This window comes from Bombina bombina, chromosome 4, assembly GCF_027579735.1.
Source record: "Bombina bombina isolate aBomBom1 chromosome 4, aBomBom1.pri, whole genome shotgun sequence".
Lineage (NCBI taxonomy): Eukaryota > Metazoa > Chordata > Amphibia > Anura > Bombinatoridae > Bombina > Bombina bombina.
In genome coordinates, this window is record NC_069502.1 from 1,208,206,977 (window position 1) to 1,208,279,065 (window position 72,089).

Sequence of the window (72,089 nt, forward strand, 5' to 3'; positions counted from 1 at the left end):
AACACCCATAAACTACCTATACACCCCTAAACCGAGGTCCCCCCACATCGCCGCCACTCTATTAAAAAATTTTAACCCCTAATCTGCCGCTCCGTACACCGCCGCCAGCTACATTATCCCTTTGTACCCCTAATCTGCTGCCCCTAACATCGCTGACCCCTATATTATATTTATTAACCCCTAATCTGCCACCCCCGCTATCGCTGACACCTGCATATTATTATTAACCCCTAATCTGCCGCTCCGTACACCGCCGCAACCTACATTATACCTATGTACCCCTAATCTGCTGCCCCTAACACCGCCGACCCCTATATTATATTTATTAACCCCTAATCTGCCCCCCACAACGTCGCCTCCACCTACCTACAATAATTAACCCCTAATCTGCCGAACGGATCTCACCGCTACTATAATACATTTATTAACCCCTATAGCTAAGTCTAACCCTAACCCTAACACCCCCCTAAATTAAATATAATTTAAATCTAACGAAATAAATTAACTCTTATTAAATAACTTATTCGTATTTAAAGCTAAATACTTACCTGTAAAATAAACCCTAATATAGCTACAATATAACGAATAATTACATTGTAGCTATTTTAGGATTAATATTTATTTTACAGGTAACTTTGTATTTATTTTAACCAGGTACAATAGCTATTAAATAGTTAATAACTATTTAATAGCTACCTAGTTAAAATAATTACAAAATTACCTGTAAAATAAATCCTAACCTAAGTTACAATAAACCTAACACTACACTATCAATAAATAATTAAATACAATACCTACAATTATCTACAATTAAACCTAACACTACCCTATCAATAAATTAATTAAATACAATATCTACAAATAAATACAATTACATAAACTAACTAAAGTACAAAAAATAAAAAAGAACTAAGTTACAAAAAATAAAAAAATATTTACAAACATTAGAAAAATGTTACAACAATTTTAAACTAATTACACCTACTCTAAGCCCCCTAATAAAATAACAAAGACCCCCAAAATAAAAAAATGCCCCACCCTATTCTAAATTAAAAAAGTTCAAAGCTCTTTTACCTAACCAGCCCTGAAAAGGGCCCTTTGCGGGGCATGCCCCAAAGAATTCAGCTCTTTTGCCTGTAAAAAAAACACATACAATACCCCCCCCAACATTACAACCCACCACCCACATACCCCTAATCTAACCCAAACCCCCCTTAAATAAACCTAACACTAAGCCCCTGAAGATCTTCCTACCTTATCTTCACCTCGCTGGGTATAACACCGATCCGTCCTCGCTCTGATGTCTTGATCCAAGCCCAAGCGGGGGGCTGAAGATGTCCATGATCCGGCTGAAGTCTTCATCCAAGCGGGAGCTGAAGAGGTCCATGATCCGACTGAAGTCTTCTATCAACGGCATCTTCAATCTTCTTTCTTCCGGATCCATGTTCATCCCGCCGACGCGGAACATCCATCTTCACCGACGACTTCCCGACGAATGACGGTTCCTTTAAGGGACGTCATCCAAGATGGCGTCCCTCGAATTCCGATTGGCTGATAGGATTCTATCAGCCAATCGGAATTAAGGTAGGAAAATTCTGATTGGCTGATGGAATCAGCCAATCAGAATCAAGTTCAATCCGATTGGCTGATGCAGGGGTCAGCGATAGCGGGGGCGGCAGATTAGGGGTTAATAAGTGTAAGGTTAGAGGTGTTTAGACTAGGGGTACATGTTAGAGTGTTAGGTGCAGACTTAGGAAGTGTTTCCCCATAGGAAACAATGTAGCTGCGTTAGGAGCTGAACGCTGCTTTTTTGCAGATTGTTTCCTATGGGGGAATCGTGCACGAGCACGTTTTTGAAGCTGGCCGCGTCCGTAAGCAACGCTGGTATTGAGAGTTGCAGTGGCGGTAAATATGCTCTACGCTCCCATTTTGGAGCCTAACGCAGCCCTTCTGTGAACTCTAAATACCAGCGGTATTTAAAAGGTGCGGGAGAAAAAAAGCCAGCGTAGCTAACGCACCCCTTTGGCCGCAGAACTCTAAATCTAGCCGACTGTTTCAAAAAAACCCCACTAAATTACGAAAGAAACAAAAAACAAATGATCAAAAATATTTTTTTACACCTAATCTAATAGCCCTATAAAATTAAAAAGCCCCCCCCCCCAAATAAAAAAAAAACCTAGCATACAATAAACTACCAATGGCCCTTAAAAGGGCCCTTTGTGGGGCATTGCCCCAAAGATATCAGCTCTTTTACCTGTAAAAAAATACAAACACCCCTCCAACAGCAAAACCCACCACCCAACCAACCCCCCCAAATAAAAAAAAACTATCTAAAATAACCTAAGCTACCCATTGCCCTGAAAAGGGCATTTGTATGGGCATTGCCCTTAAAAGGGCATTTAGCTCTTTTACAGCCCAGACCCTAATCTAAAAATAAAACCCACCCAAAAAGCCCTTAAAAAAGCCTAACACTAACCCCCGAGGATCCACTTACAGTTCTTGAAGTCCCACTTGAAGGATCCATCCAGCCGGCGAAGTCCTCATCCAGGCGGCATCTTCTATCTTCATCCATCCGGCAAAGTCCTCATCCAGATGGCAAGAAGTCTTCATCCAGACGGCATCTTCTATCTTCATCCATCCGGTGCGGAGTGGGTCCATCCTGAAGACATCTGGCACGGAGAATCCTCTTCATACAGTCGCCAAAGTACACTGGAACTTGAATGCAAGTGACGCAATCCAAGATGGTGTCCCTTGCATTTCTATTGGCTGAAAATTTTGATTCAGCCAATAGGAATTAGGGCTGCTAAAATCCAATTGGCAATTCAAATCAGCCAATAGGATTTAAGCAGCTCTCATTCTATTGGCTAATTTGAATTAGCCAATAGAATGAGAGCTGCTTAAATCCTATTTTTTTTTTCAGGGCAATGGGTAGCTTAGGTTTTTTTTAGCATTAGGGTTTTTATTTGGGGGTTTGGTTGGGTGGTGGGTTTTACTGTTGGGGGGGTGTTTGTATTTTTTTTTACAGGTAAAAGAGCTGATATCTTTGGGGCAATGCCCCACAAAAGGCCCTTTTAAGGGCCATTGGTAGTTTATTGTAGGCTAGGGTTTTTTTTATTTTGGGGAAGCTTTTTTATTTTGATAGGGCTATAAGATTAGGTGTAAAAAAAATATTTTTACACCTAATCTAAAAAAAAAAGGGTTTTTTCCGTAATTTAGTGTTTTTTTTGTAACTTAGTGTTTGCTTTAGTTGTGATTTAGTACTTTTAATAAGGTTTAATTGTATATTTAAATAATTTTAGTAGGGTTAGGTTTTTTAATATGTAATTTAGTTTATTTAATTGGTAGTTTAATTTAATTGTAGTATAATAGTTAGGGTAGGTTAATTAATAGTTTAAAAATAGTTTATTTTAATTCTACAGGTAAGTTTTAATTTATATTAAGATAGGGATGTTGTAATTTTAATTTAAAGTTAAGGGGTTGTTAGGTTTAGGGGTTAATAGCTTAATTTAGTTTTTTACGATGTTGGGGGCTGACGGCTTTGAGGTTAATAGGTTTAGTTAGTGGTGGTGATGTGGGAGGCCAGCGGTTTAGGGGTTAATACTTTTATTTAGGTTGTGACAATGTCGGAGAGCGGTGGGATAGGATTAATAACTTTATTTAGGTTGCAGCGATGTCAGGGAGCGGCGGGATAGGTGTTAAACATTTTAGTATAGTGGCAGCGTTTAGTGACATGTTATAAATAAAGTTGGGAAAAACACGAATAGCAGCGTCATCAATGACTGTTTGTTAACAACAGTCCGATGCTCATCACCCCATACTTGGTGCGCGTGTTTTGACAGCTTTTTTATAAATATGGAGATCGTATTGAGATCCGCAGCCGCGATGTTTGGGGATGTAATTGATGCCGGCGAATGCAACATAGTTGACAGCTTGATAAATATCTCCCTTTGTATTTAAACCATGCACAAAATGTAAGCTTATTAGGATGTTACATTTCTATTAAACTTAAAACTAGACAAATCCAATCTTCCCAGATTAAGGTTTGACCCTGTGGTGTGCTCATCAGGATGGTGCTCTCTTCGCTTTGGTATTTGCACCCTTACCAATATTTTTTTGGCAGCTTTCCATTTATATTGACATTACAGAGAAGAGAAGCAGTATATTGGTCTGTGTTATACAAACTACCATGAGTGTCAGTGAACCTGTACAATACAGCAATGCGTTGTTTTCTATACCCTATCCACTTTTCTTTCCAATGGCATGGAGAGTCCTCAAATCCATTCAATTACTAGTGGGGATTCAACTCCTGGCCACCAGGTGGAGGCAAAGAACACCCCAGAAAAGCCTTAAGTATCCTACCATTACCCACAATCCCCAGTCATTCTTTGCCTGTGTAACATTGTAAGTGATGTGAAAAGAAGGTGTCTGAAGAATCAAGTTGTTAATCCTTTAATGGGTACTTTTCCCTGCAATTAAGGATTGGGGCTATGAAGTGTCCATGTAATTCTCTTTAGTAAGAGTTATGGTGGCGTTTAGCAGTTGGAAGACGCACGGTGGTCTATGCTTACCTTCCAACATGTTTGCTACCCCTATATAGAAAACCAGGGTTGGTTAATCTGTTTTTTTATCTACAGGTCTATGTCAGTGAGGATTCTGTCACACCTTTTTGCTGTACCTGCCCTACAGCAAATCCACAGGTAAGTGCTTTTACCTTCTAGGTGAGAAGGATGCAGCACATAGGAGTTCCTTGTTTTTTTTTTTTAAAAAAAAAAGGATACTTATAGAACAAAGTGGATCCTTATGGGACTGATTATCCCATTTAAAGGTTGGGGATTTATTGGGCAGCAGTTCATGGCACTGTTCTGTCATATGAAGGTTTTTTTGTTTTTGGCTATGCGGATTTTTTTGCACAAATGTTACCTTTTATTTTGTTTGGGTAATATCTCTTTAAGAAAGTTGTTGGACCGCACCTTACTTTTGAATTTGTGATCATGTGACCGCTCAGTTACTGAATGGTTTGTTTGTAGCTGGCTCTTTGGAAGCCGAATTTTCAAAGAATCAGAGTGTTTTTTCTGCCATAGGATTGTTTTTCCTGCCTGTTGCTTCTCTCTGATGTTTCCAGCTTTCTAGCATCAGCAGTTTGAACAGGATTGTTTTATCTGCTGGTTTGAATTGGATTCCTGGTTACTGGTTGGGTGCGTCTCACCAGCGTGGCTGGGGTGTAGAGGTGCCGGTTTCAATAATTATTTATCTATGCTTAGAATTGTATTCTAATTTTTGATATTGAAATTAGAGTATAAGGGAAATAAAGGGCTTTTTTATTATTATTACTATAGAAGCCGATCCTAAGCTTTCTCTGTCATTTGATAAATGTCTTTATTGTGCTGATGCCCAGGTTATACCTCCTGTGCAATTTTGTTCCCCTTGCCTTAATAAAGGTTTTATTATCTAAGGATAAGGATTCCTTATCTGTGCCTTCTTTTTCTCAGGATAATGCTGTTTAGGGGTTGTCTCAGCTTTCTGCTAGCATGTCCCAGTCTTTGACAGATTCACATGCATTGCCCTGCGGTTCCTCTCAGTCAGTCTCTGAGAGTGTTTACCTAAAGATTTGCTGTGCAGTTGATTTTTACAGCTTCTGCACCCCTAAGTGCTTTACCTAGTTCTAGTAAAAGGAAGAGGAAATCTAAGAACATTTATATGGGTTCTGATTCCGCAAAGACTGATTTGGTTATTCTTTCTCAGTTATCTAGCGAGGATCATTCCTCTGCAGCTTTTGAGGGCGAGATCTCTGATTCAGAATCTGCAGTTCCTGGTACAATAGATTCTGAGGAGGTTAATTTTAAATTTAAACTGGAGCATCTCTGTTAACTTTTGAAGGTGGTTTTAGCTACTTTTGATAACTCTTGAACTCTTGCAGAGGCCCCTAAACAGGCTAATTAACTGAATATAGTTTTTTATGTCAAACCTAAATCTGTGGAAGTTTTTTCCTGTTCCAAATCGCATGTCTTACATTATATCTCAGGAATGGGAGAAACCGGGTGTTCCTTTTAACCTGTCTCCTGTGTTTAGAAAGATGTTTCCTGTGGCTGATTCAGTGCAAGATCTGTGGTGCACTGTTCCTAGAGTAGAGGGCGCTATATATCTACCTCAGCCAAGAGAATTACTATTCCTCTTGAGGATAGTTCCTCTTTTAGAGACCCTATGGATAGGAAACTAAAAAATGATCATCAGAGTTTGCAGTAGCAACTAGTTGCTAGTATTACGACAGGTGCTGGTACAGCCTCTTATAGGTGTGACTCTTTGCCTGATCTAGTTTTCAGAAGAGACTACAATAGCGGAGATCCAGGATAGGCTCTAAAGCTGGCTAATACTTTTATCTGTGATACAGTATGCAAGTTGCTAGGCTGGGAGCAAGGATATCTAGTTTTGCAATACTAGCCCGCAGAGCCCTTTGATTAAAGTTTTGGTCTGCGGATGTGACTTCTAACTCCAAGCTACTGTCTTTACCTTTTAAAGGTAAGACTTTATTTGGTCCTGGTCTAGCAGAGATCATTTCCATGGTTACTGGTGAAAAGGGAGGTTTTTTTTACCACAGGATAAGAAGAATAGATCCAAGGGTCGTCAGACTTCTAATGTTTGTACCTTTCATAACTTCGAGTGAAAGAGATCTTCCTTGTCTTCTAAATCTGACCAGCCCTGGATCAAGGATAAGAAATCCAAAAACCCTTCCACTGAGGCTAAGTCAGCATGAAGGGGCCACCCCCGATCCAGTTTTGGATCAGGTAGGGGGCAGGCTTTACTTTTTTTCAGCAGGCTTGGATTTCGTGACATTCCAGATCCTTGGGCAGTGACTTAAACTGCGTTAGGGGTTTGTCCTCTCTGGGAGTGATTATCCCAGTTCTTCTAGCAGAACAGGGTCAGGGATTTTGTTCAAATCTTTTTGTAGTTCCCAAAGAGGAGGGAACTTTTTGACCCATTATAGGCTTAAAGTCTCTCAACAAGTTTCTCAAGGTCCTGTCCTTCAAAATGGAGACTATTTGTTCTATTCTCCCTCTGGTTCTGGAGGGTCAGTTTATGACCACTATAGACCTAAAGGATGTGTATCTTCATGTGCCTATCCACAGGGAACATTTCAAGTTCCTGATGTTCGCTTTTTTGTATTGATATTTCCAATTTGTAGCGCTGCCTTTCAGCCTGACCGATGCACCTCAAATCTTTACAAAAATTGTAGGGGGCTCTTTTGGCTGTTGCCAGATCTCTAGAGATTGCGGTGGCTCCTTACCTGGACGATATCTTGGTCCAGGTGCCATCCTTTTCAGTTAGCAAGAACCCATACAGATTCTATGTTAGGTATTCTCCGCTCTCACGGGTGGAAGGTGAATGTAGGGAAAAGTTCCTTGGTGCCAAGTACCAGGGTATGTTTTCTAACGGAGGTTAGAAAAGTCAAGCTTCTGGAGGTCTGTTGTTCTCTTCAGTCCTCTGTTTGTCCATCAGTTGCTGTATTCATGGAAGTAATTGGTCTCATGGTGGCATCCATGGACATTATTCCGTTTGCCTGCTTCCATCTGAGACCTCTACAGTTATGTATGGTCAATAAATGGAACAGAGTCCACTCGGATCTCTTTCAGAGGATAGTTTTAGACTCAAACAAGGATGTCTCTGTCTTGGTGGATCTCCCATGTTAGCTATGAAGGAGGTGACTCGCATTCTTCAGTGGGCAGAGTCTCACAATTGTCATCTCTCTGCCATTTATATCCCAGGGGTGGACAACTAGGAAGTGCATTATCTGAGCAGGCAGACCTTACATCCAGGGGAATGGGCTCTCCATTTGGAAGTTTACTTGATGTTAACCCTCTAGTGGGGTGTTCCGGAGCTGGATCTGGTGGCATCTCGTCTATATGCCAAGATAAGGAGCAAGATCAGGAGCTCCTCAAACAACTCTGGTAGACACCTTGGCAGTGCCTATTTATCTGTTTCCTATGGTTGCCATCCTTCCTCGGGTGATAGCTCATATCAAACAGGAGCAGATTTCAGTGATTCTACTAGCTCCAGCATGGCCTTGCAGAACTTGGTTTGCAGAGCTAGTGAGGTTGTCGTCATTTCCCCTGTGGAAATTTCCTCTGAGGAAGGATCTTCCACTTCAGGGTTCCATCCTCCATTCAAACTTAGTCTCTCTGAAGCTGACTGCTTGGAGATTAAATGCTTAGTCTTGTCCTGACAAGGTTTTTCTGTAAAGGTTATTAAGACTATGGCATCTATTTATCAAGCTGTCAACCGCAAATACGCTGGAATTCTGCAGCGTATTTGTGGCGAGCCTGATTCGCCTTAGTTATCAATCCCTACAAAGTGGCAAAAGTAGAATTTGGTGACGTAACATATGATCCGCCGGACTCAGTCCGATACAGATCGATGTACGTCACTACAGATGTTCCAAATGCAAGTTTGGCACAATCTGACTACTTTTGTAAGTTATCAAACTACTACCAGATACGCTGGGCACTATTCCGGCCCAGCGTACCTGGTTTTAAATCCGCCGCCCTGGCGGTGGATGCCATAGGAATCAATAGGAGTCGGAAAGCAGCGAAAGCTCATGTTCGATATCCCATTGATTCCTATGGGAGAATAAAAGTAACGTTTACACCTAACACCCTAAAATGTACCCCGAGTCTAAACACCACTAATCTGCCCCCCCTACACCACCGTCACCTACATTATACTTATTAACCCCTAATCTGCCGTTCCTACACCGCCGCCACCTAAATAAAAGCTATTAACCCCTATCCCGCCGCTCCTGTCCCCGCCGCAACTAAATAAACGTATTAACCCATAAACCGCCACTCCCGGAGCACACCGAAACTAAATAAACTAATTAACCCCTAAACCGCCGCTCCCGGAGCCCACCGCCACCTACATTGTACTTATTAACCCCTAATCTGCCCCCCCTACACCGCTGCCACCTACCTACATTTATTAACCCCTAATATGCCGCCCCCAACGTCGCCGCCACTATATTAAATTTATTAACCACTAAACGTAAGTCTAAACCTAACCCTAACACTGTTTGTGGCGCCCTCTCTCTTTTCCTTCCTAACCCTAACACTGCCTAACTTAAATATAATTTAAATAAATCTAAATAAATATTCCTATCATGAAATAAATTATTCCTATTTAAAACTAAATACTTACCTGTAAAATAAACTCTAAGCTAGCTACAATATAACTAATAGTTACATTGTAGCTATCTTAGGGTTTATATTTATTTTACAGGCAACTTTGCATTTATTTTAAGTAGGTACAATAGTTATTAAATAGTTATTAACTATTTAATAACTACCTAGTTCAAATAAAGACAAATTTACCTGTAAAATACAACCTAACCTAAGTTACAATTACACCTAACACTACACTACAATTAAATAAATTAACTAAACTAAATACAATTAAAAAAATGTATCTAAAGTACAAAAAACCCCCACTAAATTACAGAAAATAATAAACAAAGTACAAGATTTTTAAACTAATTACACCTAATCGAATGCCCCTAACAAAATAAAAAAAACCCCCGAAATAAAAAATCCCTACCCTACACTAAATTACAAATAGCCCTTAAAAGGGCCTTTTGTGGGGCATTGTCCCAAAGTAATCAGCTCTTTTACCTGTAAAAAAAAATTACAACCCCCCCAACATTAAAACCCACCACCCACACAACCATCCCCAACTCTAAAACCCACCCAATCCCCCCTTAAAAAAACCTAACAAAAACCCCTTGAAGATCACCCTACCTTGAGAAGTCTTCACCCAACCAGGCCGAAGTCCTCAATGAAGCCGGCAGAAGTGGTCCTCCACATGGGCAGAAGTGGTCCTCCAGACGGGCAGAAGTCTTCATCCAGACGGCATCTTCTATCTTCATCCAGAAGGCATCTTCTATCTTCATCCATCCGGCGCGGAGCAGCTCCATCTTCAAGACATCCGACGTGGAGCATTCTCTTCTGACAACGGCGACTGAAGAATGAAGGTTCCTTTAAGTGACGTCATCCAAGATGGTGTCCCTTCAATTAGTCAATAGGATTGGAAGGTTTTGTTTCTGCTAGCAATTTCCTCTGCCCGTAGAGTTTCTGAGCTTTTGGCTCTACAGTGTAATTCTCCTTATCTTATTCTTCATGCGGATAAGGCGGTTCTCTGTTCTAAATTAGGTTTTCTACCTAAGGTGGCCTCGGAACACAAAATCAACCAAGAAATTGTTCTTTCATTTTGTCCTAATACTTCCTCTAAGAAGGAGTGGTTATTGCACAATCTGGATGTTGTGCGTGCTTTGTAAATAAAACCATAGACTACGGAAGATTTTTGCCAATCTTCTGCTCTTTTTGTTGTCTTTTCATGTAAACAGAGGGGTCAGAAGGCCTCTTCTTCTACTCTCTCCTTTTGGTTGAGAAGTGTTATTTGATTGGCTTATGAGACAGCTGGACAGCAGCCTCCAGAGAAAATTATGGCTCACTCCACTAGGGCAGTCGCTTCCTCTTGGGCCTTCAAAAATTCTTCTTCTGTGGAACAGATTTGCAAGGCGTCTATTTGGTCATCATTGCATACTTTTTCCAAATTTTCCAAATGTGATGTTTTTGCCTCAGGTAAGGCTTCTTTTGGGAGGAAAGTTCTTCAAGCGGTGGTGCCTTCTGTTTAGGTCCGCCTGTCTTGTATATGCCTCTCTTCCATTCTGTGGACTCTAGCGCCTAGATTTAGAGTTCTGCGTTAGCCGTCAAAACCAGCGTTAAGGGGTCCTAATGCTGGTTTTTACCGCCCGCTGGTATTTAGAGTCAGTCAGGAAAGGGTCTAACGCTCACTTTCCAGCCGCAACTTTTCCATACCGCAGATCCCCTTATGCCAATTGCGTATCCTATCTTTTCAATGGGATCTTCCTAACGCTGGTATTTAGAGACTTGGCTGAAGTGAGCGTTAGAACTCTAACGACAAAACTCCAGCCGCAGAAAAAAGTCAGGAGTTAAGAGCTTTATGGGCTAACGCCAGTTTATAAAGCTCTTAACTACTGTGCTCTAAAGTACACTAACACCCATAAACTACCTGACTTCCGGCGGGCGGCTCTGTAAAATGGCTGCAGGCTTCATCAGCTCTGAAGATAATTTCCTTTACTTCAACTTTACAGCCATCAACCTACGCCATCTGCCTCTCCCTTGACAGGCAAGCTGTCCGGGAACATTTAGCAGATAGAAGGACCTCCAACTCTTCTACCCCGGAAGGCAATTTAACTGGATAAAAGGCAACTGCCCACGAGGAAATGGCCTCTGACAGTGAAATAACCGCGGCATTGCTTGCAATTTTTCTACCCAAGTTGGAAACTTTGCTCAACAGCTGTGAAAACCTTTCCATAACACTACAGAACATGAGGAGTGTTAACGCAGCAGAACCGGATCAGAATGCTTTGCAGGATGGTAACCTAACTCAGAGGATGACTAGTCTATCCGGGGACTCTGCCAGGTCATTGTTTCCAAACCTATGTGGACGTTTGGTAGCCTACCCTGCAGAAAACTGCTTCTTATAACCAATTGAAGCGGGCAGCCCCCCCTCCTCAAAGACCATGCAGATTACCAGTGAGGACCCACATACCACTCCATCACCAGCCCATATTTTGAAAACGGACACAGGCACATTTTCCACACTACCTTTGACAAAGGCTATGGCTCCTGACATACACGGGTCGGATAGTGCGACCTGCGCTGATGCTGAGGTATGTGGCACTTCTCTATCGATTCCCTTTGGCGGCGAAGGAACAGCTATTGGGCAAACACCAGAAACCAGTTACGGGATCAATACCACACGCACTATGCAGATGGACAGAGATAAAAACTGCGCACAAGTGAAAGACACTGATGCGTTGCTTGGGGACACACTACAGCAACCGTTCCTGGCTTCACTCCGTGCCAATTCTTTGCAACATTGCTCTGGATTGGCGACTGTAATCTGGACATCCCTACACTTTGCAAGGTTTGTGCAACCATACAACCCGCAACCAGCAGCAGGCATAGGCTAGAAATCTACCTGGAAAGCATTGTGGAGGACTTTTTTCCATTAATATGCCCTCATGATTGACTATACATATTTTCTTAGACACGTAGGGTATTTTCTCTAGGGCATATGGCCTTAAAGGGTAGATCTTTGTTTTCTTTTACAGGGTTTGTCTGAAATGGGGAAAAAAAAAATATATATATATATACAATATCCTGTTTTTAGCTCTCGGACATATGCAGCATTATTTCCAAAAGCCTATGTTTATAATTTATTTCCTCTAGTACTGCCTTTGTAGGACTCTGACCAAAATAGCTGACGTATTCGTTCTGATTTAGTCGGCCGGCTCTATTTGTATTTTGAGTCTTCACTGATTAAAGACTGCCACCTATTGCTCACCAAATCTGTAAATCCATCCTAGGTATAGCAACCACTTTAATGTTGACGATGTAAAACGGAATTTACACCTCCAATAATGCATTGCATGTCATTATTATACCCCAGCCTGTAATACCTGTCTAGGTTTACATTATTAGCCCCTAGGTACATACAGATATAGCCCCATTTACTCTGAGATACTGTACTGATCTCCTTGCACTGGCTTTCTCATAATTGTGCCTGTTGCACTAGTAACCTAGGGCTTGTTGCAAAGCACATACATCGAAAATTCCTTGCAATATAACACGCTCAGAACAGACATTTTTTCCTAATCCATAATACTGTATGAAGCTTAGGCCTTCCTATCTTCAGGGTGTCATTTCCCTTCCCTAGGAGAGGATGTTAGCTTCAGTTTGTATATTGTCCCTTTTTCTGTTTTTTTTTTTGTTTTTTTTTGTTTTTGTTTTTTTTTGTTTGTCTTGTTTGTTTATTGCTGTTTAGTTCAGTTAGAATGTTTGTGTGGTGTGATTAGTTAATGGGTATGCCTAGCCACATACATAAAATAACACATATTGTATACCTATACACCAATATCAATTCTACCTCACCTAAGTCACTCAATTTTATTCTGTTAAAAAGCAAGGTTGTACTGCTTCATAACTCAGAATATGCCGATTCCCTATGCCCCTTACCTTTCAGTATTGCGGCCACATATACTTGTAATCTCTTTCAGTAACTACGCTCTAAAAGGAATAACAACTCCCTTTGCCCACTTTCATCTACATACTGGAACCCCTTTTTTTCTTGCTAGAGGGAGGTCCCCCATTTCTTCTCAAACATCTTCATATAACTCTGGGCATACAAATAAAATGAAAGGTGTATATTGGGGCTAGGCACTTAACCCTATTTAAATTGAGCTAGCCTGTGTGTTGTGTTTAGTTATGGTTATAATTTGTTTCGGTTTTTAAAAAAATAAAAAATCCCAACAGTGTGCACACAAGTCATATATATTTATTGTAGCTTTTTTGTAGTAAACTTGGAGTCATATCATTGTAACTGTATTGTAAACTACTTGGAATATCTCAACTGTCACATATATCCGCTGTAATAATTTACTTGAATCACCCTGCGTGGTGAAAATTCGTACAGGTTGTATAAATGTGCTCATTGTTGGTAATAAATAAAATTATAAAAAAAAAAAAAAAACACCCATAAACTACCTATGTACCCCTAAACCGAGGCCCCACCACATCGCCGCCACTCTAATAAAAAAATTTAACCCCTAATCTGCCGACCGCACACCGCCGCCACATACATTATCCCTATGTACCCCTAATCTGCTGCCCCTAACATCGCCGACACCTACATAATATTTATTAACCCCTAATCTGACCCCCCAATGTCGCCGCTACATTACCTAAACTTATTAACCCTAATCTGCCGACCGGACCTCGCTGCCACTATAATAAATGTATTAACCCCTAAACCGCCGCACTCCCGCCTCAAAAACCCTATAATAAATAGTATTAACCCCTAATCTGCCCTCCCTAACATCTTTGACACCTAACTTCAAGTATTAACCCCTAATCTGCCGACCGGACCTCGCCGCTACTCTAATAAATGTATTAACCCCTAAAGCTAAGTCTAACCCTAACACCCCCGTAAATTAAATATAATTTAAATCTAACTAAATACATTATTTCTTATTAAATAAATGAATCCTATTTAAAGCTAAATACTTACCTGTAAAATAAACCCTAATATAGCTACAATATAAATTATAATTATATTGTAGCTATTTTAGGATTTATATTTATTTTACAGGCAGCTTTGTATTTATTTTAACTAGGTACAATAGCTATTAAATAATTATTAACTATTTAATAGCTACCTTGTTAAAATAATTACAAAATTACCTGTAAAATAAATCCTAACCTAAGTTACAATTAAACCTAACACTACACTATCAATAAATTAAATAAATAAACTACCTACAATTAAATCAACTAAACTAAATTACAAAAAAAAAAACGCTAAATTACAAAAAATAAAAAAAGATTACAAGAATTTTAAACTAATTACACCTACTCTAAGCCCCCTAAAAAATTAACAAAGCCCCCAAAATAAAAAAATGCCCTACCTTATTCTAAAATAAAAAGTTAACAGCTCTATTACCTTACCAGCCCTTAAAAGGGCTTTTTGCGGGGCATGCCCCAAAGAAATCAGCTCTTTTGCCTGTAAAAAAAAACATACAATACCCCCCCCCCAACATAACAACCCACCACCCACATACCCCTAATCTAACCCAAACCCCCCTTAAAAAACCTAACACTATGCCCCTGAAGATCTCCCTACCTTGTCTTCACCCAGCCGGGTATCACTGATCCGTCCAGAAGAGGGTCCGATGTCTTCATCCTATCCGGCAAGAAAAGGTCCTCCAGAGGGTCCAAAGTCTTCATCCAGACAGCATCTTCTATCTTCTTCCATCCGTAGCGGAGCGGGTCCATCTTGAAGCAGCCGACGCGGAGCCATCCTTCCTTACCGACGGACTAACGACGAACGAAGGTTCCTTTAAATGACGTCATCCAAGATGGCGTCCCTCGAATTCCGATTGGCTGATAGGATTCTATCAGCCAATCGGAATTAAGGTAGGAAAAATCTGATTCTATTGGCTGTTCCGATCAGCCAATAGAATGCAAGCTCAATCTGATTGGCCAATCAGATTTTTCCTACCTTAATTCCGATTGGCTGATAGAATCCTATCAGCCAATCGGAATTCGAGGGATGCCATCTTGGATGACGTCATTTAAAGGAACCTTCATTCGTCGTTAGTCCATCGGTGAGGAAGGATAGCTCCACGTCGGCTGCTTCAAGATGGACCCGCTCCGGATGGAAGAAGATAGAAGATGCCGCCTGGATGAAGACTTTGGACCCTCTGGAGGACATCTTCTTGCCGGATAGGATGAAGACTTCGCACCCTCTTCTGGACGGATCGGTGATACCCGGCTGGGTGAAGACAAGGTAGGGAGATCTTCAGGGGCTTAGTGTTAAGTTTTTTTAAAGGGGGTTTGGGTTAGATTAGGGGTATGTGGGTGGTGGGTTGTAACGTTGGGGGGGTATTGTATGTTTTTTTTACAGGCAAAAGAGCTGATTTCTTTGGGGCATGCCCCGCAAAAAGCCCTTTTAAGGGCTGGTAAGGTAATAGAGCTGTTAACTTTTTATTTTAGATTAGGGTAGGGCATTTTTTTATTTTGGGGGCTTTGTTATTTTTTTAGGAGGCTTAGAGTAGGTGTAATTAGTTTAAAATTCTTGTAATCTTTTTTTATTTTTTGTAATTTAGTGTTTTGTTTTTATTTGTAATTTAGTATAGTTGATTTAATTGTAGGTAATTGTAGGTAGTTTATTTAATTAATTTATTGATAGTGTAGTAATAGGTTTAATTGTAACTTAGGTTAGGATTTATTTTACAGGTAATTTTGTAATTATTTTAACTAGGTAGCTATTAAATAGTTAATAACTATTTAATAGCTATTGTATATAGTTAAGATAAATACAACGTTGCCTGTAAAATAAATATAAATCCTAAAATAGCTACAATATAATTATTTGTTATATTGTAGCTATATTAGGGTTTATTTTACAGGTAAGTATTTAGCTTTAAATAGGATTAATTTATTTAATAAGAAATAATTTATTTTGTTAGATTAAAATTATATTTAATTTAGGCGGTGTTAGGGTTAGGGTTAGACATAGCTTTAGGGGTTAATACATTTATTATAGTAGCGGTGAGGTCCGGTCGGCAGATTAGGGGTTAATACTTGAAGTTAGGTGTCGGCGATGTTAGTGAGGGCAGATTAGGGGTTAATAAAATGTATTATAGGGTTTGCGAGGCGGGAGTGAGGCGGTTTAGGGGTTAATACATTTATTATAGTGGCGACGAGGTCCGGTCGGAAGATTAGGGGTTAATAAGTGTAGGTAAGGTAGCGGTGACGTTGGGGGGGCAGATTAGGGGTTAATAAATATAATGTAGGTGTCGGCGACGTTGGGGGCAGCAGATTAGGGGTTCATAGGGATAACGTAGGTTGCGGCGTTGTCCGGAGCGGCAGATTAGGGGTTAATAATATAATCCAGGTGTGAGCGATAGCGGGGGCGGCAGATTAGAGGTTAATAAGTGTAAAGTTAGGGGTGTTTAGACTCGGGGTACATGTTAGGGTGTTAGGTGCAGACTTAGAAACTGTTTCCCCATAGGAAACAATGGGGCTGCGTTAGGAGCTGAACACTGCTTTTTTGCAGGTGTTAGGGTTTTTTTCAGCTCAAACTGCCCCATTGTTTCCTATGGGGGAATCGTGCACGAGCACGTTTTTCAAGCTGGCCGCTACTGTAAGCAACGCTGGTATTGAGAGTTGAAGTGGCAGTAAATATGCCTGTACACTCCATTTTTGGAGCCTAACGCAGCCCTTCAGAGAACTCTAAATACCAGCGTTATTTAAAAGATGCGGGGGAAACAAACACGCGTAGCTAACGCACCCCTTCTAACGCAAAACTCTAAATCTAGGTGTAGCTTTGGTATTGGTTCCCATTAGTAATTGAATTGATTTGTGGACTCTCCATTCCACTGGAAAGAAAACATAATTTATACTTACCTGATAAATTATTTTCTTTCCTGGCATGGAGAGTCCACAACCCGCCCTTATTTTTAAGACGGCTTTTTGTAATTTTCCTAAACCTCAGGCACCTCTATACCCTTTTGTGTCTTCTTCTCTTTCCATAATTCCTTGGCTGAATTACTGGGGATTGTGGGTAATGGGAAGATACTTAAGGCTTTGCTGGGGTGTTCTTTGCCTCCACCTGGTGGCCAGGAGTTAAATTCCCACTAGTAATTGAATGGATACATGGAGTCTCCATGCCAGGAAAGAAAATAATTTATCAGGTAAGTATAAATTATGGGGTTTTTTTTTGTAGATTTCCATTTATAGATACAGGGGATGGTTTAACAAATAACCTTTGTATCTAATACTCTGCAGACTGCCCCCTTATCTCAGTTCTTTTGACAGACTTGCATTTTAGCCAATAGTTGCTCTCTCGTAACTCTACGGGCATCAGCGTAATATTATCTATATGGCACACATGAACTAACACACTCTAGCTGTGAAAACTGTCAAATGCATTCAGACAAGAGGTGGCCATCAATGGCTTAGAAATTCTCATATGAGCCTACCTAGGTTTAGCTAGGTTTAGCTTTCAACTAAGAATGCAAAAAAAAAAAAGCAAATTTGATGATAAAAGTAAATTGTAAAGTTGTTTAAAATGACATGCCCTATCTGAATCATAAAAGTTTAATTTTGACTAGACTGTCCCTTTAATCTAGGTTGGTACGTTTTTTTGTGTTAGTCACTCTAGCCATAGCAAACCAGTACTCAAAACTCAAACACTAAAATGTAATTAGGAATAGATCTGTATAAATTCCAAGAACAATATAAATTCAATATTGACATACTTTACACATTTGATATAAAAAATATTTTTATCTGGTGCTGAAAATAAATTTGTCTGAAGAGCTGTGTTGATCTGGTAGTAAAAATGGCATTTGTATATTTTCACCAATTAAGCAGCACTTTTTTTTTTCTGCAAAGCACTCAAAAAATCATTGAAAACAGCTCTTTAAAGTATTGATTTCAGGGCCTACTGCCTTATCAAATAAAAAAGGATATAACTACCTCATCTACCTCACAAGATCTATCTCCGTGCCAGATATCATGTGGATTATTTCAGCAATTCTAAAGTTATAAGGCTTTGAAAAATGAAAGTTAACACATGTTGCTTCATCATACTGGGTTGGAATGTGTTACTACATTTCTCCAATACAACATCAAAACCTGGACTTGATTTTAGGTGGAAATAGAAGACACTCAAAGGACTTCTATCTAATCTAAAAAGTAAATTTTATTTATTGTGAAAAGATCATGAAAATATGCCATGACATTTTGACTCTCTGACCAAAATCTTTATGAAATGGTACATGACATTTTGAACATAGCTTCTGACAAGGCTCAGGTTAGGTTACAGAGCAGATATGCCATGACATATTGTTAAGATATTTTGCAATACATTTTCTCTATAACAGTCAGGGAATTAGGGAAAAAAGTTGGCAACTACAGCATCATTAATAATTGATACAGTGTAATACCTTATTTAAGGTCATGTTGGAGAGTGGGAGCAAGACAGCTATGCTGAGAGGAAATACACATTTGATTTGTTTTTGACATACCACATACACATATGCAGTATATACTGTTAGAGATATACACATACATAACATAAATGTACCCAGGCAGCTAATACATATGTTTTACACACATTCTGTATTATCTTTGTTATTAAACATACACTGTTTGCAGTCTCATGTTTCTGAGAAGTGGTTTGTAAAAGGGTGTTACAAAAAGGAGCTGTTGCCAGAGAGAAAGTGTCTTGCCTGCTTGTTGTAACCACCCCTTTAAGACTGCTTCCTCTGCTCCTGTCAGTCAAGTTGCTTGGGGTGTAACCTGCTGGACTAATTATCCTCCACCTACCTGATCACACTGTCAAGGTATCTGTAAGTTTTATTAAATAATATATATATATATATATATATATATATATATATATATATATATATATATATATATATATATATATATATATATATATATATTTTAATAAATATATTAAATATATAGAAACATTTGGTCATTAAGACAGGCAATTTGTTCCAAAGATATGGTCATCTATATTTTGTGTATTGCAAATCTTAGATCAGACATGAAGATTCCCTTTCCTGATTAACAGGACATCTGAGAACAAAGATTATCAGATAAATGACCTCATGCAGTGATACAGACACAATGTCTGAAAAATCACTTGATTTCTTCTTAAACTTAAACAGATTTGAAGAACCAGTTCTTAGCTGAACAAACATTTTCAAAGGAAATAGTCTTATGCACATAGGTGCTAAATTGATACCTGCTGTGTATTGAATCCACAAATTCTAGACTGCATGTCTAGATGAAAAATGGCTAAACAGAGACAAATGTGGCATTGCAACTGAAATTCATTTTAAAATACAGCCTATATAATTTTACAATACAAAACTTACACAAAAATTACTGTGCTTGCTGTCTGTACAATTGGTCAACAAATAATAATTAATTAATTCACCCCAAAGGGACTGGTGGTGAAAATACAACTTCAATATGAGTGTACAATACAATAAATGTCAGTATTGGAACTTCTAATATCAAAGTTAGACTTCTAATATCAAAGTTAGACTTCAAAACACACTCTATATTTATAATGGATATCACAATCAATATAGTAGCTATTAAATGTGTTTATGATAAAAAAGAAGAACCAACAGGCATATCTTTCATGACTTAAGGAGTAGGGTAGAAATACCAATAATGTTACTGCCAATAGGACCTCTTCAATCCTCCCAGTAGATTTCTCCTTAGTGATCAGAGTGGTGGTGCTGCTCCTTCACACAGGGCACTCAGGGGTGCGCTGATTATAAAAACTGGAACGAGAAAAGCACAGAGCGCATCCACGACTCAAGGTGAATCAAAAAACAATTTATTCCAAGCAATTAATATATTGCACTTACAAGAAGTATTAAAAAGTGACGCCTTAAACAAACACTCCAACTCGTTAGCTCAATGAACTTTCTGCAGTACTTATCAGCCGGATACACTGCTCACACTCAATATCAATAGTTCGCTATTGGCGGGCTGTTTCTCCCGGCTTGTCTCGGCTTGTTCTGAATTCCAATGCGGCTGCCGGAAATAGTGATGACCAATGACGGGCTGCTCCTCCGTCTACGCGTTTCGTCCCACCTATCAGGACTTTTTGTCTGATCTCTGGGTCTTGAAAAAGTCCTGATAGGTGGGACGAAACGCGTAGACGGAGGAGCAGCCCGTCATTGGTCATCACTATTTCCGGCAGCCGCATTGGAATTCAGAACAAGCCGAGACAAGCCGGGAGAAACAGCCTGCCAATAGCGAACTATTGATATTGAGTGTGAGCAGTGTATCCGGCTGATAAGTACTGCAGAAAGTTCATTGAGCTAACGAGTTGGAGTGTTTGTTTAAGGCGTCACTTTTTAATACTTCTTGTAAGTGCAATAAATTAATTGCTTGGAATAAATTGTTTTTTGATTCACCTTGAGTCGTGGATGCGCTCTGTGCTTTTCTCGTTCCAATTCTATATAATTTTAAATACTATATTAAATGTCTATATAGGGATCTGGGGAAATGCAATTCAGATTGTAATAAATTAAACGAATAACTGCATTAGTATATATAAAATGCTTAAGTTATTTCAAAATAAATACAGTTTCTCTGTGTTCCAGGAAGCTAATGGAAAATGAGAGGAAGAACATTAATGGATATAAGATTATCTATTTGTATAACATTAAAAATGAATATGTATAATTATAGATTTAAAATGTCCAAGTTATTTCAAGAATTACTAACTATCGGCTAGATTACGAGTTTTGCGGTAAGAGCTGCTACTAGCTTGCAAGTTATTGTCACCGCTCACCTCCCTATAGCGCTGCTATTACAGATTTGCAAAAACCTGGTGTTAGCAGGCAAGAAGTGAGCGCTGAGCAAAATTGAGCTCCATGCCGCACTCCAATACCAGCGCCGCGGTGAGCTGGTTTTACGTGCTCGTGCACGATTTCCCCATAGACATCAATGGGGAGAGCCGGCTGAAAAAAGTCTAACACCTGCAATAAAGCAGTGTAAAGCTCTGTAAAGCAGCCCCATTGATTCCTATGGGGAAATAAAAAGTTATGTTTACACATAACACCATAACAGAAACCCCGAGTCTAAACACCCCTAATCGGCTGCCCCCGACATTGCCGACACCTACATTATACTTGTTAAACCCTAATCTGCCGCCCCCAACATCGTCGCCACCTACATTACACTTATTAATGCCTAATCTGCTGCCCCCAATGTCGCCGCCACCTACATTACACTTATTAACCCCTAATCTGCCGCACCCAATTTCGCCGCCACCTACCTACATTTATTAACGCCTAATATGCCGCCCCCAATGTCGCCGCCACCTAACTACATTTATTAACCCCTAATCTGCCGCTCCCAAAGTCGCCACCACTGTACTAAAGTTATAAACCCCTAAACCTAAGTCTAACCCTAACCCTAACACCCCCTCATTTATATAATTAAAATAAATCCAATAAAAAAATCCTATCATTAACTAAATAATTCCTATTTAAAACTAAATACTTACCTATAAAATAAACCCTAAGCTAGCTACAATATAACTAATAGTATCTATCTTAGGTTTTATTTTTATTTCACAGCTAAGTTTGTATTTATTTTAACTAGGTAGACTAGTTAGTAAATAGTTATTAACTATCTAGCAAAAATAAATACAAATGTACCTTTAAAATAAAACCTAACGTGAGTTACACTAACACCTAACCTTACACTACAATTAAATAAATTACATTAATTACATCCAATTAACAAAATTACAAAAAATAAAAAAATAAATGATCAAATATTTAAACTAATTACACTAATCTAAAAGCCCCACCCCCCAAAAAAAAAACCCTAGCCTACAATAAACTACCAATAGCCCTTAAAAGGGCCTTTTGCTGGGCATTACCCCAAAGAAATCAGCTCTTTTACCTTTAAAAAACAACAACCCCCCAACAGTAAAACCCACCACCCACACAACCAACCCGGTGCCCAAATCGGTGCCCAAAAGCCCTAATCTAAAAAAAAAAAAACTAACACTAACCCCCGAAGATCCACTTACAGTTTTTGAAGACCAGATATCCATCCTCAACAAAGTCGGCAGAATTACTCAATGAAGCATCAGAAGTCCTCATCAAAGCCAACAGAAATCTTCATCCAAGGGGGCCAAAGTCTTCATCCAAACAAGCAGAAGTCTTCATCCAGACGGCATCTTCTATCTTCATCCATCCGGCACGGAGCAGCTCCATCTTCAAGACATCCGGAGTGGAGCAATCTCTTCTATTCATTGCGACTGAAGAATGAAGGTTCCTTTAAGTGACGTCATCCAAGATGGCGTCCCTTGAATTCTGATTGGCTGATAGAATTCTATCAGCCAATCGGAATTAAAGGTGAAAAAATCCTATTGGCTACCCAAATAGCCCCCATAATACTAATATGCATAAGGGTTCTCCCCATAGCAAAAGAGAAGATAGGGAACACTCCAACCCCAAAAATAAAGCTCCTAGGAAAGCCTGAGATATGTCTAATATGGTATATGACACACCTAAAATAATTAAATTTTTAAGGTCTAAATTCTCCAACAAGGGAACCAATTCTATAATTGACCACTTAGCGACTTATGAAAATGCTTTATCCATTATGAATGTCACAAGTGAGCAGTCAAAAATTGAATTTCTGCCCTGGGTATTTGAAGGTAAATATCACAAATTCTTTGCTTCACTAAAGGATATGAATATTCATTCCTGGAATGAGACAAAACGACAGTGCAGAAAAGAATTCGGGCAATATCGCACTAAAACTGCAGCGAAAATAGCTGTATACGTTTTAAAATGTATTCCAAATCAAAGCTCTATAGAATTCCTTTCTGTCTATAAAAGTGCGTACAGTATGGCTGAAGATTATCCCATATTTGAATGCTCAGAATTTGTGAATTTATTTTTCGAAAGCATTGTCCGCGCCCATCAAACTTAATTTAGCTAGAGATTTTGATGAGCACTGCTCATTGGACTGGCTGATCAAAGAGAGTACAAATTTATACTCTATTCAGCAGTCCGGTGAACAGGGGGTTAAAAGGGAATCAAAACCCAGTCCCAAAATTGTGGCAGAATCTAGGGTGTCACCAAGCCCCCTCAATTTGGAGTCTAAAAAGAAAACCAATGCGGAGGTGGCCCAAAAAACAGGCCATCCCCACAAAGTTTTAACTCTGCCCCTCCCCCAAAACGGGCTGAGGCACAGAGAGATTATGCTCAAGATGGGGGGCATACTCAGGTAAATAATTATTCCCAAAGAGATGAACGCCCAGAAAATAATTGGTATCCCCGTAAAAATAAATACCAAAAGTGGCGAAAATACTCTCAGGGTAACCAGACACCCCAAGTAAATAGTGCTCCCCAAAATACTAACGCTGAACAAGTTGAACCCCAAAGACAACCACGTCAAAACAGGAGAAATAGCTATGATTCTGAGGGATCCCAAGGATCCAGGAATCAATACCCTGGGACATCAAAAAATTGGTCCATGGGTAAAGATAGCTTGTCCATTCAAGTGGGCCATCTCAGCACCCAAGTTAGTCAATTATGTACACTATTTACTAATATGAGTCAAGCTTTTACTGCTCAGCAACCTAAAAATCATTTTTTAGGGGTACAGCCAGTGGCCAGCGGTGGGCCCCAGGCACAGTCATAAATACTGCAATATCACCTGAAAGAGAGAGGAGAGATATACCAAATGAAATTATAAATGTCAATAATGGTACTAATCATATTCTCTCCCTACAGACCAGACACGGACGATTTAGCTGTGATGACGTGCAACCTCAGCCGGGAAACTTTAACAAATCTCTTCCTTTGCAGCATTCTTTTAACCTTATTTCCACAGATGCAGTACACAAAAACCCAGTCGACCCTATTATAGAGGGGACCGGTAAGAATGAAGTTTCTTCTGCCTCAGGTAAAGTGGCAGATTCAGGTAACACGTGGTGAAGCCCACAATTGTGTAATCATGCCGTATTTATGTGTGAAATGATAGAAACTGCAGGGAGATATTATGTATTAGTTGAGCTCCAGGATTCAGTTTCCAACCCTATCATGGGATTAATTGATACTGGGTCTCAAACAACTATTTTATCCCACAGGTACTACACACAGCTAAATGAGCTAACCCCCCTACAAACCTAAAATAAAAGAATTTGATGGTTCACTAATAGGTGTTGGGGGTGACTCTCTAAGAGTCTATGGTACGGCATGGCTAAAACTTAAACTGGGAAACAGGATGATAAGACACCCTGTCATTATAGTGGATCTGCCAACTGATCGTTTAATTATTGATAGTGATCTCCTGAGCGATTAAGCACCATAATGGATTGCATAAATAATGTAATTTGGTCACAAGTAAAAAGGCCAATTAATTATGAGCAATCCGGTATATCTTGCACCCGACATAACTGTCACGTGGTGGAAGAGAAGCCAGATGCTGTGGCTTTTAGGAATAACTCTGTACCTGAAATCACTATCCTACAAATAGATGATCAGACTCCTTTAAGTGATTCTGGTGGTAATACTTTTAAAATAGCGAATATTTCCTTAGACGGCGACGTATTAACCATATCTCTACACAAGGGGGACCCTAAATCCCCTTCGGGGGGAGGGCACACTCAATACCTCGCAGGATTTGAGAGAGTTAAAGTGGATCTATTTATCCCTATGCATGTACATGACCTTGGTAAAACCAAATATGCTGAATTGAACTTAAAACAGGAAGCTAGCTTTATAAGTGAAGGCTTATTAACGCAGATCGCTGAACCTAAGGTGATTAAATATCTTTCTCCCCAAGACCACTGTGTCTACGGCCTGGATGACAGGTTTGAATGCTATAACATCACAGCTAAGTACTTATTATCTATATCTATAGGTAATAAATCAGTGAAACACCTGTTTTTAGTTTTAATCACTCCCCATAATCAAATATACGTTGCCAATTATCTCTTATATAGATATGCCATACATATTTAACTCTTGCCTCTGGAGCAGGTTAAAGAGGGACCCTGAAGTATTTTAGGATGAAAACGCAGCCTTGAAATCAAATCAGCAATTGCCATATGCTGTGAATATGCAGGTGTCTAACGATGTTATTATTCCTGCTGGGGCTGATAAATTACTCTTACCCTTACAGGTAAAGAGAGTTTAGAGATTAAAAACTTCTGAAACACTAATTTGCCTGTCCCATAAGATACAAAATCTGGGTATCACAATGACCCATACTCCTTTGGTAAATGTTGGAACTTTTCCAATACATGTTATCATGCATAACATGGCCCCACAGGATGTAACCTTATCCAAGGGAACTACCATAGGATATGTGCTGGAATCAAGTTATTACACTTTTGGATTCCAAAATAATATAATTGGGCTAATACCTGAATGATTTAACTGAAGAACAATTAATAGAACAATCCTTTGCATCTATACCAGAGGGACTATTTACAATCCAGTCTATTTATCCCTTCAGCTCAGAGGAAGGCATCTGTAAAATTAAAGAAGCCTCACTGGTGTTTGATCAACCGATTAAACAGCAAGAATACCCCAATACCCAGAGTCATGGGGGCAATATAAATTATAATCAAGGGGACCTCACCTCTAGGTTGGAAGAAGCCTATGAAATAGGACAGCCTGAAATCTTTCCAGGATTTCAGCAAATAGTCATAGAGCAAATTTCCTTAGCAAATGGCTGTTCCAGTGATGATGAACACCGACAGCTGTGAGAACTCCTGATGGAGTAGAAGGATATTTTTGCTAGGAATTCTTATGACTTTGGGACTACAGACTTGCACATTGCAAGAATACAAACATATCCCAATGCACCACCTGTCTTTGTTAAACAATACATAATCATAAGGAACCTGGAGGAAAGAGGTATTATCCGACAGGTGCACAGCTCTTATAACAATCCTATTCTAGGTGTTCTTAAGCCCAATGGACAATGGCGTTTGTGTGCTGATTTAAGACAGTTAAACAAACTAGTGTACATGTCTGGCTGCCATATATTGACCAGTGCCTAGCGCAGATGCAGGGATCCAAAATATTCACTGCCATTGATTGTGCACAGGGATATTGGACCATAAAGGTACATGAGAAGGACCAGTATAAGCTGGCATTCTCATTCCAAAAGGTCCAGTATGCATTCCAGAGACTTCCATTTGGATACATAAATTCTGGACATGAATTTGCTGTATTAATGCATAAGGCTATGCCTGATGCACTGGAAAGGGGGACCTTATCTTATGTTGATGATGTTTTAATCAAAAGCACATACTTTGAAAAACACATCACAGAACTTGAACACATCCTCAGCCAACTTAAAAGGGCAGATGTCAAATTATCCCTACAAAAAGCTCAATGGTGCTGCTTCTTAGAACATGAAGTTACTTCTGAAGGGCTAAATCCTCAGAAGAAAAAGGTGGAAGCTATAGTAAATTCTAAAAACCCAACTAACTTAAAGGAATTGAGATCATTCCTGTGTATGACGAATTATTCTCTCAAATGTATTGATAATTATGCAGAATTAGCTAAACCACTGCTACTCCTTCTAAAGAAGGATGTGAAATGGCACTGGAGTGAGACTCAAGAGACAGCCAACAAAGAGCTGAAGAGAAAACTCACTGAAGCACCTTGCTTAGTGTACCTTGAAGGGGGTAAACCTTTCTTCTTAGAGACAGGTTACACAGATATAAGCATGAGTGCTGTTTTATACCAAAAGCATGATAATTTAAGCAAAGTCATTGCTTATGCGAGTGAGTTAAATAAAATTTAACGATTGCGAAAAAGCCCTCTTATCTACTGTATGGGCTCTACAAAATTTCCACAGCTATATACAGGGTGAGAAAATTATTGTAAAAATGGCCCACCAGCTTTTGCTATATTTGCAAAGTGAGAGAATAAGAGATGGGAATTTGTCTAATAGGCACATAACAGCTTGGACTCTTTCCTTACAAGGCTGGCCTTTAGAAATTCGCTACAAGCAGAATAAAAAGAATCCAGTCACACAGCGACTTGCTGAGCTCCATGACTGTACTGAAGATGATTCCCTGGAGGAACAATTGCTTTCCCCATATAAAATGTATAATGAGGACCAGTGTCAAACGTTACCTTGGGTATATGTTGATGGTTGTTCTTGCCATGCCACTATTGAAAACGAGCGCAGGTTATTCGCTGACATTGGTATAACTTGGACAAATGGATTCCCAAATATTTCTGTAGGTTTCAACATTGGACCAAGATCCAGTCAAGTTGCAGAACTAACTGCTGTTCTAAAAACCATTGAAATGGCTATTGAACAGGGTATTCATGAATTTGTGATCATTACTAACTCAAATAATGTGCGTGACAGTTTTGTTGAATACCTGCCAACTTGGAAAAGAAATGGCATGCAAAAGAATAACAACAAACCAATCAAGCATGGCAAGCTATTCTGCAAGATTGATAATCTAGTGGTATCCAATGGGTTAACCATACACTGGAAAAAGACCAAGGGTCATTCCTGGGTTCTAGGTGCTGACAAGGAAGGCAATGATCTTGCAGATTCATTAGCCAAAAAAGGAGCCATAACTGGAGAACTCCTTAATATCGACCACTTAATGGGTTCAATTCAGGTAGAAGCCATTACCAGAAACCAGGCTAAACAACAGAGTGAGCCTAACCTGGTACAATGGAGTCAGGATTCTCCTAGTGAAGACCTGATCACTAGTCAAAAAGAAGACCCCATTGTAGGCATCTTCTATAAACACATAGAATATCCTGAAAACAACCCCATCTCAAAAGATGATTGTATTGGCAAGGAAGATCTTAGAATCTTAATGAAATCCAGATCATAATTCAAGTTACAGGATGGTTTGTTTTATTAGAACCTCCAAAACTGGCATCCAGCAATGGGTGGGATCCACCATGTTCAGAGGTCTAATGCTTCAACATGCCCACGTTGCTCCCATATCTGGACATTGCGGTGCCAAACTAACGTATGAAATATTGCGTGATTAAGCCTTCTTGCCACACATGTTGAAAGATGTTCAAACTTACTGTCAAGGTTGTTTAATCTGTCCACAGTTCCAACCCACTGCACCAATGCATAGAGCACCATTGCAGAAAAGGGGGATGGTAATGCCATGGTCAGATATAAAAATTGATTTTATTTATCCAGTAACAAATTCATCAAGAGGTAACAAATACATGTTGACAGTGACATGCCTATTCACTAAATGGGTAGAGTGCATCAGTGCACCTAACAATAGTGCTGAAACATGCACAGCTTTAATCATCAACCACGTGTTTTCCAGATTTGGTTTGCCCCAATTAATGGAATCTGATCGGGGAACCCACTTCACTAGCGAAGTGATGGCCAAAATGTGGAAAATACTAGGGGTTAAAAGAAAGCTCCATATTGCATATAGAGCTGCCTCAAGTGGTGGTGTAGATTGTACAACCAATCCATTCTGAAAATCCTCAAAAAGTTTGTGTGTGAAACAGTAAAAGACTGGAATTTAAAACTACCTCTAGTCCTAATGGCATGAAGAGCAACTCCAAGTAGTGCTACTAAGATGTCACCTTTTGAACTGATGACTGGTAGAAGAATGGTTCTACCTCAGCATCTACTGTACCGTACATCAGAACAGAACTTGATAAATGCTGCGAATATGCATCAATATGTGGAGAACCTAAGGAAGCACCTGCAATATGCCTTTGCATTTGCTCAAAGGAACTTAGAGAAAGCTTCAACTGCCACTAAAACCTATTATGATCTCAAAACATCCAAAAAGGAATATGAAATAAATGATAAAGTTTATCTTTATAACTTTGGAAGAGATCAGGTTAAGGAGAAGAAATTTCTTCATCATGGAAGGGTCCTTTTGTTGTCACTGACAAAATATCTCCAGTTGCCTATAAAATCAGGATACCTAAAAATTATACTCTTATGGATAAATGGGTCCATATTAATCAGTTGCAAGCATGCCATCCTAGGTCTCAACTACAAGCCATAGAGGGAAAATGAAGTCATATCCCCAAATGCACTAAAGAAATATTGTAGTTTAAAGATGCCTACTAATGAGCATAGGGGCTCAAAATAACGGACTCTCTTCATAGAAGACTGTCTATAGTGAATACCGTCAATACACTCGCCAAATACCACTGACCTATAGCGAATTTCAAATACATGTGTCCTACATCTATTTAAAGTTGGAAGGAGGATTTATGTCAAGGTATCTGTAAGAATTATTAAATAATATGTATATATATATATATATATATATATATATATATATATATATATATTATTTAATAAATATATGGTTGTGTACACCAAATGATTCATTTTTATTTGTTAAACTGTTTTTGAAACAACCCCCCTCCTCCTTGCTCTGAAACATTTGGTCATTAAGTCAGGCAATTTGTTCCAAAGATATGGTCATCTATATTTTGTGTATTGCAAATCTTAGATCAGACATGAAGATTCCCTTTCCTGATTAACAGGACATCTGAGAACAAAGATTAACAGATAAATGACCTCATGCAGTGATACAGACACAATATCTGAAAAATCACTGAATTTCTTCTTATACTTAAACAGATTCGAAGAACCAGTTCTTAGCTGAACAAACATTTTCAAAGGAAATAGTCTTATGCACATAGGTGCTAAATTGATACCTGCTGTGTATTGAATCCACAAATTCTAGACGGCATGTCTAGATGAAAAATGGCTAAACAGAGACAAATGTGGCATTGCAACTGAAATTCATTTTAAAATACAGCCTATATAATTTTAAATACTATATTAAATGTCTATATAGGGATCTGGGGAAATGCAATTCAGATCGTAATAAATTACATGAATAACTGCATTAGTATATATAAAATGCTTAAGTTATTTCAAAATAAATCAGAGACAAGCTTCGTGGGACGTAACTAAAATCATTTCACCAATGATTAAGATATATAAGCTAAATGCAAGAGGAGAAAAAAAAGCTGCTGAACTTTTTGCTAAACTCTGAACTGATAACTGCTGCTTGGGGCACAGTCATTTTAAGCAAAATTGGGCTACTTCTTTTTATCCACATTGCAAATACCCTTATTTTCATATAAGGTGAAACAAGAACATACTTGGAAAGGATTGAAATACTAAATTGGCTCAAGTTGGCGATGTATGATCATTCTATGTTTTAATATTTAAATCCAAGGTATTCTAAGACTTTAGTCAAATTAATTTTAAAAAGACTATGGCCTCTATTTATCAACCTGTCAACTTACCTGCATTCGACGGCACCAATACACTCGCCTAAGATCGCCTAACATCGATGCCGTTGACCAAAATTATCAAAAAAGCTGTCAAAAAGTCACGCACCAAATACGGAGCGATGAGCAGTGGACTGTTGTTAACTAACAGTCATTGATCTCGCTGCTTTTTGGCTTTTTCACAGCTTTCTTGGTACCCTGTCACTAAGCACCCACACTATACTATACTGTTTACCCTCTATACCACCGCTCCCGGACCCAGCCGCACCTAATTAAGTTATTAACCCCTAAACCACTGCCACCTATATTATACTTATTAACCCCTAATCTGCCGCTCCCTATACCACCGCCACCTACATAAAGTTATTAACCCCTATCCTGCCGCTCCCGGAACCCTGCCGCAATGAAATAAAGTGTATAACCCCTAAACTGCCGCTCACTTACCCCACCGCCACCTACATTATGTTTATTAACCCCTAATCTGCCCCCCCTACACCGCCACCTACATTATATTTATTAACCCCTAATCTGCTCCCCCTACACTGCTGCCACCTACATTATATTTATTAACCCCTAATCTGCCCCCCCCTACACCGCCGCCACTATATTAAATTTATTAACCCCTAAACCTAAGTCTAACCCTAATACTAACACCCCCTAACTTAAATATAATTTAAATAAATATAAATAAGGGGGGAACTTCCGGGCGGTGGCCATGACAGGTCGCAAGAGTGTTAGTCTCTTGAAACTACAATTATAATCTCTTTAAAATCCTCATCCTAACACTGCATCGTCTACATTGCTTGATCAAAGATTCACTGCTGAAGCAAGCTCTATAACATAATGCCACTATCTTTTGGTCTAGCTATTAAATCCAGCACGCCGGAGTGAAACAAAGGTTGCAGCCTACCATCTAATATCCGCCCCCCCCCCCCGGTGGGACACCTCGGTGCTCCTGTCGTTAAGAGACAGTGATTCCCCGCAAGGCACTGCTTGACTATACTTTGAGTAGACAACGCATCTATCTATCGCAACCATGCTCTCCACATCTGCCTAGCGCCTATCATCTAACTCGCATGATGGAGTTTCCAGCGTATTTATTTAAAGAGTTAAGCCGCTTACTGTGCTGAATGCAAAGCTCTGGGAGAGTGCTAGCGCAATACATGGTATCCTGACCAGTGTGCTGACCGGACAACATATACAACGGTTCAATATGGACATGAAGAATGCCACTGCCGTGTTGCAAGTGCTGCGCAACCTACTCTCGAACCACCATGTGTCCTTAGAGGAAAAGATGGCTGCCACATTTAACCTCGGAGGCTCCATGACATCCCAGTGAGTTATTCCAGCCAGACCTGTTTTGGTGATGTGTGTGGGTGATAGCGCTTTGGGGCCCCAGCGCTTCAAACCTCCTCTAACCAAAATGGATGTATCGCGCACTACCCCAGGATCTGTGACTGGTGATGTGGCCGTTACAGAAGTAAATACCAAACGGATCATCGTTGATTCTACAGCCGATGCAGGATGCCGCAAGGGAGATACAGCAGCGACTCAATCAGCTTCTCTATCAGCTGGGGAACATGTAGCTGAGGAAACCCCTGTGAAACACTCATTCCAGGATTGCAGAGGTACATGGGCACGAATGCAGAGATCCTCAGTGTCTTTGAAAGTTTTGAAAACCCCTTATTACACAGATGAGTGGTTATTCAACTGGGACACTATGCAGGAACAGGGACGATACCCTTGTACAACTACCTATATCTGGCTTAGACTTTGGGGGACCAGGCAACCAACTGGTAAAGAGGACTATCTCAGGGGGACTCGCACTGGAGTAGGTTAGACCGGTTCCTAACTGTGTTTAATTAGACTCACATTAAATATTTTATATGCTGTTACAGTTTGTTTGCGAGGTCCCACTTTATAACCATTGGTGTTTAGAACGATTGATACAGCCTAAATTTCTTAGTAGTTCTTTGACCTTGTTGTTATTTTCAAATGTATACTAGTTGCATCCTCTTTTCATAATTGTACTTTGGTTTGCATGGGAATATTTCTCCTCATAGCATGTATCTATTTTTTCACAAATATGTACTACTGTCATTATAGAACTATTGTGCTGTGTTGTGCAGCTTGCGGCTGAGGCTGTGCACTACGCACATGGTTACATAGCCAGCTTTTATATTTAACAGAGTACCTGGAATAATATTTAGTTTAAGGTGAGGCTGCCCATATAAGCAATTTCAAAGATACTGCTTTTGTTACAACAGATTCCCAAGTTATGCAATCAGGCACAGTTTATTCTTGCTCATGTTAAGGTGTTCCATAAAATGTCATGAAAATGTTCTTCTCTCTTCACTGGTGAGCACAGAAAATTTATACCACAGCCTATGTTAGTAGCATTAATCTATCTAGCGGCTCCCAAATATTCCAAAATGTTTTACTTTCTAGTATTCCCTGAATAATAATATTGCACCTAAAGAAAAATAAAACAAAATCTGAGGTTCATTTGAGACCCATGAGTGGTCTCCTTGATATCAATGTACCTTCTATTATTTTCATTCTACATGTGGTGAGGTCCAAAAGCGGCCTCTGCTGTGAGGGAGAAGGATCATAACTTTATTGGCATTTCTATTTATATTGTTTAATCAAAATCATTTACTCCCAGTTTATATTATTGATGACAGTTTATTCAATGTGCAAAATATGACTGTATTGTTTTTTCTTCTTCTTTAATACCGTGCTTGTATGCCACATCATAAAGCCTCAATAAAAATATAAAAAAATTAAAAAATAAAAAAAAAAATATAAATAAATAATTCCTATTTAAAACTAAATACTTACCTGTAAAATAAACCCTAAGATAGCTACAATATAACTAATAGTTACATTGTAGCTAGCTTACGGTTTATTTTTATTTTACAGGCAACTTTGTATTTATTTTAACTAGGTACAATAGTTATTAAATAGTTATTAACTATTTAATAACTACCTAGTTAAAATAAAGACAAATTAACCTGTAAAAGAAACCTAACCTAAGTTACAATTACACCTAACACTACACTGTAATTAAATTAATTAAATTAATTACCTACATTAACTACAATTAACTACAATTAAATAAATTAATTACAATTAAATAAAATTATCTAAAGTAAGAAAAAAAATTGCAGAAAATAATAAAATCATTACAAGAATTTTAAACTAATTACACCTAATCTAATCCCCCTAACAAAATAAAAAAGCCCCCAAAATAAAAAAAAGCCCTACCCTATACTAAATTACAAATAGCCCTTAAAAGGGCTTTTTGTGGGGCATTGCCCCAAAGTAATCAGCTCTTTTACCTGTAAAAAAAAGTACAATACCCCCCCAACATTAAAACCCACCACCCACGCACCCAACCCTACTCTAAAACCCACCCAATCCCCCCTTAAAAAAAACTAACACTAACCCCTTGAAGATCACCCTACCTTGAGAAGTCTTCACCAAACCGGGCCGAAGTCCTCAACGAAGCCGGGTGATGTGGTCCTCCAGACGGGCAGAAGTCTTCATCGAAGCCAGGCAGAAAAGGTCCTCCAGACGGGCAGAAGTCTTCATCCAGAGGGCATCGTCTATCTCCATCCATCCGGGGTGGAGAGGCTCCATCTTCAAGACATCCGACGCGGAGCATCCTCTTCTGGCGACGTCTTCTTTCCGAATGAATGTTCCTTTAAATGACGTCATCCACGATGGCGTCCCTTGAATTCCGATTGGCTGATAGAATTCTATCAGCCAATCGGAATTAAGGTAGGAAAAATCCTATTGGTTGATGCAATCAGCCAATCGGATTGAAGTTCAATCCTATTGGCTTATCCAATTAGCCAATAGGATTGAGCTTGCATTCTATTGGCTGTTCCAATCAGCCAATAGAATGCAAGCTCAATCCTATTGGCTGATTGCATAAACCAATAGGATTTTTCCTACCTTAATTCCGATTGGCTGATGGAATTCTATCAGCCAATCGGAATTCAAGGGACGCCATCTTGGATGACGTCATTTAAAGGAACATTCATTCGGAAAGAAGACGTCGCCAGAAGAGGATGCTCCGCGTTGGATGTCTTGAAGATGGAGCCGCTCCGCGCTGGATGGATGAAGATAGAAGATGCCGACTGGATGAAGACTTCTGCCCATCTGGAGGACCTCTTCTGCCCAGCTTTGATGAAGACTTCTGCCCGTCTGGAGGACCACTTTGCCCGGCTTCGTTGAGGACTTTGGCCCAGTTGGGTGAAGACTTCTCAAGGTAGGGTGATCTTCAAGAGGTTAGTGTTAGGTTTTTTTAAGGGAGGATTGGGTGGGTTTTAGAGTAGGGTTGGGTGTGTGGGTGGTGGGTTTTAATGTTGGGGGGTATTGTAATTTTTTTTTCAGGTCAAAGAGCTGATTACTTTGGGGCAATGCCCCGCAAAAAGCCCTTTTAAGGGCTATTTGTAATTTAGTATACGGTAGGGCTTTTTTATTTTGGGGGGCTTTTTTATTTTATTAGGGGGATTAGATTAAGTGTAATTAGTTTAAAATTCTTGTAATTATTTTATTATTTTCTGTAATTTAGTGTTTTTTTTCGTACTTTAGTTTAATTTTATTTAACTGTAATTAATTTTATATAATTGTAGTTAATTGTAGTTAATGTAGGTAATTAATTTAATTATAGTGTAGTGTTAGGTGTAATTGTAACTTAGGTTAGGTTTTATTATACAGGTAAATTTGTATTTATTTTAACTAGGTAGTTATTAAATAGTTAATAACTATTTAATAACTATTCTACCTAGTTAAAATAAATACAAAGTTGCCTGTAAAATAAAAATAAACCGTAAGCTAGATACAATGTAAATATTAGTTATATTGTAGCTAGCCTAGGGATTATTTTACAGGTAAGTATTTAGTTTTAAATAGGAATAATTTATTTATATTTATTTAAATTATATTTAAGTTAGGGGGTGTTAGGATTAGGGTTAGACTTAGGTTTAGGGGTTAATAAATTTAATATATTGTTGGCGGTGTATGGGGGCAGATTAGGGGTTAATAAATATAATGTAGGTGGCGGCGGGGTCTGTGAGCGGTGGTTTAGGGGTTAAACACTTTATTTAGTTGCTGCAGGGTCCGTGAGCAGTGGTTTAGGGGATAATAAGTTTATTAGAGTGGCAGTGGGCTCCGGGAGCGGTGGTTTAGGGGTTAATAAGTATAATGTAGGTGGTGGCGGTGTCGGGGCGGCATATTAGGGATCAATAAGTATAATGTAGGTGGCGGCGGTGTGGGGGGGGCAGATTAGGGGTGTTTAGACTCAGGATACATATTAGGGTGTTAGGTGTAGACGTTCCCATAGGTATCAATGGGATATCGGGCAGCAGCAAACATGAGCTTTTGCTGCTTTCAGACTCCCATTGATTCCTATGGTATCCGCAGCCTCCAGGGCGGCGGATTGAAAACCAGGTACGCTTGGCCGGAAAAGTGCCGAGCGTACCTGCTAGTTATTTGATAACTAGCAAAAGTAGTCAGATAGTGCCGAACTTGCATTCAGAACATCTGGAGTGACGTAAGCACCGATCTGTGTCGGACTGAGTCCAGCGGAAAGTATGTTACGTCACTGAATTCTACTTTTGCCGGTCTGTAGGGTTTGATAACTAAGGGGAATCAGGCTCGCCACAAATACGCTGCGGAATTCCAGCATATTTGTGGTTGACAGCTTGATTAATAGAGGCCAATGTGTATTTTAGACTCATATTCACAGTCCTGTGTAGTCTTAATTAGTCACTCTTGTATGCTAAGTAATTAATTTATTTGCTAGATAAATATCCTTTGTGTTACCTATTTCTTAGTCAGGCCATTATTGTAAGTCAATCTCTCTGTTGTGTATTAAGTTATTTGCTATATATATATATATATATATACACATATTTTTGTGAATTTGCCTCATTGCAGCTAAAGAGTTCATTTCAGCTCAGAGAAATTAGCATATAAACTGGCTGTTTACATTAAGAATATATATAACTTCTGGTGTTTTAATTAGAGTTGTATAACATCATTTGTGGGTAAAATAGCTTAGTTGTTTTAATCTGAATGTTAGTAGCTTGTATCTTGATATCTCGTTGTGGTATTCTAGTGCAACTCAATTGTGAATAAGGATAATTCTAAAGATACAATTTGGTTTGCTTTGTAAAGAATATTTTAACAGTTTATGCTTGTATAGTATTGATTCATATCTGGTTCTCTATAAATATAATTCAATGTGTCTATAAATTTTAACTAATATAAAGAATTTAGGCATTTATATTAATTGTATTGTTTTGTATATGCATTTTTACTGGGGGTTTATTTAAAGAATAATTATTAAATATATTGTATTATAACCCGGCCATATACTGACAACACCAGCTGCCTATTTAGTTAATAAACAGCTGGAAAATGGATCTCAATGATAAAGCTGATAAAATAACAAGTGGTGGTTACAATGGATATGTCCTTAGATTAGTGCTGGGAAATAATATAAAACTTTTAAAAGTGTCCACAAGTAAACTTCCTGGGTGGTAATAAAAGGACATATTGACCATCAAAAAACCTGCAAGCTAAACAAAATAATAGTTTGAGGATCGTCCATTGCCTTGTATTTATATTACCCAATGAAATCACCAGATCAGGGTTCAACCTATGAGTATATTGCTTACTGGCTGACGAGGATTTCAGCTCTATTGGCTAAAAATGACAACTTCCAGAATCTTTAAACAGATAAAAAAAAATGCCACAGAGCAAGTGTATACACTTTAAAATGCCATCTGATAAATACATACAAATAATATATAACTTTTCTTTATGAAACAAAAACATTTTCATTTAAAAAACTTTAAAGTTTACTTCTATTATCATATTGCTTTGTTCTAATGATGTTCTTTGTTGAAGAGATGCCTAGGTAGGTGTCTTAAGAACTGCATGGCAGGAAATAGTGCTGCTATCTAGTGTTCTTGCAAATGGATAACAATCTTGTAAAACTGCGGACATATATAGTGCTGCCACCTAGTGTTCTTGCAAATGGATAACAATCTTGTAAAACTGCTACCATATATAGTGCTTCCATCTAGTGTTCTTGCAAATCGATAACATTCTTGTAAAACTGCGGCCATATATAGTGCTGCCATCTAGTGTTCTTGCAAATGGATAATAATCTTGTAAAACTGCGGGACATATATAGTGCTGCCATCTAGTGTTCTTGCAAATGGATAGCAATCTTGTAAAATTGCTGCCATATATAGTGCTGCCATCTAGTGTTCTTGTAAATGGATAACAATCTTGTAAAACTGCGGACATATATAGTGCTGCCATCTAGTGTTCTTGCAAATGGACAACAATCTTGTAAAACTGAGGACATATATAGTGCTGCCATCTAGTGTTCTTGCAAATGTATAGCAATCTTGTAAAACTGCAGCCATATATAGTACTGCCATCTAGTGTTCTTGCAAATGGATAATAATCTTGTAAAACTGCTGCCATATATAGTGCTGCCATCTAGTGTTCTTGCAAATGGATAAGAATCTTGTAAAACTGCTGCTATATATAGTGCTGCCATCTAGTGTTCTTGCAAATGGATAACAATCTTGTAAAACTGCTGCCATATATAGTGCTGCCATCTAGTGTTCTTGCAAATGGATAACCATCTTGTAAAACTTCTGCCATATATAGTGCTGCCATCTAGTGTTCTTGCAAATGGATAATAATCTTATAAAACTGCTGCCATATATAGTGCTGCCATCTAGTGTTCTTGCAAATGGATAACAATCTTGTAAAACTGCTGCCATATATAGTGCTGCCATCTAGTGTTCTTGCAAATGAATAACAATCTTGTAAAACTGCTGCCATATATAGTGCTGCCATCTAGTGTTCTTGCAAATGAATAACAATCTTGTAAAACTGCTGCCATATATAATGCTGCCATCTTGTGTTCTTGCAAATGGATAATAATCTTGTAAAACTGCTGCCATATATAGTGCTGCCATCTAGTGTTCTTACAAATGGATAACAATCTTGTAAAACTGAGGACATATATAGTGCTGCCATCTAGTGTTCTTGCAAAGGTATAGCAATCTTGTAAAACTGCAGCCATATATAGGGCTGCCATCTAGTGTTCTTGCAAATGGATAACAATCTTGTAAAACTGCTGTCATATATAGTGCTGCCATCTAGTGTTCTTGCAAATGGATAACAATCTTGTAAAACTGCTGCCATATATAGTGCTGCCATCTAGTGTTATTGCAAATGGATAACAATCTTGTAAAACTGCTGCCATATATAGTGCTGCCATCTAGTGTTCTTGCAAATGGATAACAATCTTGTAAAACTTCTGCCATATATAGTGCTGCCATCTAGTGTTCTTGCAAATGGATAACAATCTTGTAAAACTGCTGCCATATATAGTGCTGCCATCTGGTGTTCTTGCAAATGGATAACAATCTTGTAAAACTGCTGCCATATATAGTGCTGCCATCTAGTGTTCTTACAAATGGATAACAATCTTGTAAAACTGCTGCTATATATAGTGCTGCCATCTAGTGTTCTTGCAAATGGATAACAATCTTGTAAAACTGCTGCCATATATAGTGCTGCCATCTAGTGTTCTTGCAAATGAATAACAATCTTGTAAAACTTCTGCCATATATAGTGCTGCCATCTAGTGTTCTTACAAATGGATAACAATCTTGTAAAACTGCTGCCCTATATAGTGCTGCAAACACAGGCACGCTCCTGATCTTACTTCCATGCTTTTCAACAAAAGTAACCAAGAGAGCAAATACAATTATATAATACCAGTAAATTAAAAAGTTGTTTAAAATTCTGTGCTCTGTCTGAATAATGAAATAAAAAATGTTTTCCTGCCCCTTTAATAAGCTAAGATAACTAACAGGCTTGTAACAGAAAGGATTGTCTTTCTCAAACATGATTTCCTTTGATAATTAATACACAGTCTGATGGTTGCTTGTTTGCTATTGAGTATTTCTCTCTAAATACTGTTCTAACATAAAAGGGATTTGAGTCCTGCTTAAAGCTCATCTGAAGAGGCCATCTAGTAGCAGATAAAACAGTAAATGAGAAGGAACTCTTAAGGAAATGTGCTCATTATCACGTCTATGTCGTTAATGGTAAACTTGAGTTTAATGGATGTAGTACTTTATAAACAACTCAAGAAGGTTCAGGCTTGTATTCTTAGCACCAGAGCTACAGAAATAGCAGCAGGACTAGTATTGAACTATAAACAGATGAGAGCACTCTGCAGATGTCATTGTTTAATATTCTCTCTCATCTCTTTCAGAATGATAATGTACTACACAGTGCTCTCTATAGGCTGCACGTGGGCATCTAGACAACCGGAAAATACACCACCTGATCTGCATCCTTAGGCTGTATGTGGGCATCTAGACAACAGGAAAACACACCACCTGATCTGCATCCTTATGGTAGTACGTGGCAAAAAAGAGAAATCTGGTAACAGGGCAAATACAGAAAAGAATCCTAGGATCACGTTTCTGATAAAAAAAAATGTCTGAAGAGGAACATTTAATAGCTGTAGTCAAGGTGTAAAGGCCAGGGGTCTGTGTAAGGGTTTATGATTTGTGTAATAGTTTTTATAATTCTTCCTATGAGGAGAGGTGTAGGATTTGGAAACAGTTTTCATGAATGCAAAAAGGCTTATTGTGACACTGTACGCTTTAGTCTCACTATTGATTATGGGTTAAATTATATTTGTTTAGCTGGTGAAATGTTATTTGTTAGAGCATTGCCCACACTAAATCCCTATGTGCTTCAATTTAGCACAGGGATATAATTACCCTTGTGTATAATTATCGCTCAAGCACAATCAGTAGCACAAACATCAGCACGTTGTATAGCGTAAGAGTGTTAAAGCCCTCACGTAATAGCCTTTCAGTAAGAGCCTGGGTGAAAGTTAGAGTCCGGAGATGCAGGGAGAGTGTTTCTGCGAAACCATCCCGACTCATATTAACAGCTCCACAAGCAATCAGCGTTGACAAGTTTTGCTGCCTGCTTTCTGCACTTAAGTCCATGTCAGGAGCGATGCTTCTGCCTGTCACACTTGAAAAGCCGTGTTCCTGTTCCACGGCATAGATTCTGAAAAGATTGTTTCATCACAGTGTGGCGCCTTTTATCTTATGGAATCAAGGGTTAATTCCTGGTAAGGGGATTATTGAACAGGGGGGGTTATACATTATATTGTTTATTGTGTTATTGCTGCATTATGTGTGAGATGAGGTTCTGGCAATGGTGGAACTTTCAGGTTGACTTCCGGGAGTATTTGCGCAACTGTTTTTGTCACGTTTTCTCCTTAGTGCAGGGGTGGTACTGGGAGGCATTCCATGTGACCGGGCGTGGCAGTCTCCACTTCCTCTGTTGATCAGCAGCACAGGAGACAAAGCGGTTTCTGTAGTCCGGGTCATAGGAGGTGGTGAGTGCCCTGGCTATTGGAGGTATAAAGGTGCCTGTTTATTAGGTTAATATAGACCATAATAAATGTGCAAGCTATGGAGGACTCTGACATGTTAGAGGGTACTCCCTCTTTAACAAAGTCTCATTTCTGTGTTTATTGTGAGGAGGTTCTTGTAGATCAGCCTGCTCAACTATGTTCCACATGCCTTGTGACATCTAAAAATAAAGTGATATCTAGTACTACTGAGCCGTCCACCTGAGGGCTCCCCTTCCCATGATGTGCTTTCCCTGTTTTCATCCCTGAGTGCACATGCAGCGCCCCAGGGTCCAACCATTACTCCAATGGGAGAGATTCGTTGGCCATCAGATTTTGTTGATCAACTGCAAGCAGTGGTATAGAAAATGATCCATGCCTTACCACGTTCTGCTAAGCGTAAATGTAGGACGTATCATGGTGACCCGGCCCAAGGGTTGTCTACGCCTATGGAAATATCAGAGGTGTTATACGATGATGAGGCCCACTCTGACTCTTCGGAGGAGGCTCCTTCTGGGTAGGAGTCCATGTCATCTCATCCTCCGGCTGCGGAGGAGCCTGACTTTAGGTATAGGATAGAGAATTTGCACTTTTTACTGAAGTAAGTGCTTGCTACTCTGGAGGTTCCGGAGCCAAAGCATCCAGAGGAACCTTCGATTCCTTAGCTTGATAAGGTATACGAGGACCGGGTGGTGCCTCAGACCTTTGCAGTTCCTGTTAAGATGGCAAATATTATTAAGAATAAATGGGAGCACCTCGAGCTGTGGGGGACTGTCCCTAAGGTGGATGGTGCTATTTCCACGCTTGTGAAGTGGACAACTATTCCTCTTGAGGATAGTTCATCGTTTAAAGAGCCCATGGATAAAAAGTTGAAAAACATGTTAAGGAAGATGTTTCAGCACACGGGTTTGTTTTTCAACTGGCAGTGGCTGTAGCCGCAGTTTCCGGAGCTGCGACATATTGGTTTGAATCCCTATGTGATATGGTCAAGAGGGAGACTTCCATCAATGAGAAACTGAATAAGATTAAGGCGTTAAGGGTCGCCAATTCTTTTATTTGTGACATCAATATGCAAATTATTCACCTGAATGCAAAGGTTTCAGGATTATCAGTTTCAGCTCGCAGGGCTCTGTGGCTAAAGTTTTGGTCTGCAGACATGACCTCTAAGTCGAGGCTATTGTCTCCTTCCGCAGGATAAGAAAGCTAAGCCTAAAGGATCTACTTTTCGTCCCTTTTGTGTGGACAAGGCCCAGTGCCAGTAGCTAGCCGTGAAAGCAGATCATTCCAAGGGAACTTGGAAGCCTGCTCAGTCTTGCAACAAGTCCAAGCAGAACAAGAAGCCTGCTGATACAAAATTGGCATGAAGGGATGGCCCCCGACCGGTCTCCGGACCAAGTAGGGGGGAGATTGTCTCTCTTCTCCAAAGCCTGGTTGCAGGACATTCAGGAACCTTGTCCAGGGTTTCAGGATAGGATTCAGGTCCTATCTGCCCAGGGGCAGATCCCTCCTGTCAAACCTGTCTTCAAGACTGGAAAAGAGAGAGGCCTTTCTAGAATGTTTGAGGGATCTCTCCTCTCTACGTGTTATCGTACCAGTACCCCAAGCAGAAAGAGGTCTAGGGTACTATTCAAATTTTTTTTGTGGTTCCAAATAAGGAGGGCACATTCTGCCCGATTCTGGACCTAAAGTGTTTAAACAAAGTTCTGGCTGTTCCATTATTCAAAATGGAAACAATCAGATCTATTCTGCCCCTAGTTCAAGAGAGGCAGTTCATGACGACAATAGACTTCAAGGATGCTTACCTCCATGTTCCAATTCACAGGGACCACTTCACGTTAAGATTTGCGTTTCTGGACCAACACTTCCCATTTGTGGCCCTCCCCGTCGGTCTGGCGATGGCCCCGAGAGTCTTCATGAAGGTTCTGGGGGTGCTACTTCCAGTGGCCAGATCCAGGGACATAGCTGTGGCACCCTATTTGGACGACGCCTTAGTCCAGGCGACGTAGTTCAGCCTTGCAGAGGATCATTCGAGGGCTCTTCTTTTCTTGCTCCAATCTCACGGTTGGAAGATCAACTCAGGAAAGAGTTCCCTGGTTCCCAGCAACATGGTGGAGTTCCTGGGCACGATAATAGACTCTATGTCCATGAAAATATTTCTCACAGATCAGCAAAGCAGGAAGATTGCGTCCACCTGTCTTGCCCTTCAGTCCTCCTCAAGCCCTTCGGTGGCTCAGTGTATGGAGATGATCGGGCTCATGGTCTCCAGCATAGACATCATCCCTTTCACCAGGTTCCATCTCACACCTCTTAAATTGTGCATGTTGAGACAGTGGAACGGTGATCATTCAGATCTATCACAGCAGATATCCATGGATGCTCAGACCAGGGACTCCCTCTCTTGGTGGATCTGTTCGGAGCATCTGTCCCTGGGGACATCCTTCTTGATACTGTCCTGTGAGATTGTGACCACGGACGTGAGCCTCGCAGGATGGGAAGCTGTTTGGGGTACCAGGGTGGCACAAGAAAAATGAACCCGGCAGGAGTCTCTCCTTCCGATAAATATTCTGGAACTTCAAGCAATTTAAAATGCTCTGAGGACATGGCCTCGTTCAGCTTCAATAGATTGCAGACCCACAACATTACCTCGGTGGTTTACATCAAACATCAGGGAGGTACGAGGAGCTCCCTAGTTATGAGGCAGGTGTCTCGGATGTTTTAGTGGGTGGAGTCCCACAGCTGCTCACTTTCAGCTATCCACATTCCAGGTGTGGACAACTGGGAAGCGGGCTCTCAGCAGGCAATCCTTCCATCTGGGGGAATGGACTCTTCACCCCGAAGTGTTTGCGGAGATTTGTCTTAGATGGGGAATGCCGGAGATAGATCTCATGGCATCCAGACCCAATTGCAAGCTACCCAAATACGGGTCGAGGGATCCCCAGGAAGAGCTCATAGATGCCTTAGCAGTGCCTTGGGGATTCAGCCTAGCTTACATTTCCACTTCTACCTCATGTAGGGGCATGCATCAAACAGGAGTGAGCTTCGGCCACCCTGATTGCTCCATCATGGCCGCGGAGGACGTGGTTTGCGGATCTGGTGGGGATGTCATCCTCTCTGCCATGGAGGTTATCCTGACTCAGGGATCTGCTGGAACAGGGTCCCTTTCAACATCTGAGGCAGACTGAGTGGAGATTGAACGCTTAGTCTTAGCCAAGAGAGGTTTGTCTGAAAGTGTGATTGACACTGTAGGTCAGGCAAGGAAGCTAGTCACTCGTTGCATCTACCATAAGGTGTGGAGGACTTACTTGTCCTGGTGTGAAAAGCATGGATATCCTTGGCACAAGGTGAAGGTATCCAGGATTCTGTAGTTTCTCCAGAAGGATTTGGAGAAGGGTCTTGCCGCTAGTTCCTTAAAGGGACAGATTTCGGCATTATCAGTCTTGTTGCACAGGAGACTCGCTGACTTTCCTGACATTCAATCTTTTGTTCAGGCTCTGTCTAGAATCAGGCCTGTCTTTAGGCAGTCTGCTCCCCTATTGAGCTTAAACTTGGTTCTTAAGGTATTGCAGAGGGTTCGATTTGATCCTATGCATTCTATTGATATTAAGATTCTGTCCTGGAAGGTTCTCTTCTTGTTGGCTATTGCATTGGTGCCTTGCAATTCGAGCCTCCTTACCTGGTTTTTCATGCGAATAAGGCTGTCCTTCGCACCGGTTTGGGGTTTCTTCCCAAGGTGGTGTCTAACCATAACATCAATCAGGAAATAATTGTTCCTTCTTTGTGTCCTAACCCTTCTTCTTCTAAGGAATGGCTACTTCATAATCTGGATATGGTTCATGCCCTAAAGTTCTATCTTCAGGCTGCAAAGGATATTAGACAGTGTACATCTCTTTTTGTGGTGTATTCTGGGAAGTGCAAGGGGCAGAGGGCCTCTTCTACTTCTTTGTCTTTTTGGTTGAGGAGCTTGATTCGCTTGGTCTATAAAACAGTGGGACATAAGCCTCCTCAGAGGATCACGGCTCATTCAACTAGAGCTGTGGCTTCGTCTTGGGCCTTCAAGAATGAGGCCTCTATGGAGCAGATTTGTAAGGCGGCTACCTGGTCCTCCTTACATACTTTTACAAAGTTTTACTAATTTGACATTTTTGCTTCTGTGGAAGCTGCTTTTGGAAGAAAGGTTTTACAGGCTGTGGTGCCCTCAGATTATGGTCCACCTTTTACCCTCCCGGTTTCATTCAGTGTCCTCTAAGCTTGGGTATATGTTTCCCAAAAGTAATGAATGAAGCCGTGGACTCTCCTCCCCTTTAGATGGAAAACATAAATTATGCTTACCTGATCATTTTATTTCCATCGTGGGGAGGAGAGTTCATGGCTCCCGCCTGTAACTTCGGTGGGCGGACCTAAATTTAATATTTAATCTTCTGGCACCATTTATACCCTGATATTTCTCTTACTGTTCCTTGTTCACTCGACAGAATGATTGGGGCATGAGGGGAGTGGGGGAGGTATTTAAGCCTTTATGGGATGTCTTTGCCTCCTTCTGATGGCCAGGTTCCTAATTCTCAAAAGTAATGAATGAAGCTGTGGACTACCCTCCCCATGATGGAAATAAAATTATCAGGTAAGCATAATTTATGTTTTGTCATATCACTTTAACATTATTTAACTTTAACATTGTTTCACTTTTTTGTCGCATTTTTTATCAGTTGTGTATATATTTGTTTTTTATAGTTTTTTTATTATCTTCTATTTTATATTTTTATACCACATTTTATACCGCATTTGACTAACTAGGTACTTGTTAACTCCCCTATCTTTTTTAGTTTTGTTATTTTTATATTTACAATAAATGTGTTTCAATAGTACACATTACTAGTCCCTGATAGCGTACTTTATCCTTTGGCGCTCCTATTCTTTGTTTCAATTGTACTCCAATCTGTTTGAGGTCTTGTTAAGGGATCTCCAATAGTGAGCCTGTACGCTTCATTAGGCGCAGTTAACTGCACTACCACTTGTGTCCTATATTGCTCAGCTAAAGCCAATAAGGACAAGTGGTGGAGTTTGTCCTATAGATCTGTGCTATACCATTTTAATTAACGTTAAACATAGAAACATAGAAACATAGATATTGACGGCAGATAAGAGCCATAGGCCCAGCAAGTCTGCCCGACCTTACCTAACAGTATAAACTTATCTAGTTCGTAGGATAGCCCTATGCTTGTCCCATGCATTTTTAAAGTCCCCCACAGTGTTTGTTGCTACTACCTCTTGAGGAAGTTTATTCCATAAATCAATCACTCTTTCTGTAAAGAAGTGCTTCCTCAAATTACTTCTGAATCTACTACCCTTTAGCTTGAGCTCATGACCCCTTGTTCTTGAATTTTCCATTTTATGTAAAATACCCACAGCCTCAGTTTTACTAAACCCTTTAATGTACTTGAAAGTTGCTATCATATCACCTCTTTCCCTTCTCTCCTCTAAGCTATACATATTTAGGTCATTGAGCCTATCCTGGTAAGTTTTATTTTTTAGACGATGTACCATTTTGGTAGCCCTCCTTTGCACAGATTCAAGTTTGTTAATATCCTTCTGAAGATATGGTCTCCAGAACTGCACACAATACTCAAGATGAGGCCTAACTAATGATCTATAAAGTGGCATAAGAACCTTACTATTTCTGCTGCAAATACCTCTACCAATACATCCAAGCATTCTGCTAGCCTTACTCGCTGCATTACTACATTGTTTACTAAGTTTTAAATCATCTGAAATAATAATTTCCAAGTCCTGTTCCTCGTCTGTAACAGTCAGTAAAGTGTCATTGAGTCTGTAATTAACATTTGGATTTTTCTTCCCTAAATGCATTATTTTACACTTTGCTGTGTTAAACTTTAGACCCCAGTCGTTTGTCCAATCCTCCAATTGTTGTATATCACTTCTCATTTTGTCTACCCCCCCTGGAACATCCACTCTGTTGCAAATTTTTGTATCATCTGCAAAGAGACATACTTTCCCCTGTAGCCCTTTGCTGATATCGCAGATAAATATATTAAACAAAACAGGCCCCAGAACTGACCCCTGAGGAACACCACTAGTAACAGCCCCCTCTGCTGAATGAACTCCATTTACTAAGACACTTTGTTTTCTGTCCTTAAGCCAGCATTCCACCCAGTTCACAATTTTTGAATCTAGACCAAGGAGATATAGTTTGTGAATAAGTTTATTGTGTGGGACGGTGTCAAATGCTTTGCTGAAATCTAGATATGCTACATCAACTGCTCCTCCCTTGTCTAATACTTTTGTTACATAATCAAAGAAGTCAATTAGATTAGTCTGACATGATCTCCCTGAAGTAAAACCATGCTGATTTTGGTCCTCTAAATTGTTTGTCTTTATGTAAGTCATAATTCTTTCTTTTAAGAGGCTTTCCATTAATTTCCCTACTGAAGTTAAACTAACTGGCCTGTAGTTGCCAGATTCTTCCCTACTGCCCTTTTTATGAAGGGGTATTACATTTGCTATTCTTCAATCATCTGGGACAGCTCCTGTTAATAGTGACTGATTAAACAGATCAGTTAATGAGACAGTTAGCACTGATCGAAGTTCTTTTAAAACCCTTGGATGAATATTATCAGGACCCACTGCCTTTGTAACATTTATTTTTGATAATGCTAACAAAACCTCATCCTCTGTAAAAAGATTACTGTTAAGCTTGTTTCTATTTTGCGTAGCATCCCTTAATGTAGACATTGTATCTTCACAATCTTTAGTGAAAACAGAACAGAAGTAATCATTGAGACAGTCTGCATTCCGCTTATCTCCTTCTATTATTCTACCATCAACTGATTTCAATTTTACTATTCCTACCTTATTTTTTCTTCTTTCACTGATATATCTAAAGAATGTTTTGTCCCCATGTTTTACTGACTGTGCTATCTTCTCTTCTGCATGAGCTTTAACCTTCCTAATTAACTGCTTAGTCTTTTTTTGTTGGAGTCTCCATATTTTCATATCATCATCTGCTTGTGTGTGTCTGTAATTTTTATAAGCTATCTTTTTTGTCTTTACAGCATGTGCTACTTCTTTGGAAAACCAAATTGGTTTCCGCTTTCTTTTACTTTTACAGACATGTCTAATACAGTGTGCTGTTGCATCTAAAATGGCACCTTTCACAAATTCCCACTGTTCTTGAACCCCTGTAATAAGAGTTTTCCCCTTTAAATAGTTCTTTAGGTATTCTCCCATTAATGAAAAATCTGCCGTCCTAAAGTCTAAAACTTTTGTTTTAGTCTGGGTGGACAGTTCCTGCACATGAATACTAAACCAAACAGATTGATGATCACTGGATCCTAAGTTCTCACCTACAGACACATCTGAAACTGTATCACTGTTTGTAAGTATTAGATCTAATATAGCTTCCTTACGAGTTGGTTCCTTGACTAATTGTTCAAGTGATTCCCCTAGCAGAGATTCAAGAATATACCTGCTTATAGCCGATCTAGCAGAAGGAATCTTCCAGTCTATATCTGGCAAATTAAAGTCCCCCAGTACTATAACCTTACCCTTCATGGTCATTTTGGTTATTTCATCTAATAACAGATTGTCCAGTTTTTCATCCTGCAATGGAGGCCTATATACAACCCCTATTCTAAAAACATTTTTATCTCCAATTTCCAAAGTCACCCAAATACTTTCCACCTCATCATTTGTTCCTACAATTTCAGTAACCTTTATATTTTCATTTACATACAAAGCAACTCCTCCACCTTTCTTTCCTACTCTGTTCTTTTTAAATAACCTGTATCCAGGTATGACTATGTCCCAGTCATGCAAATCATTGTACCATGTTTCTGTTATAGCTACTAAATCCAAGTTGTCCCTAGTCATTATTGAAATGAGTTCAGGTAATTTATTTCCTAAGCTGCGAGCATTTGTGCTCATGGCACGAAGAATTTTTCTACTAGAATTTCTAGAATTGTTACTTGGACTAACAGTTTTGGCATGCTGTGGGGGGCAGGTGGATATATTAATGCTACCCCCCTTTATTAGTTTAAATGATTTCTAATAAAGCATTTGAACTCCTCTCCCAGATACTCTGTTCCTTTAACATCCAAATGCAAGCCATCTCTCCTAAATAACCTAGTATCTTTCCAAACAGAGCTATAATGGCCAATAAAACCAAATCCTCGTTCCCTGCACCACTTATGTAACCAAGAATTAAATGTTGTTATCCGCTCCATCTTTCCTGCTTCCTGGTCATACACAGGTAAAATAGCAGAAAATGATAGAGTTGATGCCACAGTCTCTAAATGATTACCTAGGTCACAAAACTCTTTCTGAACAGCAGCAACATGTTTACTAGCCATATCATTTGTTCCTAAATGAACAATCACATCTAACTCACTTTCCTGCTGCCTTAACAATTCTCAAAATACGATTCTTATCCCTGTGAGCAGTAGCTCCTGGAAGACATCTAACCTCCCTTGTTTCTCCTTTACTTTCACCTAAATACACATTCCTCAAAATAGAGTCACCCACTAACAGTCTTTTTCTCAAAAACACATCTGCAGTTCTTTCCTGTGTTATGTTACCTGGAGAATCAGGTGCCAATAGATTTAAATTACCTGTTACAGCTTCAGAGGGCTCAGAAACAGCAATCTCCTCATCACAAGTATATTCGGCAAGAGCAGCATAGGAGTTTTGCAATGGCAGAGGTTGTGGGCAATGCTTCTGGTCTACTGTTCTAATTCTTCCAGAGCCTACAGTGATCCATCTGCCTCTCCTTGCTGATCTCTGGGGTAGAGGGGCTTCTTTCTGAGGCAGCTTTGTAGAGGTAACAGGTATGTTACTTACCTTAGCTTGAAGTTTAGCTATTTCCTCCCTTAACAGGGAAAACTGCTTACAAACAGGACAGCCCCTAAATCTCCAAAAAGTAGAACGATTAAAAAGGGCAAAACACCCATTGCACTGTATCTGAGACATTTTAAACTATGCAACACTTTAACAATAAGAAAAATATAAGTATTATTTACTACTGAATAAGCCTGAATAACTCCTGAAATAACTCAAATATCCTTATGTATTTGATCCTTTTTTAGTTTGATCTCTTTGCTAAGAAGCAGAGCTAAACAGATCTCTTTAAATACCCTCAGAAAGATAGGGTGGGGTCCCTCCTAATTGCTCACCTATGCAAACAATCTAATTGTTATCTAATTGCAATACTAAAAACCAGAATACAAAAGAATGTAAATTAACTCAAACCTTTAACTATTCAATTTCTGTAGTGAAACTAATTCACAGTTCAGGTCTACCACCTATAAAAAAACAAAATATAAAGTTAATAGAAATACAAAATAGATTATCTGAAAGTACAAACTATTCAAGTAACAACAATTTAAAAGAGAAATGTTATATACCTTTCTGAAATAACTCAAATATCCTTATGTATTTGATCCTTTTTTAGTTTGATCTCTTTGCTAAGAAGAAGAAGGCGATAAAGGGATATGAACCCCAACATTTTTCTTTCAAAATTTAGATAATGCATGTGATTTTAAATAACTTCCTATTTTAATTCTATTGTCAATTCTTCTTCTTTCTCTTTGTATCTTTTGTTGAAAAGCTTAGGAGCTGGCCCATTTCTAGAGCACTATATGGTAGCAGTTTTGCAAGAATGTTTATTTATTTACAAGATCACTAGAGGGCAGCACTTTTTCCTGCCATGTAGTGCTACAGATGCCTACCTAGGTATCTCTTCAACACAGATTATCATGGGAATGAAGCAAATTTGATAATAAAATTAAATTAGAAACTTTTTAAAAATGGTCTGCTCTGTCTAAATGACAAAAGAGAATTTTTGAATGTCACATCCCCTTAAGCATAAAACACCTCAAACACAGATTCATATATACACATGATTCAGATAGGGCTTGCAATTTTAAGCAACTTTCTAATTTACTTTTATAATCAAATTTGCTCTGTTCTCTTGGTATTCATTGTGGAAAGCTAAACCTAGGTAGGCTCAGTTTTTTCACAGCTAGACAGCGCTAGTTCATGTGTGTCATATAGGTAACATTCTGCTCACCCCGTGGAGTTATCTATGAGTCAGCACTGATTGGCTAAAATGCAAGTCTGTCAATCAAACTGAAATAAGGGGGCAGTCTGCAGAGGCTTAGCTACAAGGTAATCACAGAAGTAAAAAGTGTATTAATATAACTGTGTTGGTTGTGCAAAACTGGGGAATGGGTAATAAAGGGATTATCTATCTTTTTAAACAATAACAATTCTAGTGTAGACTGTCCCTTTAAAGGGACACTCAAGTCAAAATGAAACTTTCATTATTCAGCATGCAATTTTAAACAACTTTCCAATTTACTTCCATTGAAAAAAAGTGCACACTTTTTCTATTTACACTTTTTGTGTCACCAGCTCCTACTGAACATGTGCAAGAATTCACACAATAAGCGTATATGCATTTGTGATTGGCGGATGGCTGTCACATGGTACGTGTATGCATTGGTGATTGGCTGATAGCTGTCACATGGTACAGGGGGAGTGGAAATAGATAAAACTTTTAAAATTGGCAGAAAAAAAATCTACTACTCATTTAAAGTTCAGACTAAGTACTATTGCATTGTCTTGTTATCTTGCATTTGTTGCTTAGGCAAATCTACTGTTGAGCTGTCCAGTGCTGAATTTGCTACAGGTAACGCTAATGAGATCTATGCATTTTATTGTAATTTGAGAATGAGACAAAATAAATTATCAGATACAGATGCTTCTGGTATGATCAACCCTAATGGAACTCTGTAAAAAAAATTCATAAATTATTTAGGGCCAGATTACAAGTGGAGCGCTAAATATTGCTTTCAAGAAAATAACATTAGTATTCCACTTTGTAATTCCAGTGCACGCTAATGTGAGCTGGTATTACAAGTTAACATCAATGCGAATGCAAGCATTGTGCTCACGAGGGCATGCTTCCATAAGCTCTCGTTCTGATACCTCGCACAGTGAAGGGGTAAGTCGCACAGCGATGGGCAGCAAATATAAATATATACAGTATGTATATTAGCAAATACATATATAATTACAGGGAACACACAGTTCCTATAGACTGTAATGTAAAGGCACTTTTCAGGACCGTTTTTTTTTTCTAATACTCCACTCCCACCAACTTTAGACCCCAAAAACTGCCTAGTGCAGTTTTTTTTTTTTTTTTTTAAATGCTACAATTTTTTTAAATAATAAACTTAAATGCCCTCTATTTTGAGGGCATTTTGGGCACTTTTAGAAAATTAACTAGAGATTGGATCCCTGGTAAATTTTCTGAGCACTAATTATTATTATTATTATTATTCTTTATTTATAAAGCACCAACAGATTCTGCAGCGCTGCCCATGGATAAAAGTACAACGGAGAAACAATACAATAAAAGACAACATTTTACAGACAAAAAAAAGGGGGAATTGAGGGCCCTATTCCCATGGGAACGTACAATCTAGATGGGTAGGAGGATGGGAAACAGGAGGTGGGGACTGCAAAGGTGAGAATGATGTTAGTGAGGAGATAAATGAGGGCAAATGTTAGGTAAGTTCATTTGTTAATGAGTCGGGTGATAAGCTTCCCTGAACAAAAAGGTCTTTAGGGAACGTTTAAAGGAGGAGAGGTTAGGGGAAAATCTGACAGCTCGAGGAAGTGCATTCCAGAGGGTTGGTACCGCATGAGAGAAGTCCTGTAGTCTAGCATGAGAGGAGGTGATGGTAGAGGATGCCAGGAGCAGGTCAATGTTGCATCTTAGGGGGCGGGCTGGAGTATATTTGTTGATGAGTGAGGAGAGGTAGGGTGGGGCAGCATTGGTGAGGGCTTTGTAGGTCAGGGTGAGCATTTTAAATTTAATACTGCTGTGAATGGGGAGCCAGTGAAGGGACTCACAGAAAGGTGCAGCAGAAACGGAGCGTCGAGAGAGGTGGATTAGCCTGGCAGATGCATTTAGAATGGATTGAAGGGGAGAGAGGTGGGAGAGAGGGAGGCCAGTTAGAAAGTTATTACAATAGTCAAGTCGGGAAATTACCAGGGAGTGTATTAGCAGTTTAGTAGTTTCATCACTCAGAAACGGACTAATTTTGGAGATATTCCATAGCTGGTTGCTGCAGGATGAAGCGAGCAATTGGATGTGGGGAATGAAGGACAGATTTGAGTCAAGTGTGACTCCGAGGCAGTGGACTTGGGGTGATGGGGAGATAGTGGTCCCGCTAACAGTGACGGAAAAATTAGAAACAGTAGTAGAGTTAGAGGGAGGGATTTGAAGTAGTTCGGTTTTGGACATGTTTATTTTTAGGTGGTGAGAGGCCATCCAGGAGGAAATGCTAGATAAGCAGTCGCTGATGTGAGAATTGACAGAAGGAGAGAGTGCAGGGATGGAAAGGTAGATCTGGGTATCATCAGCTGGTATCTGGGTGGTAGTTAAAGCCATAGCTGTTAATAAGTTTACCCAGTGAAGAAGTGTAAATAGAGAAGAGTAGAGGACCCAGGACAGAGCTTTGAGGTACTCCAACAGACAGAGGCAATTGAGAGAGAAGTATAGAGGCAAAAGGGGCAGATGGGTTGTCAATGGGGATGTTGAAGTCCCCCAGAATATAGTAGGTGTATTTGTAGAGAGAAAGTAAGAAAGCCAGGCAGAAAAGTTGTCAAGGAATTGGGAGGTTGGTCCAGGGGGCGATAGATAACTGAGAGAGATGGGGGAGAACAGGCAAATGCAGTGGACTTCAAAGGAAGAAAAGGAGAGAGATGGAAATGGAGATATATACTGATAGGAGCAGGAGGCGGAGAGTAAGATGCCAACACTGCCCGCCACCATGTCTCTCACCTGGCCTAGGTGTGTGGCTAAAGTGAAGACCACTATGTGTAAGAGCAGCAATGGAAGCAGTGTCAGAGGAAGATAGCCAGGTTTCGTTAATTGCTAAAAGGTTGAAAGTGTTGGAAACAAACAGGTTAGGAAAAGTTGTAAGTTTGTTACAGACAGAGTGAGCATTCCAGAGGGCACAAGAAAATGGAGGGAATAAGCGCTGTGGGTTAATGGAAATGAGATTGTTGGTATTGTGTGACCTAGAGTTTTTGCAGTGGGTGATAGAGCTAGAGTGTAAAAGTGGGGTGATTGCTGCAGGGCCAGGGTTAGGACAGACATCACCAGCAGCACGTAGTAGTAGCAGTGAGAGTGACAGAAGGTGAGAGTGAGACTTGTAGGAGCGTGTAATATTAGACACAGGAGAGATGTCACCAGCAGCAAGCAGTAGTAGCAGTGAGAGTGACAGAAGGTAATAGTGAGATTTGTAAGAGCACGTATGACTAAACACAGATGAGTTAGAGGGGGAAGTGTTTCTAAGGAAACAGATTAGTTCATGAGAGGACAGCATAGGGGATGAGAGAAGAGAGGGTGAGATATGGATAGTGTGGGGGTTGTTATAGGGACATGCAGTGAGTTTTAGGAGACTGGCAGACAGACTGGCAGACAGGCTCATAACACTGCTTTTTTACTACCGCTCGTATTATGAGTCTTGCCGATTTAAGAGCACTGCACACTTTTTTTGGCCTTACCGCAAATCAACTTACGCAATTTGCGTATAGTCTTTTTTCTATGGGACTTCCATAGTGCCGGTATTACGAGCTTGTCCTGGGAGGCCAAAAAGTGAGTGGTACAGCCTATCCCGTCAAGATTCGTAAACATTTTAAAGTCAGTAGTTATGAGCTTTACACTACAAAGCTGTAGCATAAAACTCATAACTAAAGTGCTAAAAAGTACACTAACACCCATAAACTACCTATTAACCCCTAAACCGAGGCCCTCCCCCATCGCAAACACTAAAATAAAATTATTAACCCCTAATCTGCCGCTCGGCACATCGCCACCACTATAAAAAACATATTAACCCCTAAACCACCGCACCCCCGCCTTGCAAAAACTAGTTAAATATTATTAACCCCTAATCTGCTGCCCTCAACATCGCCGTCACCTACATTATACTTATTAACCCCTAATTTTCCGCTCCGGACAATAGGATTGAGCTTGCATTCTATTGGCTGCTCCAATCAGCCAATAGAATGCGAGTTCAATCCTATTGGCTGATTGGATCAGCCAATAGGATTGAAGTTCAATCCTATTGGCTGATTGCAATATTTATTTTAGCTAGGTAGTTATTAAATAGTTAATAACTATTTAGTAACTATTCTACCTAATTAAAATAAATACAAACTTGCCTGTAAAATAAAAATAAACCCTAAGATAGATACAATGTAACTATTAGTTATATTGTAGCTAGTTTAGGGTTTATTTTATAGGTAAGTTTTTAGTTTTAAATAGGAATTATTTAGTTATTAATAGTAGGTTTTATTTAGATTTATTTTAATTATATTTGTTAGGGGGTGTTAGGGTTAGACGTAGGTTTAGGGGTTAATAAATTTAATATAGCGGCAACGTTAGGGACTGCAGATTAGAGGTTAATAATATTTAACTAGTGTTTGCGATGCGGGAGGGCGGCAGTTTAGGGTTTAATATGTTTATTATAGTGGCTGCGACATTGGGGGCAGCAGATTAGGGGTTAATAAGTGTAGGTAGGTGGCAGCGACATTGGGGGTGGGAGATTAGGGGTTAATAAATATAATGTAGGCGTTGACGATGTTGGGGCAGCAGATTAGGGGTTAACAAGTATAATGTAGGTGTCAGCGATGTGCGGAGCGGCAGATTAGGGGTTAATAAATATTATGTAGGTGTCGGCGATGTCGGGGGCGGCAGATTAGGGGTTAATAAGTATAAGATTAGGGGTGTTTAGAATCGGGGTTTATGTTAGGGTGTTAGATGAAAACATAAAATGTGTTTCCCCATAGGAATCAATGGGGCTGCGTTACTGAGCTTTACGCTGCTTTATTGCAGGTGTTAGACTTTTTCTCAGCCGGCTCTCCCCATTGATGTCTATGGGGAAATAGTGCACGAGCATGTACAACCAGCTCACCGCTGACTTAAGCAGCGCTGGTATTGGAGTGTGGTATGGAGCACAATTTTGCTCTACGCTCACTTCTTGCCTAATAACGCAGGGTTTAGAAAAACCTTGTATACCAGCGCTGTAGGTAAGTGAGCGGTGACATTAACGTGCAAGTTAGCACTGCACCCCTCATAACGCAAAACTCATAATCTAGCCGTAAGTTTTTTCATGGGATTCCCATAGCGCCAGTATTATGAGTTTTGCGTTCTGTCTAAAAAGTCGACGTTGCAGCCTAAAACTACAAAATCTGTACCGCCATCTAAAGTCAGTAGTTATGAGTTTTACGTTACAAAGCTGTAACATAAAACTCATAACTAAATTGTCACAAAGTACACTAAACACCCATAAACTACCTATTAACCCCTAAACCGAGGCCCTCCCGCATTGCAAACACTAAAATAAATTAATTAACCCCTAATCTGCCGCTCTGGACATCGCCGCCACTAAAAAATGTTATTAACCCCTATTTTGCCGCTCCCCGACATTGTCACCAGTATGCTAAAGTTATTAACCCCTAAACTGCCGCCCTCCCACATCGCAAACACTATTGAAATATAATTAACCCCTAATCTGCCGTCTGCCCACATCGCCCACGCCATACTAAAGTTATTAAGCTCTAAACTGCAAGCCACTATAATAAACCTATTAACCCCTAAACCGAAAGCCCCCTCAAACGAAATATACTAAATGAAACTATTAACCCCTATATTGAAAGCACCCCAACAATGAAATATACTAAATAAAACTAGTAACCTCTAAACCTAAAGCTCCCCTAACTTTATATTAAAATTACAATTTCCCTATCTTAAATTAAATTTAAAGTTACCTGATTTGAACAGCCAATAGGATTTAAGCAGCTCTCATTCTATTGGCTGATGAATCATCCAATAGAATGAGACTGCTTAAGCCCTATTGGCTGATTTGAACAGCCAAAAGGATTTTAGCAGCTCTCATTCTATTGGCTGATTCAAATTTTTCAACCAATAGGAATGCAAGGGACGCCATCTTGAATCGCGTCCCTTGCATTGAAAATTTAGTATACGGATGTCTTCAGGATGGACAAGCTCTGCACCTCCGGGATCAAGACAAAAGATGCCGCCTGGATGAAGATTGAAGAGGCCATCTGTATGAAGACTTCTTGATGCTTGGATCAGAACTTCACCGCCGGGATGAAGATTGAAGAAGCTGTCTAGATGAAGACTTCTTGCCTTCTGGATTAGGACTTCAACTCTGGGATGAAGATCGTTCAAGCAGGTCTTAAAAAACTGTAAGTGGATTGTCAGGGGGTTAGTGATAGGCTTTTTTAAGGGTTTATTGGGTGGGTTTTATTTTTTAGTTTAGGGTCTGGGCAGTAAAAGAGCTAAATTACCTTTTAAGGGCAATGCCCATACAAATGCCCTTTTCAGGGCAATGGGTATCTTAGGTTTTTTAGATAGTTTTTTTTTTATTTTATGGGTTTGGGAGGGGTGGGGGTTTGTAATGTTAGTGGGTCTTAATGTAATGTTTTTTCAATAAAAGAACTGCTATCTTTAGGGCAATGCCCTACAAAAGAACCTGTTATGTGCCATTGTTAGTTTATTCTAGATTAGTTTTTTTAATTTGGGGTGTTTTTTTTTATGGGTATTAGAATAGGAATAATTTTTTGGTTATTTTGTGTAATGTATATTTTTAGGGGGTGTTTTTTTTTTTTAGCAAAAGAGCTGTTTAACTTAGGGCAATGCCCTACAAAAGAGGGTGTTTTTGGAGTGTTTTTTTTTTAAAAAAATAAAGGTATTAGAATAGGAATAATCTTTATTTTTTGGATAATTTCGTTGTTTTTTTTTGTAATGGTATGTTTTTTTTTTTTTTTTTAATGTAAGGTTTTAGTAAGGCAGGTTAGGTTTTATTTCACAAGTAAGTTTGTATTTATTTTAACTAGGTAGTTAGTAAATAGTTAATAACTATTTACTAACTAGTCTACCTAGTTAAAATAAATACAAACTTACCTGTGAAATACAAATAAAGCCTAAGCTAGCTATAATATAGCTATTAGTTATATTGTAGCTAGCTTAGGTTTTATTTCACAGGTAATATGTATTTAGTTTTAAATAGGAATTATTTAGTTAATAATTGTAAATTTAATTTAGATCTAATTTCATTATGTTAAAGTTAGGGGGTGTTAGGGTTAGGATTAGGGTTAGGGTTAGGTTTAGTGGTTAATATAGTTTAATTTAGGTTGTTTCGATGTGGGGGGATGGCTGTTTAGGGGTTAATAGGTTTATTTAGTTAATAATTAGATCTATTTTAATTATGTTAAAGTTAGCAGGTGTTAGGGTTACGTTAGGTATAGGGTTACGTTAGGGGTTAATAGTTTAATTTAGGTTGTTGCGATGTGGGGGGCTGGCGGTTTAGGGGTTAATAGGTTTATTTAGTGATGTGGGAGGCCAGAGGTTTAGGGGTTAATAGCTTTATGTAGGTGGCGGTGATATCGGGAGTGGCGGAATAGGGGTTAACAACTTTAATATAGTTGTGGCTATATTAGAGTGCAGCGGAATAGGGGTTAATAACTTTAGTATAGTGGTGGCGATATCGGGAGTGGAATATTAGGGATTAATAACTGTAGGCAGGCATCGGCAATGTCAGGGGCAGCAGATTAGTGGTGTTTAGACTCTGGGTTTATGTTAGGGTGTTAGGTTTAAACTGTCTTTTCTTTTTCCCCATAGACATCAATGGGGCTGGGTTACGGAGCTTTTGTTTAAGCGAACGCAAGTGTTAGACTTTTTTTTTGCCGGCTTTATCCATTGATGTCTATGGGGAAAGCGTACACGAGCATGTCAAACACAGCGCTTGTTTTTGGAGTGGTATGGAGCTTAAAATCTCCATGTCATCCGCGCAACCCGGGTTTTTCAAAACTTGTAATGGCAGGGCTATAAGGAATTAAATAATGCCACTTTTGTTTTGTTCGTTACTTTCCCTATAGCATTCAAAACTTGTAATCTAGTTAATAGAGAGCATTCTGTAGGTTTATAGTTATTAAGTTTACCTGTTAGTGGGACTGCAGTTTCCACCTCCAGTTTCTAACTCTGCAAGCTTGTGGTAACAATAACCAGCCACTTAATATCTAGCCCTTAGCATTTATTCTTCCATTTTGTGCTTCTGTATTATTATTTTAGGGTTATAAAATGGTTAATGTCCTATTCTGAATTTATGTGTTTTTTTCTAGATAAACATCCTTATTAACAAATTCCACAGATATGGTTGATGTAAAATAGTATGCAGTAGAGTGTATTGTGAAACCATGTGATAGCTAAGATAAATCATCAGATGGAGATAATGAAGCTATAGAATAGGTTCAGGTGGAAATAATTCAGCCATAGAATAGGTTCATGTGGAGAAAATTCAGCCATAGTTTAGGTTAACCCCTTAAGGACCAGCGACGTACCCTGTATGTCGCTGGCCTTTTTTTGGGACTTAATTGTTTTATAGCGCGGTCTTGCTACCAGCGTTGAGACTGCTCTACTCCACAAAGCCTGCTGGAGGGAGGGCATTAATAGTGTGTTCTTGCTAGACTATTGCTATTATGTCCTGAAAAAACCCTTAACGACCAGTGACATACAGGGTACATTGTGGTCATTAAGGGGTTTTAAGATTGAGATAATTAAGCCTTAGTTTAGGATTAGATGAAGATAATTCAGCCATAGTTTAGGTTCAGATGGTAATAATGAAGCCATAGTTTAGGTTCAGATGGAGATAATTCAGCCATAGTTTAGGTTCAGATGGAGATAATTCAGCTGTAGTTTAGGTTCAGATGGAGATAATGAAGCCTTAGTTTAGGATTAGATGAAGATAATTCAGCCATAGTTTAGGTTCAGATGGTGATAATAAAGCCATAGAATAGGTTCAGATGGAGATAAATCAGCAATAGTTTAGGTTCAGATGGAGATAATGAAGCCTTAGAATAGGTTTAGATGGAGATAATTCCACCATATCTTAGGTTTAGGTTGAGATATTGAAGCCATAGAATATGCTCATATGGTGATAATTCGAACATAGTTTAGGTTCAGATAGAGATAATTCAGCTGTTGTTTAGGTTCAGATGAAAATAATGAAACCATAGAATAGGTTTAGATAATTCAGCCATAGCTTTGGTTCAGATCGAGATAATAAAGCCATAGAATAGGTTCATATGGTGATAATTGAGCCAAACTTTAGGTTCAGATGGAGATAATTCAGCAATATTTTAGGTTCAGGTGGAGATAATTCAGCCATAGTTAAGGTTCAGATGGAGATAATGAAGCCATAGAATATGTTCAGATGGAGATAATTCAGCCATAGTTTAGGTTCAGATGGAGATAATGAAGCCTTAGTTTAGGTTCAAATAGAGATAATGAAGCCATATAATAGCTTCAGATGGAGATAACGTAGCTGTAGTTTAGGTTCAGTTGGTGATAGTGCAGCCATTGCTTAGTTTCAGACTGAGTTAACGTTATAAAGCTGATTTGAACTATTTTGCATTATTTTGAACACATTGAATGATATCTGTAAATGTGTTATTTTAGCAGTGTTTACAATAGATTTAAATATTTGCAAGATAATAAAACAGTGGCCTTCTAACGTATACTGTGTGCAGCAATTTCTGGCAGAGAGCAGGCATTTAAGTGCCCTCTCTGAAGGGACAGAGCTCTGTGCCTAGCTATCAATGTGTACCCGTGCTGTTGTGCCACAGATGACATTGCATGACATTTTATACAAAAAACAAGGGGCTTTACAGATCAAACCTAAAAAGACTTCATATTCTCACTAAATGGAGATTTAAAAACTAAACTTTGCTCACCTTCCTATAATATATAAATTTTTACATTTTAAATCTTTTCTTGCAAATAAAGAAGTTCTGGGTAATGAGATTTAGGATTTTTCTGGTTCATTTTAGAGATCTAAATTGGCTATTGTATACAAATAAGGATTTAAACTCTGTCATTAACAAGTTTGTTTTATTATTTCTATAAATATTATTTCTAATACTTATGCAATAACTCTTCTCATATTTATTTAGTCCTTTATATATTCACTGTTTATAGTACATTGGCATAAACACATATTTCCTTTTTTTGTTTGTTGTTTTTGGGGGTTTTTTTGCTGCATTTGCAGCATTTTTCCAATTTCAAAAAGATACCAATGCAAATGATTTAGATTCTTGCGAGGTCTTGCACTATAATGCTGCTTTTATATTATTGATATTGAAGACATAGATCAAAGGTGTTTGAACAAAGCCTGCTGTTCTATATTTCTGTTATAAGCAGTTATTGAATATTCTGTGAATCATGGGAAATCCCTACGAGTAGGATGCAAATCCTCTGCACATGCAGAACTATATGAGATCAACTGTACAGTCGAAGATAGTGTTGATAGACATAGTATGTAATTATATTGGGCATATTTACTGTGGTTTGATAAGCACATGCCAGTCCAGATGAAGCAGAACAGTCAGGGGAGACAGAGTGATATAAAAAGCCTCTGATAGGCTGCTCGGAAACATCTGCTCTTATGCACAAAAGTGTGAAAATAAAAACCGCAAAAGCCTAAATCCCAGACGTCCTAACTAAACAATGACCCTGATGTGTTAATAAAGAGTATTCAGTGTTACTGCTGCAGATCAGACCTAGTGGAAGAGAAAGCAAGGGAAATAGGCATCAGGAGGAAGGAAAATGTGAAATTATTAGCTAACCAGCAACAGCACAGACATTTTAATGAGAAGTGTATTAAAACAGATGGAAATGAGTGTAATTACTGCACAGCTCTCCCAAACGCACATTAAACTTTTTAAGTATGATAAGAAAATCAGAGAATTACACCAAGAAGGCATTAATTCTAGAAATAGTTAATAAAATTCACTCTGTAAAAGTGATCATAAGAAATATAGAGGAATTAAATGTAGCTAAACCAGTTTTTAATATTTAGTACACAGACTTTTTAAAACTTTTGTTGCTGGAATCTAGTTAATAATTTCAATAAAATATTTTAGAAATAAAGTATAATAAAGTAAAAAAAAATGCTTATAACTTAGAAAGATCCCTTTAAGCTTACTAAACCCACATTTTGTCATAAATTCAGACAAAGCAGCAATTTTAAACAACTTTCTAATTTACTCCTATTATCAATTTCGCTTTGTTCTCTTGGTATCTTTATATGAAAGAGCAGAAATGTAAGCTTAGTAGCCGGCCCATTTATGTTTTAGCAAAAAAGAACACAAAGGTAGCAACTTAGAAGATGAAAGTTAAAAAATCCAATATTTATTCCAGTATCCTTAAAAAGACCCAAACCGGGTCCGACAGACATGAGAAGGCCAACATCTCCTGAGTCGCTACCTTTGGGTTCTTTTTTGCTATTCGTGGCAACTTGAATCCGTTGCCTAGTAGCGACTTCCTGCCTGTGTGTCGCGCACCGGAGGTGCGTGTATTCTGCAACTCAGTGTGTAGATCCTAGAGCTGGAGAGAGTGAATGGAACTTTATGTTTCAGCATCCTGGGTAGCACTTGCTGATTGGTGCCTACATTTAGTCATCAATAAGCAAGCGTTACCCAGGTGCTGAACCAAAAATGGGCCAGCTCCAAAGCTTACATTTCTACTTTTTCAAATAAATATTCCAAGAGAACAAAGAAAAAATGACAATAGGAGTAGATTAGAAAGTTGCTTAAAATTGTATATTCTGTGTGAATGATGATAGAAAAAATGTGGGTTTAGTATCCATTTAAAGGGACACTCAAGTCAAAATTAAATCTTCATGATTCAGATAGAGCTGCAATTTTAAGCAACTTTCAATTTACTTCCATTAACAAAACATGCACAGTCTTTTTATATTTACACTTTCTGAGTAACAAGCTCGTAGTGAGCATGTGCAAGAATTCCCAGACTATACGTATATGAATATGTGATTGGCTGATGGCTGTCATATGATACATCTTCCCTCCTCTCAAACTCCATCAATCATTCACTGAAACTCCATGCTGTACACAGCAGGAGTGGAAATAGACATAACTGAAATTTGTCAGAAAAAAATCTACTACTCATTTGAATTTCAGATTAAGTGCTATTGCGTTGTATTGTTATCATGGGAGTGTTGATTATGCAAATCTACTGTGTGTACTGGGCCTTTAAATAATGTTATCAGATTGTGTATTTCTAGTTACCCCCCCCCCCCCACCAAAAATAAACAATTAAATCAAAACATATTAATTGGGCAGTTGCGCTTTACACACCTGTACCAAAGCATAATGAATATCTAATCGGTTGGTTGTGAGATAGGACACATTATGAGAAAGAAGACCTCCCCATTCTTCACCCACTTCTAATATTTTGGAAATTTTTTTGGTGATATTTATTGATATTTTAAAAAGCTTGCGCTTAAGTTTACATTGGAAAGGAGGGGGTCTATTATAATTAAAAAATAATAAGAAGAATGTAATCTGTGATTGTAACAAAAAAATTACAAAAGTTTATAGTAAGGGACAGGATCACCAGATACGTAACAAGGTATGAGGTGTACATTTTTTGAATATAAAAGTAATTTTGATACCATCTTGCTTCACATTTTAAGTTGTTATCCATAGCCTTTGTGACAAATTATGATTTAGCAGTGAAAATAATAACCATTCATTTGTGTGAAGTTAACTGCAGTTCCCCACACCACAGAGTGAGCGCGCCAGCAGGAGCCAGTACAATAAAGTATATAGATATACATGTATTTAGGCAGTAGAACAGCGTGTCTTTATAAAGACAGTAAGTAGTCTGGTAATGCTGACGTATGTAGTAATAATTTACAGTGATGGCAATACGCTCTCCGCATTCAGCATTGCACCAGCAGCACTTGTGAACTGCTGGTGCAAGGCCGCCCCCTGCAGATTCGCGGCCAATCGGACGCTACCAGGAGGTGTCAATCAACCCAATCGTATTCGATCGGGTTGAATTGTGGCAATGTTTGTCCACCTCCTCAAAGCAGGTGGACAGGTTATGGAGCAGCGATCTTTAGACCGCTGCTTCATAACTGGTGTTTCTGGCGAGTGTGAAGGCTCGCCAGAAACACGGGGCTTCAAGCTCCATACGGCCCCAGAGCCTCTGTCCTCCCACAGAACAGCACTCTTTACTAATGAAGTGACGTTTCAACATCTAAACCAATATCCGTGCCAGTCATTTGACCTTGTTCTGTATGTTAGCATAGCTATTCTATTAGAGGTGAAAACGTCACCACATCGGCAGAACAGTGCTGTGTCCTTGGTGGCCCGAGGCTCTGACTTTAGTGAGGTGCCGCTGCACAGACAGGGTGAGTTTAGTACCCTTTTTGTAATAAGTGATAACTGAAACTGCAGTTTATTTTAAGTAATGGTAAATCCTAGCATTTTTTAAACAACCAGATTTACCATCACTTTATGAATGATAATTGAGAGGAAATTGATTATATTGTCTCAGTATATTAGTACATAAATAGAAAGTCACTAGAATGATAAGGAAGTGAACCAGCAACATTCGCCCATCTGAGGAGAGGGCATAATAAAAATGTTCAAGGTAGACCTAGACCTCATTATTTAAATGTGTATGCCCGTCTATAATTATTTGCAGAAAAGAGGTTTTTCTATAGAGGAAATTGTTGAGGACACATAAACTGTCCACTCTATTAGGAAAGTAAAGCCTGGATTTGACTGTTCTTGGTGTTTACCCTTGCAAAGAAACGGCTAGATTACGAGTTTTGCTTTATGGGTGAAAAATCCTCATAACGCTGTTTTTTCACTACTGCTGGTATTACGAATCTTGCAGGTATAGCTGTACCGTGCACTTTTTTGGCCGTCACGCAATGTAACTACTGCAGCTTTCCAAAAGTCCTTTTTCAATGGGACTTCCACAGCGCCAGTATTACCAGTTTGCCTGTCTGGTGAAAAAGTGAGCGGTACAGCCTATACCGTCAAGATCCGTACCATAAACTGAAAGTAGTTATAGCTTTTATGTTACAGAGCTGTAGCATAAAACTCATAACTAAAGTGCTAAAAAGTACACTAACACCCATAAACTACCTATTAACCCCTAAACCGAGGCCCTCCCGCATCGCAAACACTAAAATAAATTTATTAACCCCCTAATCTGCCGCTCCGGACATCGCCGCCACTATAATAAACACATTAACCCCTAAACCGCCGTACTCCTGCATCGCAAACACTAGTTAAATATTATTAACCCCTAATCTGCTGTCCCTAACATCCCTGCAACCTACATTACTGTTACTAACCTCTAATCTGCTGCAACCAAAATTGCTGCCACTGTACTAAAGTTATTAACCCCTAACCCTAACCATAAGTCTAACCCTAACCCTAACACCCACTAACTTGAACATAATTAAAATAAATCTAAATGAAAATTACAATTAATACCTAAATAATTCCTAATTAAAACTAAATACTTACCTATAAAATAAACCCTAAGCTAGTTACAATATAACTAATAGTTACATTGTATCTATCTTAGGTTTGATTTTTATTTCACAGGTAAGTTTGTATTTATTTTAACTAGGTAGAATAGTTATTAAATAGTTATTAACTATTTACTAGCTACCTAGCTAAAATAAATACAAATTTACCTGTAAAATAAAACCTAACCTGAGTTACACTAACACCTAACCTTACACTACAATTAAATAAATTAAATTTATTAAATAAATTAACTAAATTACAAAAAACACCCCACTAAATTACAGAAAATAAAAAACAAATTATCAAATATTTAAACTAATTACACCTAATCTAATAGCCCTATCAAAATAAAAAGCCCCCCCCCCCCAAAAAGTTTCCTGTAAGGGACAATCACCCAATAGGATTGAGCTTGCATTCTATTGGCTGATTGGAACAGCCAATAGAATGCGAGCTCAATCCTATTGGCTGATTGGATGCAATCAGCCAATAGGATTTTTTCACCTTTAATTCCAATTGGCTGATAGAATTCTATCAGCCAATCGGAATTCAAGGGACGCCATCTTGGATGATGTCCCTTAAAGGAACCTTCATTCTTCAGTAGCCGTCGTCAGAAGAGGATACTCAGCACCGGATGTCTTGAATATGGAGCCGCTCCGCGTCGGATGGATGAAGATAGAAGATGCCGTCTGGATGAAGACTTCTGCCCGCCTTGAGGACCACTTCTTGCCGTCTGGATGAAGACTTCTCCCGGCTTCATTGAGGACTGCTTGCTGCTTGGATGACGACTTCTCCCGGCTTTGTTGAGGATGGATGTCCGGTCTTCAAAAACTGTAAGTGGATCTTTCGGGGGTGAGTGTTAGGTTTTTTAAGGGTTTATTAGGTGGGTTTTGTTTTTAGATTAGGGTTTGGGCTGAAAAAGAGCTAAATGCCCTTTTAAGGGCAATGGCCATCCAAATGCTCTTTTCAGGGCAAAGGGGAGCTTAGGTAGGATTTTATTTGGGGGATTTGGTTGTGTGGGTGGGTTTTACTGCTGGGGGGTTGTTTGTATTTTTTTTTACAGGTAAAAAAGCTGATTTCTTTGGGGCAATGCCATGCAAAAGGACCTTTTAAGGGCCATTGACAGTTTAGTTTAGGCTAGGGTTATTTTTATTTTTATTTATTTTTTATTTTGATAGGGCTATTAGATTAGGTGTAATTAGTTTAAATATTTGATCATTTCTTTTATTTATTTTCTGTAATTTAGTGTTTGTTTTATTTTTGTAATTAAGTTAATTGTATTTAATTAATGTAATTTATTTAATTGTAGTGTAATGTTAGGTGTTAGTGTAACTCAGGTTAGGTTTTATTTTACAGGTACATTTGTATTTATTTTAGCTAGGTAATTAGTAAATCGTTAATAACGATTTACTAACTAGTCTACCTAGTTAAAATAAATACAAACTTACCTGTGAAAAAAAAATAAAACCTAAGATAGATACAATGTAACTATTAGTTATATTGTAGCAAGCTTAGGGTTTATTTTATAGGTAAATACTTAGTTTTAAATAGGAATTATTTAGGTATTAATTGTAATTTTTATTTAGATTTATTTTATAATTATGTTCAAGTTAGTGGGTGTTAGGGTTAGGGTTAGACTTAGGGTTAGGGGTTAATAACCAACTGAATCTTTCTGAGCATTTGGCGTTGCTCATCTGGAGAGGATTACGGACAATGAACAAAGAGTGAGTTTATATTTATTTCATGTTTCAATGTGATGTAAAGTTACTTTGGCTGCATGGTTTATATATAAAATGAACTTGATATTGTGAACTGTAAGAAGGGGCCTGTTTAGAGGATTAATAACTTGTTTTGGAGTCACAAAGAGTTTTAAAAGGAGTACCCATCGGCTTGCTAAATTACAACCATACATGCTTTAAAAACATTTTAAAAATACTGGTATCAGCCATCATAAGCCATGAACTGTGTTTAGCAGTTTAGGCAGGGCATTTGTATGGGTATATGCACTAGAATTTTTTTCAGGCTTTAATTAATTATTTAATACACTCAGCAAACATGGAAGAGAAGGCAATTAGCCTCAACAAGTCTATTTTTAATATTGAAAGTAGAAAGGACTATTTTGAAAAGATTTTTTCTGATGCAGGAAAAGGAATTGTTGATATGGATGTTGTCAGTTTGTTTAATCATCTTGAAAGATTATTGTTAATAGATTTACGTTTAATGTGGGATGTGGTAGCCTTTAATCATAATATTAATTCTAAGAAAATACCTAGAGGTCTAAGGATAAGGAAGTTCCCTTCATATTACTTGGAAAATGAGGAATTATCCCAAGAGTGGAAGGATGCTTTAACAACTTGCTCATTAACTTTAATGGCCATTTTGGTGAGGAGCGAAAATTCGAAAAGGGAACTTTTAAAAAAGAATAGGGGAACACAAAAGGGACATTAAAAATTACAGCAAGGACTCTAGTGTAGCTAAACATTTTAATGGAATCCATTTTACAAATGAGCCTAGGATTTTGGTAAAAGTAATTGACATAGCTAGGAAGCCGTTGCGGAACAGGTATAATATTCTTACCAAGAAAGAAATGTATTGGATTTGGAAATTAGGCACTATGGAAACGACAGGATTAAATAAAGAGTGGGATATTAGCTACTTTGTGTAAAACATATAATATAATATAATACAATATAAGATATGTCCCCTTTTGTTTCAGCTAAGCTTTTTCTTTGGTCCCATTCCATAGCCCCTCATTAAATACCTGTACATCTTGAGTATTTTTGCATGTAAGTCACATTAGGCATATTATTTTCTTCTTCCTCCTTCTCTTTTTTTCTTCTTTTTTTCCTTTTTCTTTTTTCTGCAGTCAAGTTCAAGACTTAAGTCCTTCAGTATGATAATATTATTGTAATTTTTAGTGTCTTTAACAATGCACAATTGCGCTGATGTATTATTAAATAAATTATTCATTAACACCCTTGTTTATGGGTTTGATGTATGCATATATATGCATTTTTTTGTAAGACAAGAAATTGTGCATTGAGGATCTTTTATTATTATTTTTATTAGACTGTTGAGGGCTAAAATGAGTACAATGTTAGATATGGCAACCATATGTGCTGCTTTTATTGATTGGCTGTGGCCGGTATAAATCTGTTTCCTTACGTGTAGGAGGTTAAGCCTAATATTAAGTGCCACAGGGCACGAAACATGTAAGGTCTCCTCCTCCTATCATGTTTAGCACTACGAGTGTTATTTTTAATTTATGAAATAAAGAATTGTTTTTATTTTTGCACCGTAAGCTTTTGGAGTGCCGCCTATCTTTTCCTTTCTTAGGGGTTAATAACTTTAGTATATTGGCGGCAACGTTGGGGGCGGAAGATTATGGGTTAATAAGTGTAGGTAGGTAGCAACGACATTAGGGGCAGCAGATTAGGGGTTAATAAATGTAGGTAGGTTGCGGCGATGTCGGGGGCAGCAGATTAGGGGCTAATAAGTGTAATGTAGGTGTCGGCGATGTCGGGGGCGGCAGATTAGGGGTGTTTAGACTCAGGGTTTGTGTTAGATGTAAACATAAATTTTGTTTCCCCATAGGAATCAATGGGGCTGCGTTACGGAGCTTTACGCTCATTTATTGCAGGTGTTAGGCTTTTTTATAGCCAGCTCTCCCCATTGATGTCTATTGGGAAATCGTGCACGAGCACGTAAAACCAGCTCAAAGCAGCGCTGGTATTTGTGTGCGGTATGGAGCTCAATTTTGTTCAACACTACAATATTGCCTGCTAACGCCGGGTTTATGAAAACCTGTAATAGCAGCGCTATATGGAGGTGAGCAGTGGAAATAACTTGCAAGTTAGCACCGAGCCGCTCTTACCGCAAAACTCGTAATCTAGCCGAATGTTATTAAAGGGACAGTCCAGCTAGAATTGGAATCCAAATGGTTGCACTTCAGTTTTGAACAGAAACATTTTTTGCAATATCAATTTATTAGCAAAATGCTTCTAATAAAAGCTATAACTGTTTCAAAAGTGTATTTAAGTATGCACCGTGCACCAGCATTTTAAACATAGCACTTGTTCAGAGATCCTAAGGTGCTTTAACCATCTGGTAATGACTCAATTTGTTAATTGCTGACATGATACAAGTCCCACTGGCGTTCTGAGCCACTGCAGTATTTTAAATTCTGGTGCACTGAGAATATCTAGCTATGCTTCACATGTACGTGCAGAGAAACATTTTAACAGTAGAACAGTGATACCTTTTACTAGAAGCATTTTTGCCAATACATTTATATAGCAAATATGTTTCTACTCAAAGATGTAATTAATCTATGTACATTCAACTTTTGACCATAATGCCCCTTTAATTCAGGGCTGGAGTTTCAAAATAAAATGGCCGGGGGGGGGGGGGGGTAAGGGAGGAGCTCAGAATAAATACAAACCCTTTGGTTACAAAGTATATTTTGTCAAGATAATGATAGGGGTTTGGTGAGATACAAATAGATATTGGACAGAAGTGTGGTTTGGTTTGGATTAATGGAGAAGATAAAGGTTTTGTGCTTATGCCTGAATCTTGAGTTCGCCATTTAATGGAACAGGAAACCCAACATTTTAATTTCATGAATCATATAGAGCATACAGTTCAAAACTTTCCAATCTGCTTACATTGTCAAATTTGCTTTATTCTCTTGGTATCCTTTGTTGAAAGAATAGCAATGCACTACTGGAAGCTAGCTGAGCCAATGACAAAAGGCATACATGTGCAACCACAAGTAGCAGCTAGCTCACAGTAGTGCATTACTGCTTCTGAGCCTACCTATGTATGCTTTTAACAAAGGATACAAAGAAGAGGAAGCAAATTAGATAATAGGAGTCCATTAGAATATTGTTTAAAACTGTATGTTCTGTAATGAAAGAAGAAAATTGGGTCTCATGCTCCTTACATGGTGCTTTAGCATGCTGGAGATAATCTAGGATGAGAGGGTGCATGTAACTTATGGATGTAATACAATAGCAGAACCTCATGAAAGAGATGGCCGCGCCTTACATTTATGGGTCTTTAGTTTGTAAAATTCCTCTTTGATACATTAGTTAAAACTCAATTCCAAAGCAAAGGAGCTTGTGTCAGGAGAGAAACATCCCTGAAGGTTATAGTCTATTTGTTGTTACTGCGAGTGAATCTCTCTTTCATTAAGTCACCATAGGATGGTTTGCTGGTGGGAAAGTAGCAGGTGAATGATCTGACCAGGGTTTGAGAGATTGTTAATGAAGTGATAATGCAGGATGGTAAACCCTTAGGTAATGCATTATGGAGTATGAGTATGAAGTAAAATCGTTATCAATCTGATGTAAATCAGTCATGAAGAGATATTAAAAGTTCAGCCAGAGGGAGCAGAGTGCAGACGTCAGGAGGTATATAGAGGGGTTTTAAAAGTCCATGTTAGGGTTAAGAGGAATGCTAAAGTCACCTCCCATGACACTACCCCGAGGATGTCAAGTAGGATTTTGATGGTGGACTGAATAAAAGTGGTGCTGTTGTGTATTTTAGGCATTATAATAAAGGGACAGTCTCTGTGAATAGCGAGATGTCTACGATTGAAAGTAATGGAGGTTGCTGGAAAGGGACACTTCTCACCGTGGAGCGCAGTTAGCAGTGAGCAGGGGGGCACTTTAAAAAGTAAATCCTGCGGCCAATATAAATCACATTACGCTGCTTTCTGCATATAGCATCTTACAATCGCCTATATTTCCGTATACATGCGTTTTTTTATTAGGGTTATAAGTATTTTCAGTGTTTTGAAAAAAGCTCAACACCTTTTAGTTTGTGAGAAAAAACTGTGAGATCTGTAGTGTGAAAATCGCTTCAGAATTACGCTGGGATTAGGGAGACAATTTCATATACGCCCATGTTCAGCCTATTTTATGAAAAAACAATTATGCTTTGTATTTTGTACTTAAAAGTATGAATTTCTAAGTGAATTTTGCACATTATGTTTACTTAAATTATCATTTACGCTCTGCATATTTAATACGATTTATTTCTAAGAAATTTACAAATAAATGCTATGTTTTAATTTTTTTTTTATTTTTAGTGAAGAATTTTGTTATGATTTTTGATGCACCTTAACAATACCATTTTTTCCTGCATGTTTTTGCGCAAATTTTTCAAGTATTCATTTTGTAAGATTTTTAAAATGCAAATTTTATTGCTCACATAGCATAGCTGTAGACGTCCCGTTAGCCAAACGCCCTGTTTTCAGGGTAAAAAGTGACCTTAGATCATTCCACCAGGGAAATTAAAGTACTGTTGAACATTCTTCAATAATCTTGCCATCCCAGAGACCTTTAGGTCACCAGAATTAGAATAATAGTAGTTGTAGTCATTATATCGATCGATCAGAAGATATTAGAGTGACTTGTTTGTCAATGCATAAGGCAAAATTCCTGAGCTAGCTTCAACAAATCAAACACATTAACTTTATAATAAGCAAGAAAATTATTGGTAAATGAACAAATAATGTAACTAAACACCTAATTTGGGAGATAAATAATCTGGTTCCATTTACCATGAGGGCAAAAGCAGTAACTGGATCTAAAGGCAATTATGTTTGAAGATGACTTCTATCTTCAGAGACAGGTCACCATTATGGGGGCATGTTTTGCCCCCTCCTACGCTAACCTCTTTACGGGGTGGTAGGAGTGT